This window comes from Apodemus sylvaticus, chromosome 19, assembly GCF_947179515.1.
Source record: "Apodemus sylvaticus chromosome 19, mApoSyl1.1, whole genome shotgun sequence".
NCBI classification, from domain to species: domain Eukaryota; kingdom Metazoa; phylum Chordata; class Mammalia; order Rodentia; family Muridae; genus Apodemus; species Apodemus sylvaticus.
The window spans coordinates 54,855,522-54,916,469 of record NC_067490.1 but is presented as its reverse complement, the minus strand read 5'-3'; the positions used below and the strand labels follow the sequence as shown (position 1 = coordinate 54,916,469).

The 60,948-nt window shown below is 39.3% G+C and overlaps 1 protein-coding gene across 4 annotated transcripts; it reads left to right on the top strand.

Moving 5' to 3' along the window:
• Nucleotides 1–18,990: 18,990 nt before the first annotated feature.
• On the top strand, nucleotides 18,991–34,351 carry LOC127669511 (vomeronasal type-2 receptor 116-like). 4 transcript variants are annotated; one of them, XM_052163531.1, is made up of 6 exons: nucleotides 18,991–19,196; nucleotides 26,655–26,937; nucleotides 27,417–28,220; nucleotides 29,035–29,259; nucleotides 31,658–31,781; nucleotides 33,447–34,351. In XM_052163531.1, exons 1-6 carry the CDS (start codon nucleotides 18,991–18,993, stop codon nucleotides 34,349–34,351), a joined length of 2,547 nt encoding a protein of 848 aa, XP_052019491.1. The 4 variants fall into 4 exon arrangements, with proteins under 4 accessions (XP_052019491.1, XP_052019490.1, XP_052019493.1 ...); XM_052163530.1 differs by having other exon boundaries at nucleotides 33,444–34,351; XM_052163533.1 differs by lacking the exon at nucleotides 29,035–29,259.
• Nucleotides 34,352–60,948: the final 26,597 nt, after the last annotated feature.

Here is a 60,948-nt window from a genome sequence, read left to right as displayed (position 1 = left end):
GAAATGACAAATGAGGTCTTAGGAGTCTCCATCATGGGACAGAAATAAATATTGTCATTGCCAATCCATTCTTCTCTCTTCAGTCTTCATTCTAATTCTATGAACATGACAGTTAATTGGTCAGAGAGCAAAGGTTAAAACTATCAGGGGAAGAGATGTAAGTTTCACATAAATAAGGCTTTTCATATTAATATTGCAAAGGAATACTATCTTAGGGTTTCCTTGCTGTGAAGAAAAAGTCCCCACGGCCATGGAAATTCTGCGTGTAAAATTAATTTCATTGTATTCTTTTTTACTTATTCACTTTATATTCCACACATTGAAGACCCCATACCACAATTCTTCTTCTCTCCTCTTCTCCTGAGGGCAGTATGAGGACCCTGATTATCTCCATCCCCACCCATTGGTATTTCAAGTCTCTGAGAGGCTGGGTGCTTCCTCTCCCTCTAATGCCAGACAAGGCAGCCCAGCTAGTAGAACATTATCCCACTTACAGGCAACACAGCTTTTTGGAGAGCACACACTCTCCACCCCCAACAATCAGATGTCCAGGAAATGCCTGAAGGTTAAGCAGCATGCCTGCTACCTATGAGCAGGGAGGCCTACCTACAGCCAGTGTATGTTCTTTATTGTTGGTTCAGACTCTGAAAGCCCTAAATTTCCAGGTTAGTTGACTCTGTTGTTCTTTCTATGGATTTCCTATCCCCTTCAGGACCTACAATCCTTCTTCCTATTCTTCCATAAAAATCCCCAAGCTCCATCCTCTCTGGCTCTGACTGTCTGAGTCAGATGCTCGGTGGAGCCTTCCAGAGGACAACACTCTCCTGTCTGCAAGCATCATGGATTTCCCATAATAGTGTTAGGGCTTGGTGCTTGCCCTTGAGTTGAGTCTCTAGTTTGGTTGGTTATTGGTTGCCCATTCCCTCAGTCTCTGCTCCCTCCTCTGTGCCTGCATTACTTGTATACAGGATAAAATATGGGTTGAAGGTTTTGTGGATAAGTTGCTCCACTAGAGTTCCTGTCTGGATACAGGATGTGACCACTTCAGGTTCCATATCCCCAACATAGTGAGTCACAGCTGAGGTCACCCCATTGATTTTTGGCCATATCCCTTGTCCCAGTTGATGTAAAAACTTCCTCACCTCTGTCAGGTGCAGATTACACTCATTTTAATGGCCACCTAGCCATTTATCCTGTCCTCCCTGCACCTGAACCTGAACCACCCATTCTCCTGTACTGCCCCTTCCCTTCCAGTTGTCTTCCTCCATTTGCCTATTATGACGATGTTATTCCCCCTTCTATGTGAGATTCAAACTTTCTTGCTTGGTGATTCTTTCCTGTTTAGCTTCTTTCACTTAGGAATATAATATGACACCTGTATTTTATGGCTAATATCTACTTATAAGTGAGTAACATGAATGACCTTTTAGGACTGAGTTGCTATAATCTGAATAATATTCTCAAATTTCATCCCTTTGCCTGAAAAATTCATGATGTCTTGGTTTATGACCGCTGAACAGTACTCCATTGTGTATATATGCTCCATTTTATTTATCTGTTCTTCAGATGAGGGAGGGACGACTAAGTTGTTGTTTCCAGTTTCTGGCTATTACAAATAAAGCTGCTATGAATATGATGGAGCAAATGTCTCTGTGAGGTGTTGGAGCCTCTTTTGGGTATTTTCCCAGGAGTGATACAGCTGGGTCTTAAGGCAGTGCTATTCCCAGTTATCAGAGAAAATGGTAAATTGATTTCCAATTGGTTGTGAAAGTTTGTACCCCCACCAGCAGTGGAGGAGTGTTCCCATTGCTCCACATCCACTCTAGCATGTACTGTACCTTCAGCTTTTGTTCTTAGCTATTCTGTGGGTGTAAAATTGAATCTCAGAATGTTTTCATTTTCATTTTATCTGATGATTAAGGAAGTTGAGTATTTATTTAAGCATTTTCTTGAGAAAAATCTCTTAAGTTATGCATCCCCATTTTTTGTTGAATTCTGTAGATTGTTGGTGTCTAACTTCTTGAGTTTTTTTGTAACTTTTTGATATTAGCCCTCTTTCAGATCTAGACTGATCAATCTGTGGGCTGTTGATTTGTCCTATTGACGTGCCTTTGTATTGCAAAAGCTTTTCAGTTTCATGAGGTCCCTTTTATCAGTAGTTTATCTTAGAGCCTGAACCATTGGTGTTCTGTTCAGCGGCGTGTCTCGTGTACCAGTGCATTTAACGGTATTTCCCACCTTCTCTTCCATGATATTTAGTGCATCTGGTTTCATATTGAGGCTCTTGATCCACATGGACTTCAGTTTTTTTTGCATGGTGACAAGTATGGATCTACTTTTATTCTTCTACATGTAGACATCCAGTTAGTCCAGCACCATTTTAGGGAGGTTACATTTTTCCTTTGTATGGTTTAGCTTCTTTATCAAATATCAAGAGTCCATAGACATGTGGGTTTATTACTGGGTTTTCCATTCAATTCCGTTGATCAATGTGTCTGTTTATGCACCAATACCATGCAGTTTTTTTATTAATATTACTCTGTAGTACAGATTGAGGTCAGGGACTGTGATTTCACCCAATATTCTTTTACTGTTCAGGACAGTTTTGGCTATCCTGGGTTTTTTGTTTTTCATATGATGTTGAGAATTGATCTTTCAAGGTCTGTTAAAAAAATTGAGGTGGAATTTCAATGGGTATTACATTGAATCTGTAGTTTGCTTTTTATGAAATCGTCAGTTTCACTAGGTTAGCCCTATCTATCCATGAGCATGATACATCATTCCATCTCCTGATATCTTCTTCAACTTCTTTCTTCAGAGACTTGAAGTTCTTGTCATAGAGATCTTTTACCTGTTTGGTTAAAGTCACAACAAGATATTTCTTTCTATCAGGAGGGCTGCTGCCTTGTTTGAGTAAATTTGTATTCAGACACTTTGTTGAAAGTGTTATCAGGTGTAGGAGTTCTTTGGTCGAATTTTCGGGGTTGCTTTTGTATTCTATCATATCCTCCACAAATAGCACTACTTTGATTTCTTCCTTTCCAGATTGTATCCACTTGATCTCTTTTTGTTCTCTTATTGCTCTGTCTAGAATTTCAAGTGCTATGTTGAATAGATAGAGACAAGGTGGGCAGCCTTGTCTTGTCCCTGATTTTAGTATAAAAGCTTATATTTATCTGCATTTACGTTGAGTTTGGCAACTGGATTGCTGTATATTACTTTGATTGCGTTAGGTATGTGCCTTGTATACCTGATTTTTTAAATATCTTTAAAATGTAGGGGTATCAGCTATTATCAAAGGGTTTTTTTTTTGAGTATCTAATGAGATAATCCTGTGGGTTTTTCTCAGTTTGTTTATACAGTGGATTACTTTGATGGATTTTCTTATATTGAATCATCCATACATCCCTGAAATGAAGCCAACTTGATCGTGATGGATAATTTCTTCAGTGTGTTCCTGGATTCAGTTTGTGAGAATTTTTATTGAGAATTTTTGTATTAATGTTCATAAAAGAAATCAGTCTGACATTTTATTTCTGTGTTAGGAGTTTGTATAGTTTAGGTATCTGGGTCACTGTGGATTCATACAATGAGTTTGGAAATGTACCTTCTATTTTTATTCTGTGGAATAGTTTGAGGAGTATTGGAATTAGCTCTTCTTGGAAAGTCTGGTAGAATTCTGCACCAAAACCATCTGGCCCTGGGCCTTTTTTGGTTCAGTGACTTTTAATGACTGCTTCTCTTTCCTTAGGGGTTTTGGGCTATTTAAAGTGTTTGCCTGATCATGATTTAAATTTAGTTAGTAGTATCTGTTTAGAACATCGTCCATTTTGTTAAGATTTTCCAATTTTGTACAGTTTTTTTTTTTCAGTAAGACCTAATGATTCTTTGACCTTCCTCACTGTCAGTTCTCAGGCCTCCCTTTTAATTTTGGATTTTCTTTTGGAATCTGTCTCTCTATCTCTTTGGTAATTTGACTAAGGTTTGTCTATTTTGTTGATTTTCTCAAAGAACCAGCACTTGGTTTGGTTGATTCTTTGCATTGTTTTCTTTGTTTCTAACTGATTCCTTTCAGCTCCAATTTTGACTGTTTCCTGCCTTCTGCTCCTCTTTGGGGTGCTTGATTTTTCCCTTTTTTCCTAGAGCTTTCAGGTGTTTTATTGTGATGGCTATTCCTGGCTGGCAACTTGACTATGTGTGGAATGAAGGATAATCAAGAAGTGGAGGCCACACCTGGGATCCTGATCTTGAGGCTGAAAGGCACGAGGCTTCTGATCTCGATTTTAGCAGGAAGATCTTGAAGCAGAGTGACTATGCAAAGCTTAGCCCCAGGCAAAATAGTCCATGTCTTTAATCCTGGGAGACTTAGACAATCAGATCTCTGAGTTCAAAGTCAACCTGGGACAAAGCAAGTTCCAGATCCAAACCTGGTTGCACACACCTTTATTCTGAGCCACACCTCCTGATGGAGGCCTATATAAGGACAGTGGGGGAATGAGGAATCACTTTCTGCCGGCTTGCACTGACTTGTGATCACATGTGTTGGAACCTACCTCTTCAGGATTCCAGATTGTACAGAATATCAATTGGAACTTCTATCAACTTCTGTGATCCTTTCTGCAAGTTAACTGTGGCTATGCAGGCCAAAATAGTTCACTGTTCCCTGTTCTGAGCTCTGCTGTTCTGTGTTGTGCAGTGAGGGGACCTCAGGGAAGCTCTGAAATCGAGACATGGTAAGCGCAGGATATCTGTGAACAATGGGGAGGGACAGGTGGCTGAACAATGGGTGCTGGTGTGGAGGGTCCTATCAGGGGTTGGATGGGAAACATCAGCTAGATGTGACCATGTGTGAGGTTTCTAGTGGTGCTTCCTATTTGCTAAATCAGGCAGTGACCTCTCAATCACTATCATGCCTGAATTTTCCCAAATCATTGGTACCATAGGTTTGCTTGTCAAAACATCATGGCTGCTATTTTTGATTCTGCAGCACTTGTCCAAAACATTGTGTGTTTTACACTACATATTGAAGGGCAGGTATGAATCTAATAGGCTTATTTTAACATGTGACTTGTTTTTGTTTTCTTTTTCTTTATTGCAGATTTATATTTCTTTATATGCATGGTGTTTTAAATATTGTGTGGCAAGGGGACTTTTTTTTATTCCAATATATTTAGTATTTTGGTTGCTTCTTGTACTTGAATACGAATTTTTGTCTTTAGTTTAGACATTATTCATTTAGGATTTCATTAAAACTATTTTCTTGATCGATGAGCTGATATTCTTCTTCTGTTACAGACAAGTGTAGTGTTTGTTTTTGATATGTTACAGTGTTACTTGTTATTTAGCACCAGGAAACTTTTAGACTCCAAATATTATTTTGACAAATAAGTCCATGTATTCTCTTGATCTTCCTTTCCTGTTCGGTGTGTGAACCTTGCCTCTGTAGTTGTCCATGTGCAGGCAATTTCAATGGCCTGTGCTCAGGGACTTTGTACCTGCTTAAATCATTACCTCCTTCCTTCAACTACTGCTATTGTCAGGCGTGCTTTATATACCTGGAGCACTAGCTTTAGCTGCTCTCTGTATTTGTTCCCTGTTTCTGTTTTCTCCACAAGCCCCCTCTAAAGTCTTTCACTACTCTGATCATGTTCTCTCTGCTCCCTATATGTGTTCCGGTCTGCAGGTCCTCTTGTATACCTCTGTCCCTTCCCCAGTTTTTCACTCCTGTCCTTTCCACAAAACAACTTCTTTTGTATCAGATCTTTTGCATGTTTTAATTTTTGAGGACCTGCTGTGGCAAAACAAACTGGAATTCTTGGTGACATATTTCCATGGCTTATCTTCATTATGTTCCAATGCTGAAGTCTATGTGCATGGGTTTGTGGTGAAAATAGGTCTAGATACTGGTTTCTGGATTTGTCTTGTTTGGGTGGTAATTTAATTCCTGAGTTACTTTTTGTTGTCTGTATTTTCACTGGATGTTGAGTGAGTGTCACCCCATTTACTGACCTATTTGGTGGGTATTTTCAAGAGGGAATGCTTGCTAATGTTGAAAGCTGGAAGAAGTGGCAGCAGGAAGATATGATCTTAGTAATCAACACGGAGACCTAATCAGGAAAGAAGTTAAGCTGCCTCTGGTGTTTGTACAGTGTTAGGGACAGCTGTATAAATTACATGTGGGATAACAAATAATGTGGTAAATCTTATGTAAAGCAAACATTGTCTTCTGGCAGGCATGTCATATGTTTGAACAAGCATTCCTCTCTACTGGAAGAGGAAGGCATATTCGGTATCATTATATGTCGGAAAGATATGAATTGATTTCTGATTTTAAAAGATTTTACTTTCAAGATAATTGCCTTGAGTGTCAGAAGACACTTTACACATTAGAACCATGCAGGAGATCATGAAGACTATTAGCATCACTGTAAACTGAATAAATTTTCATCACAGGATAAACATGAGCCTATAGTATCCAGGGTCAGAAAGGAGTCCAGTTAATGGAACAGATACCAGAGATAGGCAGCAGCTTTAGGGACAGCCCCTGTTCCAGTTGTTGGAGGACCCGCATGGAGACTAACCTAAATTTCTGCTACTTATGTGCTGGGGGTCTTAGTTCAGCCGGTTTCTGCTATTTGGTCGATGGTTCAATCTCTCAATGTCCTCAAGATTGAAGGTTCATTGAGTCTGTTAGACTACCTATGGAGTTTCTAGCACCTTCAGGATATTCAATACTTCCCCAAGTGTTTATTAGGTGTCTCCAAGGTCCATCCCATGTTTCACTGTGGTTCTCTGCATCCATTTCAGTCAGCTGTGGGGTAAAAAGTCTCATTGGACACTTACTCAAGGCTTTTGTCTGGAAGCATAACATTGTATGCATAATAATGTCATGGATTGGAGCTTGCCCATAAACTGTGTCTACAGTTGGGCCAGTTTCATTGGGCATTCCATCAGTCTCTACTCCAGATGTGTCCCTGCTTTTTGAGGACAGGACAGATATTGTTCTGTGTGTCTACTGTGTTTTGTTTGAAACTGAACATTGCGGTTTCTTCTCATGCTCTCATACAGTCACCATTTGGACTCTGTCCCTAAATCACATAAGATGATGTAGACACATTTGTTATTCAATGCTAAGCTACATTGTAAGCCTGGTGGTTTAATATTTTTAATTGTATTCCTTTTGTTTTAATTTTCAAGACAAATTTTCACTGTTAAGCTCTTTGTGTCTTGATAGTCAATGTAGAAACCACATAAACCAGGTGACATGTTTTTGTACAATAAGCATATGCATTTGTGCAGCTCTTCATCCACACTTTTAATTTTTTTTAATTTTTTTATTCGATATAATTTATTTACATTTCAAGTGATTTCCCCTTCTCTAGCCCCCCCCCTCTCCGAAAGTCCCATAAGCCCCCTTCTCTTCCCCTGTCCTCCCTCCCACCCCTTCCCAGTTCCCCGTTCTGGTTTTGCCGAATACTGTTTCACTGAGTCTTTCCAGAACCAGGGACCACTTCTCCTTTCTTCTTGTATCTCATTTGATGTGTGGATTATGTTTTGGGTATTCCAGTTTTCTAGGTTAATAACCACTTATTAGTGAGTGCATACCATGATTCACCTTTTGAGTCTGGGTTACCTCACTTAGTATGATGTTCTCTAGCTCCATCCATTTGCCTAAGAATTTCATGAATTCATTGTTTCTAATGGCTGAATAGTACTCCATTGTGTAGATATACCACATTTTTTGCATCCACTCTTCTGTTGAGGGATACCTGGGTTCTTTCCAGCATCTGGCAATTATAAATAGGGCTGCTGTGAACATAGTAGAGCATGTATCCTTATTACATGGTGGGGAATCCTCTGGGTATATGCCCAGGAGTGGTATAGCAGGATCTTCTGGAAGTGAGGTGCCCAGTTTTCGGAGGAACCGCCAGACTGATTTCCAGAGTGGTTGTACCAATTTGCAACCCCACCAGCAGTGGAGGAGTGTTCCTCTTTCACCACACCCTCTCCAATACCTGCTGTCTCCTGAATTTTTAATCTTAGCCATTCTGACTGGTGTAAGATGAAATCTTAGGGTTGTTTTGATTTGCATTTCCCTAATGACTAATGAAGTTGAGCATTTTTTAAGATGCTTCTCCGCCATCCGAAGTTCTTCAGGTGAGAATTCTTTGTTTAACTCTGTACCCCATTTTTTAATAGGGTTGTTCGGTTTTCTGGAGTCTAACTTCTTGAGTTCTTTATATATATTGGATATTAGCCCTCTATCTGATATAGGATTGGTGAAGATCTTTTCCTAATTTGTTGGTTGCCGATCTGTCCTCTTGATGGTGTCCTTTGCCTTACAGAAACTCTGTAACCTTGTAACCTTATGAGGTCCCAATTGTCAATTCTTGCTCTTAGAGCATACGCTATTGGTGTTCTGTTCAGAAACTTTCTCCCTGTACCGATGTCCTCAAGGGTCTTCCCCAGTTTCTTTTCTATTAGCTTCAGAGTGTCTGGCTTTATGTGGAGGTCCTTGATCCATTTGGATTTGAGCTTAGTACAAGGAGACAATGATGGATCAATTCACATTCTTCTGCATGCTGCCCTCCAGTTGAACCAGCACCATTTGTTGAAAAGGCTATCTTTTTTCCATCGGATGTTTTCAGGCTCTTTGTCGAGGATCAAGTGGCCATAGGTGTGTGGGTTCATTTCTGGATCTTCAATCCTGTTCCATTGATCCTCCTGCCTGTCACCGTACCAATACCATGCAGTTTTTAACACTATTGCTCTGTAGTATTGCTTGAGGTCAGGGATACTGATTCCCCCAGATTTTCTTTTGTTGCTGAGAATAGTTTTAGCTATCCTGGGTTTTTTGTTGTTCCAGATGAATTTGATAATTGCTCTTTCTAACTCTGTGAAGAATTGAGTTGGGATTTTGATGGGTATTGCATTGAATCTGTATATTGCTTTTGGCAAAATGGCCATTTTAACTATATTGATTCTACCGATCCATGAGCATGGGAGGTTTTCCCATTTTTTGAGGTCTTCTTCCATTTCCTTCTTCAGAGTCTTGAAGTTCTTGTCATACAGATCTTTCACATGTTTGGTAAGAGTCACCCCAAGATACTTTATACTGTTTGTGGCTATTGTGAAGGGGGTCATTTCCCTAATTTCTTTCTCAGCCTGCTTATCCTTTGAGTATAGGAAGGCCACTGATTTGCTTGAGTTGATTTTATAACCTGCCACTTTGCTGAAGTTGTTTATCAGCTGTAGGAGCTCTCTAGTGGAGTTTTTTGGGTCACTTAGGTAGACTATCATGTCGTCTGCAAATAATGATAGTTTGACTTCCTCCTTTCCAATTTGTATCCCTTTGACCTCCTTATGTTGTCGAATTGCCCGAGCTAGTACCTCAAGTACAATATTGAAAAGATAAGGAGAAAGGGGGCAGCCTTGTCTGGTCCCTGATTTCAGTGGGATTGCTTCAAGTTTCTCTCCATTTAGTTTGATGCTGGCTACCGGTTTGCTGTATATTGCTTTTACTATGTTTAGGTATGGGCCTTGAATTCCTGTTCTCTCCAAGACTTTAAACATGAAAGGATGCTGAATTTTGTCAAATGTTTTTTCAGCATCCAATGAAATGACCATGTGGTTTTTTTCTTTGAGTTTGTTTATGTAGTGGATTGTATTGATGGATTTCCGTATATTGAACCAACCCTGCATTCCCGGGATAAAGCCTACTTGATCATGGTGGATGATCGTTTTGATGTGTTCTTGGATTCGGTTGGCAAGAATTTTATTGAGTATTTTTGCATCGATGTTCATAAGGGAAATTGGTCTGAAGTTCTCTTTCTTTGTTGGATCTTTGTGTGGCTTTGGTATCAGCGTAATTGTGGCTTCGTAGAAGGAATTGGGTAGTGTTCCTTCTGTTTCTATTTTGTGGAATAGTTTGAAGAGTATTGGTGTTAACTCTTCTTTGAAGGTCTGGTAGAATTCTGCACTGAAACCATCTGGTCCTGTGCTTTTTTTGGTTGAAAGACTTTCTATGACTCCTTCTATTTCTTTAGGCATTATGGGACTGTTTAGATGGTCTAGTTGGTCCTGATTTAATTTTGGTATTTGGTATCTGTCAAGGAAATTGTCCATTTCCTCCAGATTCTCCAGTTGTGTTGAGTACAGGCTCTTGTAGTAGGATCTGATGATTTTTTGGATTTCCTCAGTTTCCGTTGTTATATCTCCTTTTTCATTTCTAAGTTTGTTAATTTGGATACTTTCTCTGTGCCCTTTGGTCAGTCTGGCTAAGGGTTTATCTATCTTGTTGATTTTCTCAAAGAACCAGCTCCTGGTTTTGTTGATTTTTTGTATGGTTCTCTTTGTTTCTACTTGATTGATTTCGGCCCTGAGTTTGATGATTTCCTGCCTTCTCCTTAATTTTTAAATATTGACAACTATATTGGTTGTATTCTATTTCTCAAGATGGCATATATTCATGACATTTATACTACCTGAGTCTTCAGGGTCATTGAATTCCAAAGATAGGCAGCAGTTTTAGGGACAGTACCTACTCCAGTTGTTGGAGAACCCCGATGAAAACCCACCTTAAATTCTGCTACTTATGTGCCAGGGGGCTTTAATATAACCTATGTATGCTGTTTGCATTTGTATGTATGTATAATGTACTTCCTCACTCTTGTGGTTGTTAGGGAAATTTAGAATGAATAGGAGTGTGCATGAAATTGAATATCATGAATTCCTCATCTTTACTGTTGTCAGAAGATGTCCACAGAACTCCTGATCTTGAAGTAATGGGTAGTTGTTAATATCCATGCATATGGTAGAAATTGACCACCATTATGTGGAAGACCAACAAGAACTTTCCACTGCTGAGCTCTCTCACTCTCTCATACCCTACATTGCTTATTTATGATCAACATTTACATTGCTAGTACTTTCATCTGTCCATTTGTAACTGTTTAAACATGCATGTACTTCTTGTAAAATTTTATTAATATTGCAGGTTAAACTTGTACTTCAGGATACTGCAAGATGAATAGAGAACTTCAGTGAATGTACAATTCTTTGTAGGAACTTAAGCAAAGAATAGCGTGTTTTCTATCATTTTTGTTTACTTGGTTGATTGTTGCAGGGGAAGAAAGGACTGAATATATATCTTTCTCTGTCCTGTAACACATTACATAGACCATAGGCATCCAACTTAATGACATACTCCTTTTTGTACCTCTTTAATTAAAGACATGAGCAAATATACCCATCTTTCCCATCATGTTTGTTGTTAGTAATTGTTCGTACAATTTTTGCAAATGTGTGCTCGCTATTGTGGATCTGCTTCCCCTGTACCTCCCTCTCAATTGGAATTTCTCTGGCAAGGCTGTGTCCTATTCAAATTGTTCAAAAGTGATACAGGTAAATCTTCGAATTCAAGGTCCTTCTAAAATGACACTGTGATTATAACTTCTGAGTCATCACATAAGTGGTTGAAGAGCGAAAATTATATGAATGTTTTTGAGGAAGCATATATTTCCTTTACAGTGATGTTAGTATCATGCTTTGTTTTGTACATATATATGGGAAATATAGGATGCAGTGACTTTTGATAATGTGCATATGACCTTCACTGAGGAAGAGTGGAATTTGCTGGACCTTTCCCAGGAGAATCTCTACAACGATGTGATGTTGGAAACCTACCTGAATCTCAGAACTATAGGTAAGACTGTTATTTTTTAATAAAGGAAACAAGTGGTTCTAGGTTATTGATAATCTTCAATTATTTTAATTGGAAATAATGTAGATTGACCTGAATAATTCAGTTTCACTGAATTTTCATTGTAACTTTCACAGTGCAGTGAAAATTCACAGAAACTTAATTTTGCCTAATTTCCAATAGTATATCATTTATTTTCTGGTACTGTGTCTTAGGCTATAATTGAGAAGACCACCATCTTGAAGAACATTGTCAAAGTAGTAGAATACATGAAAGGTAATTTTCATATGCAAGCTAATACAAATTTGTTTCTGAGGAAATTTTAATATCTTCTGGAATCTCCACAAAAAGCAAGATTATAAAATAACAGTCCTTTAAGTGTAGGTATGATTATAATATTTTTACAAAACCATGTAGGTATGATTATATTTTATAAATCTTCATGATCTGTTATGTGATATGTGTATCCATTTGATATGTAGCTCCATTAGAGATATTCTGTAGAACTACAAACCTGTATATTCTCTTAGTACTTAAATATTGCACATTGGATACTGATAAATTTATATCCAAAACATTCAAAGGACTCTAGGCCAGATACACCATAGTAAAATTGGAGATAAACATATTCTTGCAGTAACATGGTTATGTTTGTTGAGAGGGTATCTTATGAGAATCAAGAATGTTGTTGTGGAAAATCATTAATCTATATTGCACATGTTATAAGAAACAAAATTTAAACAGTGTGAATGCAATGTGTAAGCCTTTCATTTGTCATTCTTTTTTATTAGATATATCTTGTGTCATGTTTCACAATAGATAAAATCTTGTGAGTATAGGGATATTGAAAGAAGAAACAGAAAATATTTAGTCTAAAACAATGAGAAGGAATGTATTATTCTGCTTTTGATAGAAATTAGGAATATGATAGACATTTGCAATTAATTGTTTTTCTAGTTTTACAGGGAACATCCCCAAACTCACATGGTAGAAAATCTTTATGGGTTCTAGGAATTTTGAAATTTTTCTATGTGTCCTGGTTCACAGTCAAATGTGTTGTAATTCACACTACCGGAAAAATTATGAATACAATCACTGTTGTAAACATCAGAGTTGTTCAACTTTCTTCAGATAGTTAAAATACATCATATAAGAATCCCATATAAAGTGAGGTTGTTATAAATATGAGCCATGTAATAACCATCACAGTTGTCTTGAACAACTCATAATGAGGGAGAACACCATGAGCATGCAAAGTGCAAAAACCTTAAGATCTCATGATTTTTTACCATTAGACCAAATTGTAAACATAATTCATATGGATTACAGGAATTATCAGATTAATGAATATGGTAAAGATTTTTCATGTGCTAATTATCATTACAGGCATGTAAGAAGTCACAGTGGAGAGAAACCTTATGAATGTTATCAATGTAGGTTTTGCAAGACCTAGTTATCTCCAATCTCATGAAATAATACACACTGGAGAGAAACCTTATAAGTGTAGTCAATGTGGAAAATCCTTTGCACGGCACAGTACTTAAAATGTCATAAAAGAACACATACTGGAGAGAGTCCTTATGAATGTAATCAGTGTGGTAAAACTTTTGAAAGACACAGTCATTTCCAAAGACATAAAATCACACATAGTGGAGAGAAACTTTTTGAATGTAATCAATGTGGTAAAACCTTTACAAGACTGAGTTATCTCCAATCTCATAAAGTAATACATACTGGGCAGAAACCTTTTAAATGTAGTCAATGTGGAAAATCCTTTGCACAGCACAGTACTTTACAATATCATGAAAGGACACATACTGGAGTGAATCCTTATGAATGCAATGAATGTGGTAAAGCTTTTGGAAGACCCAGTCTTCTCCAAAGACATAAAATGACACATAGTGTAGAGAGACCATTTGAATGTAACCAATGTGAGAGAACCTTTGCAAGACTGAGTAATCTCCAATATCATAAAAGAATACATTCTGGAGAGAAACCTTATGAATGTAATCAATGTGGTAAAGCCTTTGCCCAGTAAAGTACTTTCCAATATCATAAAAGAACATATACTAGAGAGAAACCTTATGGATGTAACCAATGTGGTAAAGTCATTGCAAGACCCAGTCATCTCCAATATCATAAAAGAACACATACCAGACAGAAACTTTATTAATGTAGTCAATGTGGAAAAGTATATTCACAAATGAGATTCTCCCAATTCTCTGTTCTAGAGAGAAACCTAATGAATAGAATCATAAATTAAGTGGGATTTTCAAAATGCAAGGCATCATCAGGAAGTTGAATGAAGTTAAATCCTATGATCAAGGATATTCATTGGTATTAAAAGAATGGTTACATTATGGCAAGATTCCACCCAAGTAAACAAATGGATTTGCAGTTGTATGAAAGTGAACTTTATCATGTTAGGAATTATCATTACCTGGTTATTGTTTTCATGTGGATGTATGAATATACAAGAATGTGTCATTCTGACAAGGGATGGATATTGATTGCTATTCTAGGTTTTAAATTTAAGTTTTAAAAGGAAAAGCTTCTGTCTAGGTTGGGTGTTGCATGATTTTTATCCCGGCATTCATGAGACACTGAGATCACTGAGATCAAGGTAGATCTCTGAGCATATTCCAGGACAGTCAAGCTTATGGTAGTGGATCAAACCTAGTTGCAACAAAAGAACCCAGCACACTGAAAATACAAGTATCATGGGATGATCAACAAGAACAGAAGGATACATAGAGTGTATCAGAGGACAGAACTTGAGAAGAGACCAAATCTTTTTGGAGAAGCAGAGATGATCATATGTGGATCCCGGACATTGGAAGAAGAAGTTATTATATTGACGTTATCTATGGAATGTCAAGTTTTTGAGATGTTAGAACTGTGTGATACCTGCTCAGGAATGGAATAAACCCAGTCTAAGAGAAAGAATTGTCCTTTAGTGAACAAAGCAGAAAGGAGTTGTAGATCTGAAGAACATGTTGACATCGGACATGGAGATGCAGAATTTTGAGATTGCTCAGCTGGCTTTGGTCTTCTTTTGGTCCAGAATTTCCTCATTATTACCTTTAGGAATGATAAAGTATATTCTTTGAATTTTAATGTATATAATGGTCTTTTTGTTTTTGAACTTAGAGGGGATTACTCTTGCATGATAGGATTTATCACAGAAGAGATTTTGACCATTGGACTTTTAACATTTTTGAGACGTTGATCAATGATGGTGCTTTTTGAGCACTATGGACACCTAAATTATTAATGAATTCATTATTCCTTTATTACTAACATTATTCCTTTATTCCTGGCAGAGATCCCAGCACAGAGGCATTCAGATTTCTTAGAATGGGTTTGAACTTGCTGGCTTTGGCTTTGTTGGAATAGGCGTGGAATTTTTTAATTAGATGTGTCCCCGTTGGAGTGGGTGTGGCCTTGTTGTATTGGGTGTGGCCTTGTTGGGGTGCATGTGGCCAGGTGTGGTTGGTGTGGCCTTGTTTGAGTGGTCATGTCCTTGTTGGATTAGGTGTGGCCCTTTTGGTGTGGGTGTGTCCTTGTTGAACCGAGTGTGGCCTTGTTGGAGTATCTGTGTAAGTGCGGGTGTGGGCTTAAGACCTTCCCTAGATGCCTGGAAGTCAATCCTCTATCACCAGCCTTCAGAGGAAGATATAGAACTCTCAGCTCGTCCTGCTCCACAACTGCCTGGATGCTTCCATGCTCCCACCTTGATAACAGACTGACCTCTGACCTGTGAGATGCCCGAATTAAATGTTGTCCTTTTAAGAGTCACCTCAGTCACAGTGTCTCTGCACAGCAGTGAAAGCCCGACTGAGACACATGTCATTTTTTCCTTTAGAGAAAATGCTTTTATTAATAAGAAAAATGCTTTTAATAATAAAATATGCAAGCTGGATACTCAGAATGTCAATAAACCCTTTTTTAAATTTATTTTTATTGTATGCCTGAATGTACATGTGAGGGTGCCAGAAGTGACTAGTAATTTCATATATATATATATATATATATATATATATATATATACGCACACACAATGGAAAAGGAATCTATCTTCAATAAATAGTGCTGGTCTAACCAGAAATATGTATTTATAAAAATGAAAATAAAGCCATATTTGTAATTTTGGACAAAGCTTAAACCCAAGTGGATCAAGTACCTCAACATAAAACTAGATACATGTATTCTAACAAAAGTGAAATTGGCAAAGAATCTTGAATTCATTGGCACAGGGTTATATTTCCTAAACAGAACTCCAACTGCTCAGACACAAAGATAAATAAATGATAAGTGAGGCCCCGTGAAACTGGAAAGCTTCTGTAATGCAAAGGACATAGTCAAGAAGACAAATTGGCAAACTACCTATTGGAAAAAAAGTCTTCACTATTCCTACACCCTGTAGAGGGCTAATATATAAAATATATAAAGAATTCAAGAAGCTAACCACCAATAAAAATATCAGCCTTATCAAAAATAGGTATGGAACCAAACAGATAATTCACAACATAGGAATGCTGAATGGCTGAGAAGCAGCTAAAGAAATGTTTACCATACTTAGTCATCAGGGAATTGTAAATCAAAATGACCCTGAGGATTCCACCTCATACCAATCAGAATGGCTCGGATCAAAAACTCATGTGACAACATATGTTGGTGAAGATGTGGAGAAAGAGGGGCATTCCTCTATTGCTGATGGGATTGCAAAAGGGTAAAAACACTCGGGAAGTCAATTTGGAGATTCCTCTGAAAAATGTAAATAGATCTACCTCAATATCCAGCTATACCTCTCTTGACTACATAACAATAAGTTGCCCTATCACAGGGGCATGTGTGCCACTATGTTCATATTATCCTTATTTGTGATATCTAGAAGCTGTCAACAACCCAGATGTCCCACAACAGAAAGATGAATACAGAAAATGTGGTCTATTTATACAATGGAATACTACTCAGCTATTTACAAGGAGGACATAATGAATTTTGCATGCAAATGAATGGAACTAGAAAACATCATCCTTGGCCAGGTAACTCAGACTCAAAACCATATGCATGCTATGTGCTCACAAAAATGTAGATATTAGGCAAAAAGTACAAAATTCCCAGGATACATAACTCAAGGAGGCTAACAAGCCAAAGGGCCCAGTCACACTAGGGAAGGAGAAGAAATCAATCACAGGAGTCAGGAGGGCTTTGTGTGAGAATGAAATAGGGAGGGGAAGAGGGATAATCTGATCAGGTAATGAGGGGAACAGGACTGAAGTTCTGAGGGTCAGCAGAATGAGTCAAAAGAAGCAACCTCAGGAAGTAGGAGGTGGGGCAGCCCTCTGGAATATACCAGGGACCTGGGAGTTGAAAGACACTTAGATAAAATGTCCTACTGAAAGGAGAGAGAACTTGTAGAATCCACCTACAGTAAAATGGCAGGGCATCAAGTGGAGGGATGGGGTTGACATCCAATAGTCAGTAACTCTGACCCACAAAGGTACCTGTTTGAAAGAACAGAAGGAGCAAAAGTGGAGAGGTGCCTGAGGATGGGAAGGTCCAGTTATAGGCACAAACTGAGATCCAGCTCAGAGGGAGGCCCCAAAGCCTGACACTATTACTGAGTCTATGGTGGTACAAAGAGGGGCCTATCATGACTGCACTCTGGAAGGCCTAGCAAGCATCAGAAAGTGTCAGAAGCAGATATTTCACCCATCCAATGGACAGAAGCACATGACCCTTGTGGTTGAATTAGGGGAAAGCAGGAAGAAGCTGAGGAGAAGGGCGACCCATAGGAAGACCAGCAGACTCAATTAACCTGAATCCCTGTGATTACTCATAAACTGAGCCACCAACCAGCCAGCCTACACCAACTGATATGTGGCCCCCAATACTATACAGCAGAGGACTTCTGGGTCTGAAGACAGTCACAGAAGATGTGCCTAATCATCAAGCGGCTTGGGGACCCCACTGTGTGGGTCTGTTTGGATGGTAGTTGGTTGGGGACATCTTAGCAATGGGTTGTCACGAGAGAGGTGTGGAATATGGAAAAGTCAGAGGGTGTAACTTGAGGGGGATAAAAACTGGACTGTAAAAAATGTATTCATGAATCCATTTTAAAAAGAAGAAAAAAAGAGTCCCCTGCACCCAGTGTGGATATTATGGGGAAAACATAAGGTAATTCAAAAAATTACAAATCAAATTCAATGCTCTATCTGTGTCACTCGTTGTATTCTAACCAAGTTAAAAAAAATAACATAACAAACATACATCTGTGTTGTTGCAATTTAATTGAAGCCAGCACTGTTTCAAACCAAATACCAACTTAGCCATGAATGAAAGAAAATAATTTATATATCAGTAGTAGCAATAAAATTCTCTCTCATAGATGACACCTAAATTATTACATTACTTTGAGTAAAAAGTTTGAAATTATTCTCAATCATCAACGAACAGTGTTTCATCAAATGCCACTGACTGCCAAGGTCGGATTATCAGGCAAAAGATCAGCATAATATCTCAGTGAATGTCTGCACAGGTACTAATATTGAACAGGATAGGTGTTGAATCTTTATAATCGAGGCATTTTGAATTTTGCATAATTACATATTCTCCACATGACAAGAATCACAATAAGTTTGAAGATATTTTGTAAACATGACTAGCTTTCAATAGTATGTAAACAACAGAGAGAATGTTCAACTCCTGTCTCAATGTCTCGTGAGACTGTGCTTCCCTACACTAGACAATGGACGACATATTGTCCCATGATTCTTCTAAAAGTATGAATGATATTGAACTTTTATGACCTTCAAAACTCTTGTCTATGGAAGTTCTGTTGAAATCCACTGTTTGTTTCCATATGGCTATTGAAACATATTCTGTTCCAAGTTGCCCAAAAGAAAATTGACCTTGGGAATTATGCCATGCAAACAAATTAAATCATGACACCTGAGGATTGAGAAAATGATCTCCAAAACATGTTTTTAGAAATATAAATGAAATCATGGAACCTGAGGATGGAAAACATGATCTCCAAAACATGTTTTCATAAATGTTTTGATCAAAAGTTTCAGACCTCAGATGTAGAGCTTGAGGCCAGAATTTTCTCAATGTATCCAGGGAGAATGATGTAGGATGACTGGAAAGGAACAGTGATTATAGTTAAGTGGCTATCCAGACTCCAGTAGCTTTAAAATAGGCACTTTGTTGTAAGTGTCTGTGTGATGTTTGTCTGCATAAGAAACGTATTACAAACTGTTCCTTTGGAGAGCCTAGCAGACATGAAGAAGCTATGTGCTTTCTCTATTTCATTTTTGCTCCTGACATTTTCTCTCATCTTGTGCTGTTTGACTGAACCCATTTGCTTCTGGAGGATAAAGAATAGTGAAGATAACAGTGGAGATTTACGAAATGATTGTGGTTTTTTCCTTTGGACAATGGAAGAACCTATTGAAGAGAATTTTTACAATGAAATTATTGATTATAGGTGAGTCACTAACATTATTTTCTGTGTTAATATCATTAATTAGAAATATTTAGTTGCATACACAAACTGTGGGGTTCTGTCGTGTTCCTCCTTGTGTAACTTTAGGAATCAGAGAAAATCAATTATTACATCAATCACTATTTTAATACTGACAAATCTATCACAGTTTAGATTAGCTTTTATACATTGGGTTCCAGTTCACAATGCTGGAAAGTGAGTCTGGATTCTCTCTGTTGAGTCTTTTTTGATATCATATGTTGAAAGTTGTCTCTTCATCTGCCTTACATTCACAATTCGCACCTTTGGTAAGAGCTCAATATCAAGAGACAACATCACTGCCTATATTCAATTGTCTGCAAATGATTTCTTTATAAGCATGCATCTAAATGACTTCATAAAAAGGTTATATAATTCTGCTCACCAACAGTTATACTTACATTCATTCATAGAAATATCTCTGTGCGTTTTGGTCTACTAGACATGATTACATATATACTTGTTAATATACATATACTTTGCTATATAAAGTAGTCTTTAACTGAGCCCCTTCTTCAATGCTGGTTTTGATAATGAATGTGGAAAAAGTCTGCCAGGGTTCATAATCTGTTACCTGAATAAAATTCCTCTCCAATTATACAAATGCCCAGGCATAGATTAGGCTTATTAACAGTATCAATATTTCTATTAAGTATTGAATACATACAGCATTAGAGAAAAATCTATGAGAATAAATGTACATTTTGTGGATTAGAAGCTGTTTTCAATGGGACTACATAGGTCTGAGATACTGAGCATGAGATGTTACCTTTTATACATCCAGATCATGAGGGAAGGAGTGTTGAAATAAGTTACCTTTTAGCTAATCAATGTGTTTGCGACTTCTTTCTTTCATGAGTCAGGTTTTCCTGTGCTTTTCTGTCTCTGACTCTCATCCCATCTCTTATTCAATTTTCATGTCTTTGGGATTTAGGAAATATGTTTTGCAACTGGAAGTCACAGTACACTGTACACATTGATACTGATGGTTGCTTAACATTATTATTCTTCTGTGTTAGGTTAGTATGAACCTCATTTCTGATGTATTCTGCATTTTCCCACAATTCATTAGAAAAATAGTGGAAATTTTCATTGGTGTCAAATTGTAAGCCATAATAAGGTGTAAAATTATAACTACATAAACTGTTTCAATACACTTTTCAGTTTTAGAAAGAAAAACTTAGCTTCAAACACTATATTGAAAAATGCAAATTTCAGCAAGAGCATGTTTTGTTTGTTTACTGCTGATAAGAGATAGTAGCTAATAGTAGCAAATTAACTGCCAACTGTGTTGTGGCAGATGAACAAATATCTTATTGAGAGAAGATCTCTATGCTCATATTTTACTTAAAGGATCTTAAAAAATTAGGAAGACTGAGGTGTTAAGAGAAATCTAATATATTTTTACAAAGTTGAGACAGTAACAACAAATGAAAAGTTAACATTAATTTGGTGTACAAAGAGCCCAAAGGATAATAATGGGAGTATGTGGTATATTATATAATTTTTGTATATTTTGAAATGGATAAATAATTGAAATATACCTGAAATTAATAATTCTGCTTTAGAAATATTAATTTTTAAAAAAATATTAAAATAATGTTCTACAAAAATGAAAATATCTACCTTTTTTCACTGTCCATTAAATAAGCAATTTCTTAATGTTTAAAATTTAAAACATTTATTTTTAGTTTAAAATTTGTAAAATATTCTTACTCATAAAATAATTTCTCTCCTTGTAACACAGATAGTCATTTTTAAATAAACTGATTGTTAGGCAATATACACAGGAATATAATTCATTTTGAATACTCTCACACCATGCAAGGTGTTATCACATAAGGGCGTTTTAACATATTTTTTCTTTTCTTTCATTGGACATTTTCTTCATTTACATTGCAAATGTTAATTTTCCTGTCACCTCTCTGAAACTTCCGATCTCATCTGTCCTCCCCCTGTTTTATGAGGGTGTTTTCCATCCATCTGCACTGATCTCTGCATTTTAACATTACACTGGGGTATCAAGCCTTCACAGGATCAACAGCCTCTTCTCCTATTGATGCTCTACATGGCCATCCTCTGCTCCATATGAAGCTGGAGCCATGTGTCCTTCTTTGATTACTCTATGGTTCTTTAGTCCCTGGAACTCTGGGGGATCTGGCTGGTTCATATTGTTGTTCTTCCTATGAGACTGCAAACCCCTGCAGCTCCTTCATTCCTATCTCTAACTCCTCCATTAGGGAACTTGTTCTCAGTCAAATGGATGACTGAGAGCATCCCCTCTTTATTTTCAGGCACTAGAAGAGCCTCTCAGGAGACAGCTATGTCAGGTTCCTGTCAGCACGTACTTCTTTGCATCCACATTAAGTGCCTGGGTTTGGTGACTGTATATGGGATGGATCCACAAGTGTTAAAGTCTCTGAATTTTTTTTCCTTCAGTCTCTGCTCCACATTTTGTGTCTGTATTTCCTTCTGAGGATATTTTGTACCCATTTCTAAGGAGAACCATAGTATCCACACTTTGGTCTTGTTTTATCTTGATGTTCATGTGGTCTATGAATTGTATCTTGGGTATTCCTAATATTTGATCTAATATCCACTTATCGATGAATACATATATTGTGTGTTCTTTTGAGATTGTTTTACCTCACTCAGGATGATGTTTTCTAGTCCCTTCCATTTGGCTGTGGATTTCATGAATTCCTTGTTTTTAATAGTTGAGTAGTATTCCATTGTGTAAATGATTCACATTTTCTGTATCCATTCCTCTGTTGAGGGACACCTGGGTTCTTTCCATTCAGAAGTTGGAAAGAGCCCATATGTCCTTCAACAGAGGAATGGATACAGAAATTGTGGTATATATACACAATGGAGTACTATTCAACCATTTTCTAGTTCCATCCATTGGCCTAAGAATTTCATGAAGGCATTGTTTTTATTAGCTGAGTAGTATTCCATAGTGTACGTATACCACATTTTCTGTATCCATTCATTTGTTGAAGGACATCTGTATTATTTCCTGCTTCTGGCTACTATAAATAAGGGCACTGTGAACATAGTGAAGCATGTGTCGTTACTACATGTTGGGGTATCTTCTATGTATATACCCAGGAGTAGTATCGCTGGGTCCTCAGGTAATGCTATGTCCAGTTTTCTGAGGAAACACCAAACTGATATTCAGAGTGGGTGTTCCATCTTTCAATCCTACCAGCAATGGAGAAGTGTTTCTCTTTCTCCACATACTCCCCAGCACCTGCTCTCTCCTGAGGTTTTCATCTAAGTCATTCTGATTGGTGTGCGGTGGAATCACAGGGTTTTTTGGATTTGCATTCCCTACTAAGAATGTTAAGCATTTCGTTATGCACTTTTCAGCCATTTGTTCTTCGTCAGTTGAGAATTCATTGCTTAGAACTGAACCCCATTTTTCATAGGGTCATTTGATTCTCTGCAGTAGAACTTATTGAGTTCTTTGTATATATTGGATATTAGAGCCATATCAGATGGAGGATTGTTATAGATCTCCAAATCTGATGGGTGCTGTTTTGTCCTATTGACAGTATTCTTTCCATTATAGTAGCTTTGTAATTTTCTGAGGTCCCATCTGTTGATTGTTGATCTTAGAGCATAAGCTATTGGTGTTCTAGTCAGGAAAAATTCCCCTGTGCTTATGCATTCAAGGCTCTTCCCAACTTTCTTAGTCTTCTGTTAATTTCAGTGTATCAGCTTTTATGTGGAAGTCCTTGATCCACTTGATCTTGAACTTTGTACAGGGAGATACGTATACATTCATCTACATGCTGACCGCAAGTTGAACCAGCCCCATTTGTTGAAAATGCTATCTTTTTTCCACTGGATGATTTTTTAGCTCCTTTGTCAAAAATCAAGTCACCATCGGCCGGTGGGTTCATTTTAGGATCTTCAATTCTTTTCTAATTATCTACCTTCCCATCACTGTACCAATACCATGCAGTTTTTATCATTATTACCCTCTAATGCAGCCTGAGGTCAGGGATGTTGATTCACCCAGAAGTTATTTTGCTATTGAGAACAGTTTGCATTATCCTGGGTTTTTTTGGTACTCCAAATTAATTTGCAAATTTTTCTTTATAACTCTATGAAGAATTGAGTTGGGAATTTGATGGTGATTACATTGAATATGGAGATTGCGTTTGGCAAGATGGCCATTTTTACTATATTAATCCTGCCAATCCATAAACATAGGAGATCTTTCCATCTTCTGAAGTTTCTTCGAATTCTTTCTTCAGAGACTTGAAGTTCCTGTCATATAGATAGTTCACTTGTTTGTATAGTCACACCAAGACACTTTATATTGTTTGTGACTATTGTGAAAGGTGTCGTTCTCCTAATTTCTTTCTCAATCTGTTTATCTTTTGAGTATAGGAAGGCTGCTGATTTATTTGAATTAATTTTATATTCATACACTTCACTGAAGTTGTTATCAGCTTTAGGAGTTCTCTGGTGAAATTTTTGAGGTCACTAAAGTGTACTATCATATCCTCTTCAAATAGTTATATTTTATTTCTTTCTTTCCAATTTGTATCCCATTGACTTTCTTTTGTTTTCTAATTGCTGTTGCAAGGACTTCAGTACTATACTGAAAAGGTTAAGGAGAGAGTTGACAGCCCTATCTAGTCCTTAATTTCAGTGGGATTCCTTCAAGTTTCTCTCCATTTAGTTTGATGTTGGCAACTGGTTTGCTGAATATTGCTTTTACTATGTTTCAATATGGGCTTTGAATTCCTGAACTTTCCAAGACGTTTAACATGAAGGAGTGCTGAATTTTGTCAAATGCTTTTTCAGCATGCTCACGTGGGTTTTTTTCCTTTGAGTTTCTTTAAGTAGTTGTTTACATTGATGGATTTCCATATATTGAACCATCCCTGCATCCGTGGGATGAAGCCTCCTTGTTCATGTTGGATAACCTTACCTTTTAAATGTCTTAGAATTGGTTTGTGAAAATTTTATTGTGTTATTTTATGTAGATATTCATAAAGGAAATTGATTAATTGGTTCTTTTTGCAGTTTAGGTATGAGTGTAACTGTGGCTGCATAGAAAGAATTTGTTAGTTTTCCTTCTATTTCTATTTCATAGAAGAGTTTGAGGACTATTGGTATTAGATATTCTTTGAAGGTCTGATAGAATTCTGCACTAAAACCATCTGGCTTCCCTGGTTTTGTTTATTTATTTGTTTGTTTTTTGTTCGTTTTGGTTTGGTTTGTTTTGGTTTGTTTTGGTTTAATTGGAAGGTTTCTAATGACTGCTTTTATTCCCTTGGAGGCTATGTGACTCTTTAGACAATTTATTTGTTCCTGATTTAATTTTGGTACCTGGTGTCTGTCTGGATAATTATCTATTTCTCCAAAGATTTACATTTTTCTTGAATATAGCTGATTGTAGTAGGATCTAATTTTTTTTCCAGTTTTTTTTTAATTTTTTTTATTCGATATAATTTATTTACATTTCAAATGATTTCCCCTTTTCTAGCCCCCCCCACTCCCCGAAAGTCCCGTAAGCCCCCTTCTCTTCCCCTGTCCTCCCATCCACCCCTTCCCACTTCCCCGTTCTGGTTTTGCTGAATACTGTTTCACTGAGTCTTTCCAGAACCAGGGGCCACTCCTCCTTTCTTCTTGTACCTCATTTGATGTGTGGATTATGTTTTGGGTATTCCAGTTTTCTAGGTTAATATCCACTTATTAGTGAGTGCATACCATGACCAATCCTACATCAGATAGAGGGCTAATATCCAATATATATAAAGAACTCAAGAAGTTAGACTCCAGAAAACCAAACAACCCTATTAAAAAATGGGGTACAGAGTTAAACAAAGAATTCTCACCTGAAGAACTTCGGATGGCGGAGAAGCATCTTAAAAAATGCTCAACTTCATTAGTCATTAGGGAAATGCAAATCAAAACAACACTAAGATTTCATCTTACACCAGTCAGAATGGCTAAGATTAAAAATTCAGGAGACAGCAGGTGTTGGAGAGGGTGTGGAGAAAGAGGAACACTCCTCCACTGCTGGTGGGGTTGCAAATTGGTACAACCACTCTGGAAATCAGTCTGGCGGTTCCTCCGAAAACTGGGCACCTCACTTCCAGAAGATCCTGCTATACCACTCCTGGGCATATACCCAGAAGACTCCCCACCATGTAATAAGGATACATGTTCTACTATGTTCATAGCAGCCCTATTTATAATTGCCAGATGTTGGAAAGAACCCAGGTATCCCTCAACAGAAGAGTGGATGCAAAAAATGTGGTATATCTACACAATGGAGTACTATTCAGCCATTAGAAACAACGAATTCATGAAATTCTTAGGCAAATGGATGGAGCTAGAGAATATCATACTCAGTGAGGTAACCCAGACTCAAAAGGTGAATCATGGATCTAATTTTTTTTAATTTCCAGAGTTTCTGTTTTTATGTCTCCCTTTTCATTCATTATTTTGTTAATTTGGATACTTTCTCTGTGCCCTCTGGTTAGCCTGACTAAGGGTTTATCTCTCTGGTTGATTTTTTCAAAGAACCAGATCCTGGTATTGTTGATTCTTTGTATAGTTCTTTTTGTTTCTATTTGGTTGATTTTAGCAATAAATTTGATGATTTCCTGTCTTCTACTTCTCTTGGGTGTATTTGCTTGTTTTTGTTCTAGAGTTTTCAAATTAACTGTTAAGCTGATACTGTATGACCTCTTCACTTTCTTCATGGAGGTACTCAGAGTTGTGAGTTTTCCTATTTGCACTGCTTTCACTATGTTCCACAATTTGGATATATTCTGCCTTTATTCACATTGAATTCTAAAAAGTCTTTAATTTATTTATTTCTTCTCTGTCCAACTTATTATTGAGGAAAAAGCTGTTTAGTTTCCATGTGTAAGTGGGCTTTCTGTTGTTTTTGTTGTTATTGAATACCAGCTGTAGTCCATTGTAGTTCCATAGAAAACATGAGATGAATTCCATGTCCTTGTATCTATTCTGGTTTGCTTTGTATTTGATTACACAGTCAATTTTTCAGAAGGTACCAATATATTTCTTAATGGATGGGTTTTTAATATTTTTTGTTCTTTTACTATTCCTAATTCCTAATATATCTGTCAAATTACAACTCCCAGATCATTACACTAGTCTTATTCTATAGGACTGTACTCTAGTTCAAGGATGGCACTGAGTGATACAACAAATTCCTTATTCATATTCAGAAATACAAAATTTAGCGTATTGTAGTTTACTATGTCTATGAATTTTTAAATTTTATTCAACTCTAAAGATCTCTAACTTATAAGGCTTATTTTAAGACATTTAGTTAGAAATTTGGCAATTCCCTTAGAGCAAACTTTAATGCAGTTGAAATTTTAGGTTTCAAACATTTCCTTTAATAATCACTATGCCTTGTTTTAGAATACCATCAAGAAGATATGAGTTTTTTCTGGTAATGTTTTTTGCTACTGATGAGATCAATAGGAATCCTTATCTTTTACCAAACATGTCTTTGAAATTCTCCACTGCTCCTGATCTGTGTCAAGATACATTGGGGGTTCTGGATAGAACATATGCACAACAAAACAATAGTGGGTATTTTATTAATTATATCTGTGGAAAAAATCTAATTTGTCACATCGAGCTTACAGGACCATCATGGAAAACATCCTCTAAACTGACAGTTCACACTAGGACACCAGAGGTAAGAGAGTGTGACCCTAAATAATTTAAATTTAAATTCCATTTACAGATGCCTACAAGAACACTTTAACAGCATGTATTTTTGAGTACACTGCTAAATACTCTCTCTCTCTCTCTCTCTCTCTCTCTCTCTCTCTCTCTCTCTCTCTCACAAACACACATAGTATGTATATGTATATAGTGATATACATATTAAGTGTGATGAATTATTTAATTCATATATATTTAATTCATTTGTATGAATTAAATAATCAGATCATAGATGTATTAGGCAAACAGGAAAAACTGTGCACTAGAAATTCAAACTTATCATGAATAGTCTAGAATCTAATAGGAATAATACATGATATTTAAAGTATATTTGTAGTAACATTAGTAGGAGTTTGAAAAGGTGATTCACATTACTTGTTTATAAGTTCAAACATCTTAACAATCATTTTTTGCATGTGCATCTTTCTTCCTCTCTTCTACATTCTTTAGGTTTTCTTTGGACCATTTAATCCTAACCTATGTGACCATGAGCAGTTTCCCTATATCCACCAGATAGCCACCAAGGACACACATTTGTCCAATGGTATGGTCTCCTTGATGCTTCATTTCAGATGGACTTGGATAGGACTGGTCATCTCAGATGATGACCAGGGCATTCAATTTCTCTCAGATTTAAGAAAAGAAATGCAAAGGTATGGGATCTGTTTAGCTTTTGTGAATGTGATCCCAGAAACCATGCAGACATACATGACAAAGGCCATGATATATGATAAACAAATTATGACATCTTCAGCAAAGATTGTTATCATTTATGGTGAAATGAACTCTACTTTAGAAGTAAGCTTTAGAAGATGGGGATATTTAGGTGCTCAGAGAATCTGGGTCACAACTTCACAATGGGATGTCATCACAATTAAAAAGGAATTCAGCCTTGATTTCTTCCATGGAACTGTCATTTTTGCACACCAAGGAGGTGAGATGACTAAATTTAGGAATTTTATGCAAACTGTGGACACATACAAATACCCAATAAACATTTCTGAGTCTATATTGGGGTGGAATTATTTTAATTGTTCAATTTCTAAGAACAGAAATAAAACGGAACATTTTACATTCGACAACACATTGGAATGGACAGCACTGCACAAATATGACATGGCCCTGAGTGAGGAAGGTTACAATTTGTATAATGCTGTGTATGCTGTGGCCCACACCTACCATGAACTCATTCTTCAACAACTAGAGTATCACATACCAGCAGGATACATAGGAATATTTACTGACTGTGAGCAGGTCAAGTTTCTTACATTTCATTATGCTTAGATATAACAATATGTCTTTCAAATGGACCCAGAGAAACACATGCACATTTGATAGAGATTATTATCTCAGTGAAAATATGTCTATACTGACAACTCCCCAATTAATCTTGTACATGGATGAGTATCATGCACAAGGAAAACATTTAATATTAAACAGTATTTTTTATATCAGTGAGTTCTGTGAAAACATGTCCCTACATTTCACCAGATGAGTTCAAAGGTTAAAATAGGACCCAACTGTTTGATAATAAAAGCCTCAAGTGATGACTAGACTAGAAAATTTTTCTAAAGAGTAATTTCTCAAGAATCAGTACATGCTCTGCAACTAATGTTACTCAGTTAAATTAACAATGAATTACAAAAGCACAAATGATAAAGACTGTACATTTTACTAAGTTTCTGTTTATCTCATATATGCTGTTTATGCATGAAAGATCAATGGCATTCTTTATTTTCACATTCAGAATATCCCTTCATTTGCACACACATTGCTAAACTTTTAAAAATGTATTTTGATAAACATGAGCACATGCCGACAAACATTCACAAACACCATGATACTTGTTATATGCTAATCATTTTTCCTAGCACAATTTACCATTGAACATTAATATGAAGTATATGAGTTTTCAGTTATCCATGAGGTACTTTGTATTTTACTACATGGAATTACTTCAATGCAACTGTCTTTTATGATAGTCATGAAGATTTTAGGGGAAATTCTCAATTTTGCTTTCTCTTTAATGGTATGCATATGTAAGCATCTAATGTTGCATTTCATTTAGATGTCTTCCTTGCTGAAGACCAGGGTATTTACTAACCCTGTCGGAGAACTGGTGAACATGAGTCATAGGGAAAATCCGTGTGCAGAGTATGACATTTTCATCATTTGGAATTTTCCACAAGGCTTTGGATTAAAAGTGAAAATAGGAAGCTATTTTCCTTGCTTCCCACAGATACAACAACTTTACATACCTGAAGATATAGAGTGGGCAACAGGAGGAACTTTAGTGAGTATATCACAAATTTTAGTTGTTCTCAAGATATCTATATTTTAAAATATGAGGCACTGTAATAATTTCGCTGGAGTTAAGACCAACTGCTACTCTTACAAAAGATGATGCTCAGTTACAACCATCAAAATCTGGTATCTCTGAACTCCATGTAATTCTCGTCATAGAGATCAAAGTCCTCTGAATTCCATGTTAAGTTGCAACCATATGCCTATTTACCACGCTACAGGAATATATTTATTAATGAAAATTTTATAACTATATGTATAGCATGGATTTTTCTTATTCTGTGAGAATATATTTATAGCCTAATTAAGTATAGCATGTATTCATTAACAGAAATCTTTCACCAGAGTCAAGGTTTCCTTTTTTATTTATATATTTATTGGTTATTTTATTCACTTACATTTCACATGTTATTCTACTTCCTGGTGTCCCCTCTTCTGTGAGGGATTGCCTTATCTGGTATCAGTGGGAAGGGAGCCCCTTGGTCCTATGGGGGCTCAATGATTCAGTATAGAGGAATGTTAGTGTGATGAGGCAGCCATCTCATAAAAGCAGGGGAAAGGGGGGAAGGGATAGAATATTCAAGGTTTTGTTTTAAACTTCATTAATTTTAGGAGAGTCTTATATAACATATTTGTATTTAGATATATTTTTATTTACATAGAAACAGAAGTAACACTACCCAACTTGTTCTATGAAGCCACAATTTCGCTAATACAAAAACCACACAAAGATACAACAAAGAAGGGGAACTTTACACAAATTTCCCTTATGAACATCGATGCAAAAATACTTAATGAAATTCTTGCCAACTGCTTACAAGAACACATCAAAATAATCATTCACCATGATAAAGTGGGCTTCAACCCAGGGATGTAGGGATAGTTAAATCTATGGAAACCCATAATTGTAATCCACTACATAAACAAATTCAAAGAAAAAAACCACATGATCATTTCATTACATGTTGAAAAATCATGTGACAAAATTCAGCATCCTTTCATGTTAAAAGTCTTGGAAAGGACAGGAATTCAAGGCCCATACCCAAATATAATAAAAGCAATATACAGCAAACTAGTAGCCTACATCAAACTAAATGGAGAAAATCTTGAAGCAATCCCACTAAAATCAGCGACTAGACAAGGTTGCCCTCTCTCTCCATATTTACTCAATATAGTACTTGAAGGCCTAGTTAGATCAATTAGAAAACAAAAGGAGGTCAAAGAGATACAAATTGGAAAGACATCAAATTATCACTATTGGCAGATGATATGATAGTATACTTAAGCCACTCAAAATGCCACAAGAGAACTCAAAAAGCTGATAAACAACTTCAGAAACGTGGCCGTAAATAAAATTAAAGTAAATCACTAGCCTTCCTGTACTCAAAGGATAAATTGGCTGAGAAAGAAATTAGGGAAATGACACCCTTCACAATAGCCACAAACAATATAAAGTATATTGGTGTGTTTCTAACCAAACAAGTGAAAGATCTGAATGACAGGAACTTCAAGTCTCTGAAGAAAGAAATCGAAGAAGACCTCAGAAGTTGGAAAACTCTTCCACGCTCTTGGATTGGCAAAATTAATATAGTAAAAATGGCCATCTTTCCAAAAACAATATACTGAATCAATCCAATCCCCATCAAAATCCCAATTCAATTCTTCATAGAGTTATAAAGATCAATCCTCAAATTCATCTGGAATAACAACAAAAAAACCAGAAAAGTTAAAACTATTCTCAACCATAAGAGAACTTCTGTGGGAATCAGTATCCCTGAACTCAATCAGAGCATTAGTGTTAAAAACTGCATGGTATTGGTACAGTGACAGGCAGGTAGATCAATGGAATAGAATTGAAGACCCAAAAATGAACCCACACACCTATGGTCACTTGACATTTGACAAAGGAGTTATATAACATATTTTGTTCACATTCATCAAACAAATCTTTCTTGATATACTCTACCATTTTTCTCCATACACTTTGGTATTCTGATTTTTTTCCTTTACAACTCATGAGAAAAAAAAATACTGATGTCACATAAGGATTCACTTTGGATTTATGAGTTTAGGACAAAAAAAGTTTTAACTTGATAAAACCTGAAAGTTACATACATAATATTACATGATGTACAAAATATTGTGTGACATTCAACATACTGCAGGGATATACAAAATGATAATGTGCCTGAAATTGTTAAGAAATACTGGTTAACAGAGGAATATTTATAGCCATATCTGTTAATGTGTCATATATCAATCTATGGGTCATTATACACATGATGTATAGATGAACTACACACACACACACACACACACACATACACAGACAGAGAGAGACACACACACTCAAACACATATAAGATAATATTTATATATTCTCTCAGGTTCCCTCCTCCATGTGTAGTGTGCCATGCACTGCTGGATTTAGGAAAATTCATCAGCAAGAAACAGCAGACTGCTGCTTTGATTGTGTTCAGTGCCCAGAAAATGAGGTTTCCAATGAAACAGGTACATGCTTGCATGCAGAACCAAAAATTGGGGAACTTGAATACCTTCTCTTTACAAACTAGAAATATGATATGGCCCAAAGGGAAACTAAAGTCTTAATATGTTTCAGAATGTAATCAGTTACATAATGTCAACTTCTGTTGGACCTAGAAATAACCTGCTGTATCTTCTACAAACAATACTTTTTTCTCACAATATGTTAGTTACTGGTTTTATACTATACAGAAAACATTTAGGAGGACATACATGTGTACAGTTTTTAAAGACAGACGTTAGGCATGATCTCAGAATACATTTCTTTTCTTAAATCATTTCAAATATAAGTAAAGAATATATAAAAAAAATACCTGAGCTCCAACACCAATTCTGCCTTTACCAGTTTGGAAAACTATGGACATTTATTTTCGTCTCTTTTTATTGTACTTTGTTAAGCACATTTTCATCTCTTAATCATTTTTCAATACCAAAATGAAGGTATTGCTGCTATTATTGTTGTTTTCTATCAAAGAAAAAGAGACCGTGGCACACGAGGATGAGAATGAATAACCATAGTTTTTTCAAAATGATAAGGGCTGATTGGTATTAGAGACCAAGGAAAAATGAAGAAACTTGACTACTTACATGTGTACCAATTTTTAAAGAAAAACTTTAAGCATAATCTAGGAATACATTTTTTTTTATTTTTTTAATACAAAGATACTTGACATCATGATCAATCCATAATATTTCCCTCCATTACCCAGCTTTGTCCCTCACAAAGACTAGATGCTTAAGAACTTAGATGATTGCGGGGCAGTCGTGGCATGTGCCTTTAATCTCAGGACTTAGAAGGCAGAGGCAGGTGGATTTCTGAGTTGGAGGGTAGTTTGGTCTTCAGAGTGAGTTTCAGGATAGCCAGAGCTGTACAGAGAAACCTTGTCATGAAAAAGCAAAACAAATCAAACAAAAAATTGAAAGATGGCTTCAAGGATTAAGATTTTTCTGTAAAACAATTAGAACAAAAGTGAAGATTTCACAAAAGAAGAGATGGCATTGTGCGGATCACAAATCACCCCCAACCTAAGGAAAGAGGGATGAAAGTGAATATTCATTACCTTCATGCCATATAGCTTGGAATGAATACTTGTCAATAAAGGGATTATACCAAAATGAGAGGGACTTGAATATTTATATGAGGCGCAGAGCATCAAGAATGAAAACATTCCTTTAGGCAAACAGTACTTGCATCACGAATTGTATGTTCTGGTTCCTATGTGGAGATACAGACAAATGGCACAACCCAAAATGCAAACAAAGTCCATAAAGCATTTCATCAACTGACATCAGTAACTGTATCTGCACACTTATCTTGTCAGTGAATAGTGAATTTATAGTTTGAGAAATTTAAAAAACTGAGATTATCCATATTATCATTTATCAAATTATCTTTCTTTTTTGTTTAATGCATAATTTTTCCAATCCATTCTTATCATGGTGCTTTATTTCACCACAAAACATAGGTAAAGAGAGAACAATGTTAAGTAAATTGTACCTACAGACGTAAGAAATGGATTAGATGCTCAAAACCAAAATATTTATTGATATATTCTCTGAATAATACAAATATATAATTATTAGCTACATAATTATGATATGTAGTAAGGAATAATTGGTTTTCTCTAGCAGATATGGAACAGTGTGTGAGGTGCCCAGATGATATGTATGCCAACTTGCAGCAAACTCACTGCCTCCAAAGAACTGTGTCCTTTTTGGCTTATGAAGATCCACTGGGGATAGCTCTAGTCTTCATGTCTCTCTCCTTCTCGGCCATCACAATTCTAGTACTCGTCACTTTTGTGAAGTACAAGGATACTCCAATTGTGAAGGCCAATAACTGTATTCTCAGCTACATCCTGCTCATCTCTCTAATGTTCTGTTTTCTCTGTTCATTACTCTTCATTGGACATCCCAACCAGGCCACCTGCATCCTGCAGCAGACCACATTTGGACTATTGTTCACAGTGGCTGTTTCTACAGTTTTGGCCAAAACTATAACTGTGGTCATGGCTTTCAAGCTTACTACTCCAGGGAGAAGAATGAGAGGGATGCTGACATCAGGGGCACCTAACTTGGTCATTCCCATTTGTACCCTAATCCAAGTTGTTCTCTGTGGAATCTGGTTGGTAACATCTCCTCCCTTTATTGACAGTGATATGCAATCTGAATATGGAAAGATTGTCATTATTTGCAACAAAGGCTCAGTCATTGCCTTCCATGTTGTTCTAGGATACTTGGGTTCCTTGGCTGTGGGAAGCTTCACTGTGGCTTTCCTGGCTAGGAACCTTCCTGACAGATTTAATGAAGCCAAGTTCCTAACTTTCAGCATGCTGGTGTTCTGCAGTGTCTGGATCACCTTCCTCCCTGTCTACCATAGCGCCAGGGGGAAGATGATAGTGGTTGTGGAGGTCTTCTCCATCTTGGCTTCTACTGCAGGGTTGCTAGGCTGTATCTTTGTCCCAAAGTGTTATGTTATTTTAGTTAGACCAGATTCAAATTTTGTACAGAAGTGCAAAGACAAATTGCTTCATTGAAACTTTCATAGTAGGAAAATATTAGATGATACTCAACATATTTTTTTCTTTGTCTTAACAAATGTAGTACTCAATCACAGAAAATTTTTAAGGAATAAACAAATAAGAACTTAAATATAGGTCAGTACTATTCTGCTTGATACCAATGAACAAAGTTTGGTGGAAAATGGGTTCATAAATAAGTACACAAACCTGACAAAATTGAGAATGAGGAATCTCAATTGAGGAATGGCTACCATAATGTTGACCTGTGGTTTTGTGTGTAAGCCATGTACTTAATAAAAGATTAATATAAGGTGACGGTAGTGACGGTGTATGGTACTCACTCTAGGCGAGTTATTTTTGAAGTTATAAGCAAGAGGACTGCAGACAACATGGACATTAAGCCAATATACCTCATTATTCCACATGATTTTGTGGAGTGCTTGCATGCAATTTCATGCCTTGGCCACATTCAATATTCTGTGACCAAGGCACATAAGAAATAAAGACTTTTCTCAAATATTTTTCTTGATCATGGTGTTTTTATTTTTATTTTTGAGCAACAGAATCAAAGATATCACCTAAATGTTAAAATGCCTCTGTTGGGATTTGGGAAATCATAGATTTCTAATGCAATAAAAGTCACTTATTTGAAAAGAGAAATGAGGGAGTTTTAGCAGAGTGTGAAGCACAGGGGCAGTGTTGCATATGACAGCATAGAAACATCGGACTTCAGAGTAGCTTTAAAATGTACTAAGAAGATGTTAAGAATATCAATTAACCTGAAAAGAAGAGAATATTTTAAGTGAAGTCCAATGGGGTTCAGATTGTACTCTGTAAATTCCTGTAAAAAGACACAATTTCATTATGAAATTAAAGTATTTCATTAACTGAGTAAAATCACTAATGGAAATGTCCCCCACAAGACCATTACCATATTAAGGGTGGCTCTGGCATTATATGTAGCAGAGGAAGGCCTTGGGCATCAATGGGAGAAGCAGCCCTTGGTCCCATTGAAAGCTCAATGCCCCAGTGTTGGAGAATGACAGGGCAAGGAGGCAGGAGTGGGTGTGTGGGGGCACACACCCTCATAAAAAGAGGAGCTGGGGTGGGATACAAAATTTCTAGGGGGGGAATTAGGAAAGGGGATAACATTTGAAATTTAAATACATAACGTAAAATATCCAATTAAAAAAAAAAAAAAGATACCACAAGGATTCTGGCATGTCGCTAGTAGAGCAAATCAACTATCACAGATAATGAACCAAAATAGACACTGCATCCTTTTGGAAACCTCTGGGTTGTTTACATTATTCGGTGGTGTGCATTAATTGGCCTATAGGGCATGTTCTTCCTCTACACGACTTTCCCTCCCCCCCTTTTCCTTTATTTTAGCCTCCCAACCTCTCAAACCCCTCCTGCAGATGCAGTCACCTGGAAGTTAGAACATAATCCTATTCATCTCAAACCTCCTAACGGTCTTCCATTATTTAAGATCCAATTGTTCTTGAGAGATGGATGTGACTTACTCATACAAGGAAAAATGTGGCTTTGACCTTTTTGCACAGGCCTGCTCAGCAAACCACATCCTTGTTGCACAACAAATAGGGAGGGCAGGGCTCTTGTCGATGTTTTCGATGCTAAAATCAGTCAGAGTTATTAGAAGTCATCCAGCTTCTGTGTATAAAAGACAGTCCCACACTGTTAATTAATGACATATTTTTAAAATCTGGGCCTTTCTATTTCACGGAAATGTTAGGAAAAAAAATTAAAGTCATCTATGTGTAACATAGAATACAAACTCTGAGCAGTCTGTGGATCAATAAAGCTGATGAAAAAATAAAGTAAGATTGGAATGAGGCCGTGTGATTGCATTCTTCCCACAGACACAGACTTTTAAACAGGTTTCACCTTAACAGCAAATAAATTGACCTAGCATATGTGGCTACTTAAGAAGAGTTGCACTGTTGAGATTATATTACATTAACCTTGCAGACCGAGAGCAGCTGAATGGAGGTTTCCTGAGTCCAGTAGTACCTTGGTGAAATTTTCATCTATTCAAACAATGTCTGCTGAGCTTCTAGCACAAGCCAACACCGTGCTAGAAAAGACTGCTGGGTAAATACCGTGGGCCTTGCCCTCACTTTTTTCTTTTTCTTTTTCTTTTTAAATATTTGCTTTATTTACATGTCAAATAGTATCCACTTTGAGAGTAAGTTACTCCTCTGAAAACCCCCTATCTCATCCCCCATCCCCCTGTTCAAGCCCCTACCCCCAATTTCCTGACATGCATTCCTATATTCTGAGAAACCGAGCCTTCACAGGACCAATGGCCTCTCCTCTCACTGATGTCTAAAATGGTCATCTTCTGCTATATATGTAGCTGTAGCCACGGGTCTCTCCATGTGTACTCTTTGACTGGTGACACTTCCGGAGGACCCTGCTATACTGCTCCTGGGCATATACCCAACGGATTCCCTGGCAAGCAATAAAGACACATGCTCCACTATGTTCATAGCAGCCTCATTTATAATAGCCAGAAGCTGGAAAGAACCCAGATATCCCTCAATGGAGGAAAGGATACAGAAAATGTATTTACTCAATGGAATACTACTCAGCAATTAAAAACAATGAATTCATGAAATTATTAGGCAAATGGTTGAATCTGGAAAATAGCATCCTAAGTGAGGTAACCCAATCACAATAGAATACACATGCAATGCAATCTCTGATAAGTGGATATTAATTAGGCCAGAAGCTCTGAATACCCAAGGTACAATTAATATAACAAATGACTCCCATGAAGAAGTAAGGAGAGGGTCCTGATCCTAGAAAGGCTCGATCTAGCATTGGAGGGTAATATCAGGACAGAGAAAAAGGAGAGAGGTGATTGGAGAATGAGTGGAGAGAAGAAGGTTTATGGGACATATGGGGAGGGGGGAACTGGGAAAGGGGAAATCATTTGGAATGTAAACAAAGAATATAGAAAATAAAAATATATAATTAAAAATAAATAAATAAAAGAGTCCTTTCTTTAGCTGGAGTCTTGAGCAGATGCTAATCCTGTGTTCCCAGTAGGGAGATGGTTAGGGGGGAACAGCTAAGTGTAGAGATGAACCTTCAGGACACAGAATCTCCTCTCACATGCCCACACCCCAGCCCCTGTTTCTGTCTCACATTTTATGTCTTGCCTTTGAGATGAATACACTTAACATTTTCATCCCCTAGTCTCTATGTCTGCACAGAAGGCAGGCATGGATTTGCTGGGATAGATGGGCTCCAGGCTGGCCAGGACAGGAGTCACATTACAGGGTAGCAGACAGCAAGATTGGAAAGAAGATTCTTGAGGGACTGTCAAACCACAGGTCTTCTAATTCATACATATGAAGGGCAAAAAGCCATGGCTCTAGGTCTCCTCAGGGCAGGACTGGAGGAGTCCAGGAGCCACTGGTGCAGAATCCCAAGACAGCTTCTTTACAAACAAGAAGCAAAAAGCCAACTCTGCTACTCTAGGTCCATGCACACAAGGACATCAGCAGTGTGTTCCCTGGGATGGATAATACTGAGCCTTCCACACTCAATCTGTGGGTGGTATTCATAATCCTGAAAGAGGTGGGGGAGGCAAGCAAAGGACCCTGACACCTGGTGCTTACAAATCCACAAAATAAAAAAAAAAGTGACAAAGGCAAAAGTTTATTTCGGACTCTATAAAACAGAAACAACACACCAAGGAGGTGAGGGGTGAGAATAGAACTGTAATTTGAGGGAAGGTTAGTGATCTCCAAAATAAACAGAGAGGAGCTGATATGAAGTAACTCATAGTAGGGTCTTTATTTTATTTGAGTTATCTTGTTCCCCTCCAACAAACCACTCTCATGCAGGATGGTTGTGGTGGTTAAAGGCAATGCAGGAGCCAGAGCCAAGGAAAGGATCCTGTCAAGACAGCAAAAGTCTCCTTTTGCAGATCCACAGTTCTCCTAAGGAGCTAAAGACCAGTGGCTTCTTCACCACAGGGGGTGCTGAGGCACTGGCGCTCCAGGTGATGGGGACCTCAGTGTTCATACTGTGCCCCCCCTCTAGTCGCTATGACTTTTCCCCCAAGCAAGTTCTTCTAGACTGTCAGCAGGCCCGAGTTGTTTTCAGAAGTTGATTTGAAACCTCATACATGTTTTTTTTGTTTTGTTTTTTTTTGTTTGTTTTTTTTTGTTTGTTTTTTTGTTTTTTTGTTTTTTGTTTTTGTTTTTTTTTTTGTTTGTTTTTTTTTTTTTTTACTCTGTACATACACTGACAGGATTGGACTCTGCAAGGTTGCCAGGTGGGCAGAAGTGGAATTCTGTGGGAACTCGGGGTCTAGGAGGTGTGCTCCTAAATGCTGACCAAATGCCTTGCACCCAGGTTCAAGGAAAGAGATGTGTTTCAGGTGCCATGAGTTCGGTTGGTTTTCTGGCTCCCTCAGCCTCCTGACGTTTCGAAAAGCAGACTTCATGCCTTCTACCTTAGGTAAATGACCCATTCAGCCCTACATGTGTGCAAAGACTTGCAACAGCATCCTCTTCCCCCAAATGCAACAAACTCAGTGCAAACACAAATCTCCTTGCAGCTGCTTTCCGTACTGTTCTCCTATGGTCTTATCAAGGCAAGGACCTGAGCTTAATTACTATTCCGTCTCAGCTGGTTTTTCATCTCAGGGTAGTTTCTGCTGTTGCCATTTGGGCCATGGCCCAAGAATACACTTGACAGACAGGGAAAACAATCACACAATCTGAGATTTAGGTGAGTCTTGCAGTCCTGGAAACGCAGGTCCATAGTTAGTTCCCTTGTCTGCTTGTCCATACTTGTATGGTCCACAGCTGTAGCAGGGACCAAGTAAGGAGCCAGAAGACCCAACACTTGCTAGATCCTCAGTTCTGACTCTGAGCTCCAGGCAGTGTCACTTCTTCACAGCAGGGTTCACTGTGGGGCTGCTCTTTCCCAAGAGAGGAATGCCAATGGTCAGTGCCCATCTTTGTGTTCTTAGGGTGCTATTAACTGTGAATTTCCCACAGAGCAAAGTTTTCGTGTCTGTTGGCATGCCTGAGCTGAAATCCAAATGTCAATTCGAACTGCCTGTGTGACTTTATTTCTTGGTGCTTTCATTTTGTCAACCAAGTCAGATTCTGCCTGGCAGCCTGTGTTGGTAAAAGACTCTGAATCCTGAAAAATCCTCACTCAAGTCTCAGGATAGGATGATGCTCCCAAAAAATCATGAAAGACCATTCTTGGTGTGAACACAAGAGGTTTATTTTTCCAGTGCACTGGGGCAGAATTCGTGTGCTGCGCAGGGGCAGAGAAATTCGACCTCACACAGCTGCAGTTGGGGGTTTTTAGAGAAGACTATAAAGAAAAAGGGGAGGGGAGGCTTAGGCAGTGATCTTTGTCAGAAGGAATGGGGAGATCAAGCGGCAATTCATGGCTCAGTGGAAGGTTACAGGTTATCTTGGCCAAACACTGTTACTTTGAGCAGAGTGGGAGCGCTAGTCCAAGGCTGATTTTTTTTTTTTAGGCTGAGAGCAGAACAAACAAGTTGCTCTGTGTATAGGCTAATTGCTAGGGGTCTAAAAATCTCAAGTTGTGTCCCTCAATGGGATTTGATTCAAACTCGGGGTGCTCTCCTAAATACTTACAGGGTTGAGTATGCAGTAGACGTGATGTAGACCCTGCTGTTTCAGATTGTTGCTTTTCCTCTCTGCTCTTCGTCATTTCTAAATGCTGAAAATCCATCCAATTTCTTTCCATTACTGAATAGATGGCAAAGCTTTCTATGGTAAAGACACTCTTTCAGTCCTACAAGGGTACAGAGGCATCTGGCCATCCCATCGCTGAGCACCTTTGGAGGTCTACAAAACTGTTATCTGACAGAATTTCAATTGAAGCTGCATTCCTTTATTGTGATAAGGTTTTTCCAGGACTGAACAGTTCAGGACTCTAAAGCTCTGATCTCTCAGCTATCTTTCTGATGCAAGCCTTAACTTTTGTATTTGCTATGGTACTGGTGTGGACTTCTCCAGTGTGTAAGACTCCAGAAGACACTAAACCAATGCTTCTCACTCACACACCCAGGGTTTGGGGCCAGCTTTGTGATCCTGTTGAAGCCCATAGTTAGTTGCCTGCTTGCTTGCCCACACTGGTGGATTCCACAAAGCGAGTCTGGCCAGAAGCATAAGCTATTCTCAGCTTAGAGCTGCAAGCCAGTGACTTCTTCACAGATGAGAGTGCTCAGGTCCCAGAGGTGCACTTTGTGCCAATTACAGATGTCCAGTGGCCTTGTTGACCATCCCTTTTTTGCAAGTGCATGCAACTTGCTGGAGGACCAATTCCTCTTGGCTGTCCACTAGCACAATCAGAAATGCAGTGGTGGCAATGTCTAACCGTGACTGATTTTGTTTCTTGGTGCTTTCATTTCGTCGACAGCATCAGAGACTGCCAGGCAGGCTGCAGAGAGATTCTGTGTGAACACAAGTTCCAGACCTCGTGCACCTGGATGCTGACAAAAAGGCTAAGCATCCAGGAGTGAGTATGCATGTGGTGGGATGCAGTCTGTGCAGTTTTGGATTGTTTTCTGCTTCTCTGGACCTCCCCACATTTCTGAACGGTGAAAACTCATCCAGTATTTTTCGATAGCAATTTTACTCTCACCTGCTGTCAGTAAATGCACGTTTTCAACCTGGCAAGTGTGCCAAGACATGGGACACTGATGCCCTGAAAGACAACAAATTCTGTGAAAATACGAATCTTCATCACAGCCACTTTCTTTCTGTGTGCCTACAACATTGGGTTTTGGCCCAGGGCTCCAAGGTCATTCTGTCCAGGTTGTTCTTTTCCTTTTTCCGCTCATTTCCCTTGTCCCCTTGCGTGCATGGCTCAGGCCTCAGCAAGCAAAATACAGGATGACACCTTGACAAGGCTTCTCACTAACACAAACCAGATTTTAGGCCAGACTTGGGATCCAGGGCAAGTCTGTGATTAGTCCACAGGCTCTTGTCCACAATGTGGGAGTCACAGCTGGAAGCAGGGACAGTGAAAGAATTCCAGAAATAATCCAGGTTCACAGGCACCCAAAGCTGCTGAAGACCTGCTGGCCAGCGATGTCTTCATCACTGTTGGGACAGATATTCTCCCAGCACCAATACTTGATAATTAGCTACTTGTGTCCTGCTGTGATTCTTTGAGTTTGGGATCTGCTGTAACTTATCTGCTGAGCCAGGTTCCATTTGGTGCTCAGCGGACTATGGACAAAATCCAACTGTGATTTCCAACCACTTACCGGATTTTGTTCCTTGGTGTTTTTCTTTTGCTGCCAGAGGTTTTATTTGATTACTGACTGCTTTGGGAGATCTGTCTGGCAAATAGACGTTCTCAGCTCAAAATATTTTTTAATTCATCCAACCCACCCTCCTCGAAAACTACAAAAACCACAGGCCTGGAGCCTGCAGAAGACTGCTGCACAGGCTGTGCAGCACAGGCTGCTGTCCTACTGAGGTGTGTGCTGCCTGAAAGGGTGGAGGTGCCTTTCTGGTCCATTCTAGTAATGCAGGCCTGGGATTCCATTCCACAGCCTGTTCTGATCAACAGCTTCTTTTAAAACCGTGGTCACTGCCCTCATCCTTTCTATCCAGTCCTAGGCTTGTACCAATTATTTTGCAGTGACATCCATAAACAACATCTTACAGTTTGGATCTGTGATATCACAGGAATCTACCCCAGGACAGCGAGAACACCTCAGAGCCCAGCATTCCTGATTCCATGAGCGTCTTCCAGGAGGAACAGGCAGAGAAACCTGCAATAGCAGGAACCTGGGAGGACATTGTAGAAGGAAGAATAATTCATGCTGACAGTGCTTCTGTAGTCCAGTTCCAGAGCACACCACTGTGGCAACATGGAGCCAACACTGTGGTGAAAAGACATGGATACCTGTGGTGGAAGTCCCTCCAGAGACTGCCAGCCACCAACAAGGAGAGACTTGCAAAGTAGACTCTGGACTTTGTCAGGACTCCTGGTTCTCATTCGCTGCCGGCTGAGCTGCCTGCTCTGCTGCTGCCACCTGCTGGTCTTTGAGAGCAGAAGGTGCCTTTCTATTTTAGAGAGAGGTCTGTACCAAAGAAGATATGTGTGACTGTCTTAGTCAGGTTTCTATTCCTGCACAAACATCATGAACAAAAAGCAAGTTGGGGAGGAAAGGGTTTATTCAGCTTACAGTTCTGCATTGTTGTTCATCACAAAAGGAAGTCAAGACTAGAACTCAAGCAGGTCAGGAAGCAGGAGCTGATGCAGAAGCCATGGAGGGATGTTCCTTACTGGCTTGCTTCCCCTGGCTTGCTCAGCCTGCACTCTTATAGAACCTAAGAATTCAAGCCCAGAGATGGTACCGCCCTCAAGGGGCCCTCACCTTTTGATCACAATTTGAGAAAATGCCCCACAGATGGATCACATGCAGCCCCTTCCCCAACTGAAACTCCTTTCTCTGAGATAACTCCAACCTGTGTCAAGTTGACACACAAAACCATCCAGTACAGTGACTGTGACTAAGCCTCTCCATTTCCTGTAGCCAGGTATCTTCAGTGCAGTCCTCTTGCTTCCATAACAAAGAACCACAGAGATTTGGCAGTCTTCCTTGTCCCAGGCTATGTAAAAACTTCCTCACCTCTGTTAGGTGTAGATTTCCACTCACTTTAATGGCCACATAGTCATTTCTCCTGTCTTCCCTACACCTGAACCTGAATCCCCCATTCTCCTGTACATCCCCTTTCCTTCCAGTTCTCTTCCTCTATCTGTCTATTATGAGTATGTTATTCCTCCTTCTATGTGAGATTCAACTTTCTTGCTTGGTCATTCTTTCTTGTTTAGCTTCTTTCAGTTTGGAATATAATATGGTAACTGTACTTTATGGCTAATATCTACTTATAAGTGAGTAAAATGAATGATCTTTTGGGACTGGATTGCTATACTCAGGATGATATTCTCAAATTTCATCTCTTTGCTTGTAAAATTCATGAACAGTATTCCATTGTGTAGCTATACTCCATTTTCTTTATCTGTTCTTCAGGTGAGAGACATCTAAGTTGTTTCCAGTTTCTGGCTATTACAAATAAAGCTGCTATGAACATGATGGATCAAGTGTCTGTGTGAGGGGTGGGAGCATATTTTAGTTATTTTCCCAGGAGTGATACAGCTGGGTCTTGAGGTAGAACTATTCCCATTTTTTGGAGAAAATGCCAAATTGGTTTCCAAATTGTTTATACAACTTTGCACTCCCACCAGCAGTGGAGAAGTGTTCCCATTGCTCCACATCCTCTCTAGCATGTGCTGTCCCTTCAGCTTTTGATCTTAGGCATTCTGATGGGTGTTAAATGGATCCTCTCTGTGCTTTGGTTTTGTTTCTCTGAATGACTAAGGAACTTGAACATTTCTTTTAGTGCTTCTTACCATTTTATCACCATTCTTGAGAATAACTGTTCTGCATCCCCCCAATGTTTTTGTTAAATTCTTTGGATTGTTGGTGTCTAACTTCTTGAGGTTTTTTTGTAAATTTTTGATAGTAGCCCTCTGTCAGATGGAGGGTTAGAGAAGATTCTTTCCCAATCTGTGGGTTGTTGATTTGTCCTATTGACAGTGTCCTTTGCCTTACAAAAGCTTTTCCATTTCATGAAGTCCTATTTATCAGTTGTTTATCTTAGAGCCTAAACCATAGTGTTCTTTTCAGGGGTGTGTCTCCTGTACCAATGCATTCAAGGGTATTTCCCACCTTCTTTTCCATGAGATTTTGTGCATCAGGTTTCACATTGAGATTCTTGATGCACTTGGACTTTAGTTTTCTGCATGGTGATAAGTATGGATCTATTTTTATTCCTCTACATGTAGACATCCAATTAGTCCAGCATCATTTGAGGGAGCTTTCATTTTTCCATTGTATGGTTTTGGCTCCTTTATCAAATTTCAAGTGTCCATAGATGTGTGGGTTTATTTCTTGGTTTTCGATTCAATTCCATTAATCAATGTTTCTGTTTCTGCACCAATACCAAGCAGAGTTTTATTTCTATTAATCTGTAGTACTGATTAATATCAGGCACTGTGATTTCTCCCAATGTTCATTATGGTTCAGGACAGTTTTGGCTATCCTGGGTTTTTTGTTTTTTCATATGAAGTTGAGAATTGATCTTTCAAGATCTGCAAAAAAATTGAGGTGGAATTTTGCTGGGGATTACATTGAATCTGTCGTTTGCTTTTTATAAAATGGCCAGTTTCACTATGTTAATCCTATCTATCCATGAGCATGATACATAATTCCATCTCCTGATGTCTTCTTAAATTTCTTTCTTCATGGACTTGAAGTTCTTGCCATACAGATCGTTTACCTGCTTGGATAAAGTTGCAATAAGATATTTCTTTCTAGGACCATTTATCAGGAGGGCTGCTTCCTTCTTTGAGTAAATTTGTATCCAGACACTTTGGTGAAGGTGCTATCAGATGTAGGATTTCTCTGGATGAATTTTTGGTGTTGCTTCTGTATTCTATCATGTCCTCCACAAATAGCATTATTTTGATTTCTTAATTTCCACGTTGTATCCACTTGAATTCTTTTTGTTGAGTAATTTCTCTGGATAGAACTTCAATTACTATATTGAGTAGACAGAGACAGGGTGGGCAGCCTAGTCTTGTCCCTGATTTTAGTAGAAAAGTTTAAATTTCTCTACATTTAGTTTGAGTTTGGCTATTGGCTTACTGTATATTGCTTTGATTGCATTAGGTATGTGCCCTGTATACGTGTTTTTTTGTAAATATCTTTCAAATGTAGTGGTATCAGATATTATCAAAGGTTTTTTTCAGTATCTAATGATATAATCCTGTGGGGTTTTTTTCTCAGTTTGTTTATACAGTGGATTGCTTTGATGGAATTTCTTATATTCAATCATCCATATATCCCTAAAATGAAGCTTACATGATCTGGATTGATAATTACTTTGGTTTCTTCCTGGATTCAGTTGGTGAGAATTTTTTGAGTATTTTTCTATCAATGTTCATAAAATAAATCGGTCTGACATTTTCTTTCTGTGATGAAAATTTGTATAGTTTAGGTATCTGGGTAACTGTGGATTCATAGAATGAGTTTGGAAATGTTCCTTATGTTTTTATTTTGTAGAATAGTTTGAGGAGTATTGGAATTCACTCTTCTTGGAAAGTCTGGTAGAATTATGCACAAAAACCATCTAGCCCTGGGCCTTTTATGGTTGGGAAACTTTTGATGACTGCTTTTCATTCTTTAGGGGGTTTGGGTAAATTAAAGTGTTTGCCTGATCTTGATTTAACTTTCGTTAGTAGTATATGTCTAGAACATCATCCATTTTATTAAGGTTTTCCAATTTTGTGGAGTTTGGGTTTTTGAAGTTAGACCAAATAATTCGTTGACCTTCCTCACTGTCAGCTGTTAGGCCAGTATTTTTATTTCAGATTTTGTTTTGGATTCTGTCTCTCTATCACTTTGGTAATTTGACTAAGGTTTGTCTATTTTGTTAATTTTCTCAAAGAACCAGCATTTGGTTTGGTTGATTCTTTGCATTGTTTTGCTTGTTTCTAACTGATTCCTTTCAGCCCCATTTTTGATTATTTCCTGCTTTCTACTCCTCTTTGTCGTGCTTGATTCTTCCCATTTTTTTGTATAGCTTTCAGGTATTTTATTGTGATGCCTATTCCTGGCTGTCAACTTGACTATGTGTGGAATGAAAGATAATCCAGAAGTGGAGGGCACATGTGTGCTCCAGATCTTAAGGCTGGAAGGCACAGGCTTCTGATCTAGATCTTAGCAGGGAGATCTTGAAGCAGAATGACCATGCAAAGTTTAGCCCCAGGCAAAGAAGTGCATGCCTTTAATCCTGGAGACTGAGCCGATCAGATGTCTGAGTTCAACATCAACCTAGGATAAAGCAAATTCCAGATCCAGGCCTGGTTGCACACACCTTTAATCTGAGCCACACCTCCTGATGGAGGCCAATATAAGAACAGTGGGAGAAGGAGGACTCACTCTCTGCCTGCTTGCACTTACTTGCCAGCACATGTGTTGGAACCTACCTCTTCAGGATTCCAGCTTGTACAGAGTATCAGCTCGAACTACTAGACTATTGGACTTCCAATTCACAATTGCCAATTATTGGGTTCGTTGGATTGCAGACTATAAGTCATTACAATTACTTATCTTAATGTAAAGAGGCCTTCCATAAGCTCTGAGACTCTAGAGAACCCTAACTAATATGACTTGTATGCTGCCGATATGATAACTTTCTAATTTCTTTATGTAGGCATTGTACTATGAACTTAGGACTATTTTCATTGTGTCTCATAAATGTGCCTTCATTTTAGATGCATTCTAGAAAGAACTGAATGTCTTCCTTTATTTCTCCCCTGACCCAGAGATCAGTGAGCAGAGAGTTGTATAGACTTTCTGGTGTTTCTGCTGTTGTTTCAGGGCAGCTTTAACCCATGGTGCTCTGACAAGGTACAAGGTGTCATTTCAATTTTCTTGTATGTGTTGATTTGGGATCCATTATATGGTCAATATTGGAGAAGTATCCCTGAGGTGATGAGAAGAAGGTCTATTCCTATGTGTTTGTCATTGAGCTACATCTCTAGCCACTGTAATGTCATTCTGTCTTTGAATACAGGCAAAATACACAAGGCAGCTATCATAAAGCAGGTATCAGTTGAACATATTTGATAAATTTATTTCTATAAATTTAGCAGCCTCACCTGTTGATACTAGAAATATATAAGCTAAATCTGCCACCACTCCTGAGTTAAATATATTAAATATGTATTACAAGGAGAAACAAACAGGATATAATATAACAGGTAAATATATGTTAATTATCTTTTGAAATTTTCTCAGATTATAATCTGGAGAAAGTCACCTGCTAAACTCTGATACTTGGTTGAGAAGTTGAAGCTATGGTTTCTGCATCACCCTTGGAAGATCTGCCTAGAAGGAAGGATCACAAAGAGTCCAACATGCCTCCAGACATGATCCAAGAACAGGCCTGGGCCTGGGCAATGAATAATTTTGAGGCCTTGAGTTATCCCTCCTGCCAGAAGCCCTGGTGCTCTGGGCTTGGGAACCCCAGCATAGCCACAACACTGGATGAACCTGCATTTGGAGAAGAGAGGGGACAGAAATGCTGTAGAGACCCACATGGAGAGGAACCAATGGCTGAGAGTTCAGAGAGACTTTGGGGTCCTCAAGAAGTAGGAGCCACTTCCAGGAGAAGGGTTCAATAGGATCTGAACCAGGCAGAAGATGACAGCTCCAACAGCGGTTGAGACATCTTGCCCCAGGTGAATTCTGGAGCCAATGGGGCTCCCAGAAACAACTAAATTAGTTGTTTTAGTGCCTTAGTGAGAGAGGAACAAGGAAAGGAAAGACACCCAAACATTGCAAAGAACATATACCTTGACTCCTTCAATATATTCACTGGGAGGATCCAGAGCAAAACTGAGCAAGAGACTCATGCTGCCTCTGTGGATTTATGAGGTGGGACTGTGCCCCACATGCCCAGGAGCCTTGACATCTCTTCATTTTGTCCTTCTGACAGTTCAATTGATATGTTGAGGAATTCTTTCCTTAAATCTAAGTGGAAACATTGCATTCTGATGGAAAATGTACATAATTAAAATATTGTATCTCAATTATCTGTGTAATTGCATTTCAGTGTCAAAATCAGGATTCAAATATGTGGTAGGAACTGTTCACTAATTAAGTCAGAAATTTCTCTATGTGGAGTTTCGTTAGAGTTGGGATGTGGAAAAAACAGGCTTGGTAGGGACAAAAGAGTGGTCCACCCAGAAGGATGTCTTAGATTGTTTTACAGAAGAGAGCAGAGTGGAAGTGTGAGTAAAAGTGGGTGGGTGGGGTTGGGGTTGGGGAGCATGGTAAGTGACTTTCAGTTTATAATGACAAGAAAGGAACAATCAGATTGTAAATCTTCCAAACGGGCAACCAAGAGGTGACAGATGATCAGGTCCAGGCAAGCACAAAACACTTCCCTTTAATCCATGCCTTGCATGTGTAAAGTTGACTGCCACATCCACCAAATTGGGCTCATGGATGGAGTCTGAGGCAAAGGCCTTTAAGGCTTGTAATAGAATAACAAGTATTTGCAGAGGCAGGCAATGTTGTACATACATTCAATCCTAGCACACTAGAGGTAGACAGGTCCCAATTTTTTTTAAGTTCTTTTTTTTTTAAATAGTCCAAGCACTTGCTTGGCAATGTGGGGGAGTCTGTGTACAGAGAAATGTTGAAGATAGGTAGCAACTGTCAGGACAAGGAAATAAATCCTTATGTTAATAGACTTACAGGAAAGGTCTCTGAGCTGGTCAGATCAGTGAAGTAATCAGTCACAATGTAAAGCAGCAACTGAGACAGCTAATCATCCTGTCCCGCTCTAGGATGCCCCTGAGTTCTACATTCATAGGAGTGTCAGAGCTTAGAGTAGTTGTCAGAAAGGATGTAGACATGACTAATCTGTCAACAACAGCAGCCTCTGGGGTTTGACAGTTCAGAGATGCCTGATTTAGTAGGTGTACTGGCTGTTTTTTTGTGTCAACTTGACACAGGCTCAAGTTATCAGAGAGAAAGGGGCTTCAGCTTGGAAAGTGCCTCTATGAGATCCAGGTGGGGAACATTTTCTCAATTAGTGATGGAGGGGTGCCTTGTGGGTGGTACCAACTCTGGGGTAGTATTCTTAGGTTCAATAATAGAGCAAGCTGTGCAAACCAGGGGAAGCAAGTCAGTAAGGAACACCCCTCCATGGCCTCTGCAACAGCTCTTGTCTCCTGACCTGCTTGAATTCCAGTCCTGACTTCCTTTGGTGGTAAACAGCAATTTGGAAGTGTAACCTGAATACACCCTTTCCTCCACAACTTGCTTCTTTGTCATGATGCGTGTGCAGTAATAAAAACCCTGAGTAAGACAGAAAGAGTCTGGAAATCCAAGAACCATGGAGACTCAGCTGAGATCTGCATACCTAAGATCTATAGTAAAGTAAATTTTCTTTTGTTTTTGTCTTTGTTTGTGTTTTTTTCTGTGTCTCCTTGATTGTCCTGGCTGATTTCCTCTATAACAGTTTTTCAGAATAAAATCTACTGGCAGGGACCAGAACTACCTTTTGAATGGGCAACAGCTTGCTTCCCTGAACGTCCATCCAAATGCCCATAAAAGTCCTGCCTACTTTTCTCGGGTTTCTTGATGGATATATTTCTACAAGAAGTCTGAATGCTGAGTTCTTTTTCTGAGCGGTAAAACTCTTCCTGTACTCCTGAGTTGGAAAGGAAGGGGATGCTACTTAAGTGTCCTCCTCACGCCAACAGCTGTGTGATCACTCTCTAGCCTGGGACATGACTCACTTCACAGGTTAGGTCTTTCTGGGGGATGGGGGAAGAAGACGCCTCAAAATTCCTGGGAATACTGAAAAGATGAAACTGAAACTCCCAATCCAAGAAAGTACAAAACCTCTATCTTGGAATCACAGTGGATGTTGACCATGCCTGGGTACTAGCACCCACATCCTCAGGATAATGTAGAGAACTCAGTTGGCACTGGAGGGAGAGGGTGGGCTGCAGAGTGAGAGCTACTAACTTCCCAGGCATTGTCTTGTGCAGATGAAATCCCAGGAGAAAGATCATAGCTGACTCTGCCCGTTCTTGAGCACTGTTTTACAAAGATACTTCCTTTTATACTCCAGAAATAAAGCAAGGACTGTCATTCAGACCCATCCATCATTCATTTGTTCCTCTCACTATATAGCCCTGTCTGTCCTAGAATTCTCTGTGCAAATCACACTGACCTAGAACTCACAGGAATCCACTTGCATGAGTGGAAATGCCTAGCTCAGATCCACTTTCTGCTGAGAAGCTTGAATTTCTGGAAGATCAAGAGGCAAAATAAGGCTTATAAAATGAGAAGCACTTCCAAGACTGGAAGCACATAAAAGACACCCTCTCAAGACTAAGTGGCTCGGTTTTCTGTGTTAGGTCCAGCACAAAAAAATTGATGCAGAAATGTGCTCTGGAAATTGGTAAAAATAGAAAGATTCACCTGTGCAGAAGTGGTTTCACAGGCCTAAAATCCCCTTCATAGAGAGGCAAGGCAACATGAATCTGAGTTCAGGGCTAGCCTATGCTATAAAGAAGGAAGAAGGTTTAAAATGAAAGTTGCAGGTGGCCGCTAGATTAATTTGGAGTGGAAGCACATTGGTAGATCTGTCCTCATACATGCTGATTCAACAGAAGGTGTACTGGCTGGTTTTGTGTGTCAATTTAACACAGGCTGGAGTTTTCACAGAGAAAGGAGTTTCAGTTGGGGAAGTAGCTCCATGAGATCCATCTGTAAAGCATTTTCTCAATTAGTGATAAAGGGGGAGGGCCCCTTGTGGGTGGAACCATCCCTGGGCTGGTAGTCTTGGGTTCTATAAGAGAGCAGGCTGAGCAAGCAAGGGGAAGCAAATCAGTAAGAAACAGCCCTCCATGGCTGCTGCATCAGATTCTGCTTCCTGACCTGCTTGAGTTCCAGTCCTGACTTCCTTTTGTGATGAACAGCAATTCAGAAGTGTAAGCTGAATAAACCCTTTCCTCCTCAACTTGCTTCTTGGTCATGATGTTTGTGCAGGAATAGAAACCCTGACTAAGACAGAAGGTTTTCTGCTGTGTGCTAGTTATCTTATGGCCCAGCACACATGAGAACATGGATGCCTGAGGTCCTCTTAGTTCTTCCTCTAAAATAATCTACCAGTTAATCATGTATCCAACATTAGGAGACTGTAGAGTATCCTCATCTGTGTACAATACACCCTTCATCTTTTCTCTTGGGCCATTTTAAGAAGAATGGAAACTTCCAGGTTTTAAACACTTTTATTAAGAAAGCTGTAAACAAACAAAGAAAGAAACATCAGATGGCTGTAAAGACACAACTGTCATGTGTGTGCCTTTTCTGACACAGACGTCAGAGCAGCTGACAGAAGATCCCTTAATTGCAAGTCTTAGAAGGCATCAGTGTTCCTGGGCTCCAAGCAGGGTTCTGCATAGCTTTTACTCTTCTTCTTCTGGCTGAATGCCCGTGAGAGCCATGCCCAGCAGGATTGTTAGAAGCAGGCATCTGGGCATCTGGGATTGTTAGAAGCAGGATCCTGGTCAGGGAAGTCCCCACCATCACAGGTCTCAAGTTCCAGGCCTATCTCCATGAGCAGCCAAGGTAAGGGTTGGTCTGGTTCCCTCCTATTTTTGTCTTTGTTCACATCTCCTGGAAACACTTGTGTCTCCCTCTGACTCTCACACTGGAAGACCTCTGTGGTTTTTCTCATGTCTTGATTCAATATGTGGTGGTATCTTAGGTTGTCCAAAATCTCAAATACACACAGAGAGGAGTAAAGATCCCATTCAACAGTCCAGCTGTCCTCAGAGCAGAAGTTTTTCTCTCCACAGACAAAAAGTGGCACATATGTGCAAGATCCTGTACTCAGGGCTGGCAAGATATGTGTACTTGGTAGTCCTTGCTCTGCAGAATCTCATGTATCTTTGACAAAACTGAGAAAGATCTGCTTCATCACCTTGGAATTATCCCTGGGCCACTGAGTGCAAGTACCTGACTTCTGATACAGAGAAGATTCTAGTCATTTAATTATACCCTCCCAACCATTACACTGTGGGAATCTGTGTTTTAAACCCACTATCCTAGCAGCTATTGGCATTGCCTAAGGAGGCAAGATTCTTCCCAGGTTGGTGGTATAAAACATTAGTGCCAGCACCTATGGGAAAAGAGCAGCTCTGGTAACAGAAGCAGAGACAGGTGGTTCTCTGATCTCAAGGACACACTGGTTCTCAGACCATGTTTAGGGACAGCTAGGGCTACACAGGAAAACCTAGGCTCAAGAAACAAAACAAGCAAACAAAAAAAGGAGTGAAAATACTTTCACTATGGATGTAATTGTCTAGAGTTATTAAACATTATACACAACTGAATAGACAGGCAATGTGGAAAGTGCTAATGGGCCAGAAAATCAATTTGGGGTGCCTGTTTTCGAGACTAAAGATCACATTAAATAATCTTGCATTTACTCTCTGTTTCCTTATAGGTGGGTATATTAGATTGACTTACAGGATGTAGTCTGCCTTATTCCACAGGACCTGGATAGGATGCAAAGTCCAAGAATCCATAAGTTCCCAGTCCCCGAGGCGGGATGTCTCAGCTGGTCTTCAGTAGAAGATGGAATCACAGACAATCTCTAATGCCATGGAAGTCATAAGCCTTGAAAGCTAGGAGAGAAAACGCAGTAAATGTAAAAATGTGCTTCCTCTGTGTTCTTATATATGCCTCAAGATGTAGATGTAGCCCAAATTAAAGGTGTGTGTTCCAAATTCAATCTCTAGATTAAAGGTGAGTGTCTTCTGCTGGGTGTGGTGAATGAGACCTTTAATCCGAGCACTGTGGGAGTGAATCATTCAGGTGGATATCTGTAAGTACCCTGGTCTATAAAGTGAGCTGCAGCAAGGTGAGAAGAGAAGTGTAGTGCTAAGGAAATGAAAGTGATCTACAAAATAATAGACAGGAGCCAACCTGATGTAACTCATAGTAGGGTTGTTATTTTATTATTTTATATTATTTGAATTAGCTTGGACCCTCCAATAAACCACTACCATGCAGGATGGTTGTGGTCATTGAGGGCAATGCAAGAGCCAGAGCCAAGGAATGAGGCTTGGCAAGAAGGCTAAAATCTCCATTTTCTGATCCTCAATTCTCCTACAGAGCTGCAGCCCATATATTTCTTCACTACCGAGGGCGCTGCTGCGCTGGTGCTCTAGGTGGTGGTGATCTCATTGCTCACACTTTGGATCCCTTGCTCTAGTAGCTCTGACTTATCCCCCAAGACAAGTTCTGTTATGCTGTCAGCAGGCCTGAGTGTTTTTCAACCTCATATGTGTTTTTGTTCCTCTGAATATTTGCTTGGCTGAGAGGATTGAATTGTGATAGGCAGGCAGAGGTGGAATACTGCAGGAGCTCTTGTTTTGGAACTTGTGCTCCTACAAGATGACCAGAACGCATGGTGCCCAGGTTCGAGGATGGAGATTCATTGCAGGTTCTGAGATTTTTTTTTTTCCTGACAGCCCAGCCTCCTGACATTTCAAAAAGCGGACTTTATTCTGTCTACCACAGGTTAAAAAGCCCATTCAGCCCTACAAGTGTGCCAAGACTTCCAATACTGTCCCACTCTCAAGCAATGTAATAAACTCTGCAAACACAAATCTCCTTGCAGCTGCTTTCCTTTCTGTTTGCCTAAGATTTTCCAGATGGCACAGACAAGTGTTCAACTGGTATTCTGTCCCAGCTGGTCATTTAGTCCAGCTGCATTTTCCCAGTTGCCTTGGGGCCATGGTCCAAGAGTACACTTGACAGACAGGGAAAACACCGGACACCCAAGGTTGACCTACTCATACACCCTGGGTTTTAGGAGAATCTTGGAATCCTTGCAGGGCAGGTCCATAGTTAGACCCCTGTCGGCTTGTCTACACTTGTAGAGGTCACAGCTCCAGTAGGGACCAAGAAAGGAGCCAGTAGCTACAATGATCCATAGATCCACAGCTCTGACTCTGAGCTCCAGGTGCTGCCACTTGTTCACAGCAGGGGTCGCTGTGGGGCTGTTCTTCCTCCATAGAGGAATGGCAATGGTCTGAGCACATCTTTGGAAGCTCAGGGCTCTATTAACTGTGAATATCCCACACAACCAAGTTCTTCTTGGCTGTTGGATTGTGCGAGCTGAAATAATTTCCAACAGCGTCCGTGATTTTGTTTCTTGGTGCTTTCATTTTGTCAACCAAATCAGATTATTCCCAGAAGGCTGCAATGGGACTTGATTCAAAACCAGGGTGTGCTCCTAAATACTGACAGAACAGCCTGGTACCCAAGGATGAGTCATTCTCTCAGTGAATGCAAGATGTATTACCTGAGTCTTCCCACCTCTGTTGAATGTTCTAGGTGATGTGAATTGCACAAAATATTGAATATTCAAAGGAAAACATGCTGGTCAGTATTTTTGTGTAGTGTCTATTCTTTTTACTCCATACACTTTCTGAGAAATTAAGTTCAGAGAGTCAAATGTAAGAAATCATTCTTTAGCATGGTGCATGGCTTAGCCTACTGAGGGATTCAACTGCAAGGAAGATCAACAATAGAGGTAAGGCTTGTAAGAAGTGAAGCTCTTCCAAGACTGGAAGTACTTGAAAGACACACTCTTGAGGCCAGGGAGCTGGGTTTTCTGTGTCAGGGCCAGCACTGCCTTGAGCTTCCAACTTAGCCTGTCTGGTTTCTGTAGGCGAGTTCCCTTGTGAAGCAGAAATTTCCAAAGGAAATTGCTGAAAATAGAAAGAATCTCCTGTGCAGAAGGCATGGCACAGGCCTCTAATCCTGATACTAGAAAGATAAAACAAAGTAAACGTGAGTTCAGGGCTAGTCTAGTCTACACAGAAGGAAAAAGGGGTAAAATGGAAGTTGTAGGTGCCCCTAGATTAATTTGTAAAGGAAGCACTGGGTAGATCACTCCTCAACCATATTGATTAAGCAGAGATGTTTCACAAAGTGTTCAAGATTACTTCCTGTGAGCTGGCTGTTTTATGTCCCAGAACACACGAGAACCAGGAGGTGAAAGTCTCCTAAGGACTTCTTTAAAATAAACCACCAATTACTCCAGTAACCAAAGGTAGGAAAGAATAGAATATCTTCATCTGGGTCCACTCTAGCCTCATTATTTTCTCTTGGACCATTTCAAAAAGAACACAAATTTCAAGCTTTTTATCTCCTTTATTAAGAAAGCTGTAAAGAAACAAGCAAACAAACACCAGATGGATGCAAAGACACAACTGCTTTGTGTGTGCCTTTGCTTTAATAGAGGAGCTAAAAGAAGATCACCTAACTGGAAGTCTTAGCAGGCATCAGGGCTCCTGGACTCCAAACAGAATTCTGGGTGGCATTTTCACTTCTTCTTCTTTTGGCCAAAAACTTTTGAAGCCATGCCCAGCATCCTAGGTTCCTGGGACTGTCAGAAGCAGGATACTGGTCAGGGCAGTCTCCACCATCACAGGTTTCAAGTTCTATCCCTTTGTCCCTCAGCAAGCGTGGTGAGGGTTGGTCTACTTCCTCTATACCTTTGTCTTGGTTGTTGTTGTTTACATCTCCTGAAGCCACAATTGGCTTCCTCTGACTCTCAATAGGGGAGAACTCTGTGTTCTTCTTCATGCCATATTTCACTCTTTGTTAGTATCTCAGGTAGCCCAAGCTCTCAAATACACAAAAGGAGTATAGATCCCAATCTGCAAACCAGCCATCCTCAGAGCAGTGGCTTGACTCTCCACAGAAACAACATGGCTCAGACGTCGAAGATCTTGTAGTCAGGGCTTGTAAATCACATCCACTCAGCAGTCCATGCTCTTTGGAATCTGCTATGTTTTTGACAAAACTTAGACGGTCCTCCCTCAGAACCTTCAGGTTATCAATGGTATGCTGAGGGCAAGTCCTTGACTGTCAAATACAGGGAAATCTCCAGTTACTTAATTATACCCTCCTGAGCATTACACTGTGGAATATTGGGTGTTAAACCCACAATACTGGCATCTATTTGCATTGCCTAAGGAGGCAAAATTATGCCTAGTCTGGTGGTGAAACACTTTAATCTCAGCACCTATAGGATATCAGCACATTGGGGATAGAAGCAGAAGCAGTTGGATCTTTGATCTCTAGGCCAACCTGGTAATCAGACTTAGTTTCAAGGCAGCTAGGGCTACACAGGAAAACAAAGACTCAAAAGTCAAAAGAAGCAAAGAAGTAAGAAGTGAAGCTTCTCAAATTAAGATCCTTTCACTCTGGATGCAATTGTCTAGAGTTAAAATTATAGTGGACTGATGAAACAGGCAATGGAAGAAGTGCTCATTGGTCAGTAAATCTAGTTGGAGTGACTGTTTTAAAGAGAAAAAGATCACATAGAATGATCTCTCACTCACTCTCTCTTTCCTGATAGGGGGTTATATTAGAATGACTTACATGATGCAGTCTGCCTTATTCCACAACAGCTGGATGGGAAGCAAAGTCCAAGAATCCAGAAGTTCTCAGTCCCTGATGTTAGATGTCTCAGCAGGTCTTCAGTAGAAGATGGAATCACAGACAAGTAAGCAATAATGCCAGGGAAGTCCTAAGTCTTGCTCTCTAGGAGAGAACAAGCTGGCAATGTGAAAACTTACTTCCTCTGTGTTCTTATATAGGACTCAAGATGAAGGTGTGGCCCAAATTAAAGGTGTGTGTTCCAGATTCAATCCCTGGATTAAAGGTGAGTGTCTTTTGCTAGGTGGGGCGACTCAGACCTTTAATCCAAAAACTATGATAGTGAATCAAGCAGGTGGATCTCTGTTAGTAGCCTGGTCTACAAAGTGAGTTCCAACAAGGTGAGAAGAGAAGTATAGTACTAGGGAAATGTTAGTGATCTACAAAATAACAGATAGAAGCCAATCTGGTGTAACTCATAGTAGGGTTGGTATTTTATTATTTTATATTATTTGAATTAGCTTGGACCTTCCAAGTAACCACTATCATGTAGGATGGTTGTTGTCCTTGAGGGCGATGCAAGAGCCAGAGCCAAGGAATAAGGACTGGCAAGAAGGCTAAAGTCTCTTTTTTCAGATCCTCAGTTCTCCTACAGAGCTGCAGACCTTATACTTCTTCACCACAGGGGGTGCTGCGGCACTGGCACTCCAGGTGGTGTGGACCTCAGTGGTCACACAGTGGGCTCCCTTCTCTAGTTAGCTACGACTTGTCCCCCAAGCCAAGTTCTTCTAGGCTGTCAGCAGGTCTGAGTTGTTTGCCGAAGGTGATTTGAAACCTCCTATGTTTTTGTTCCTCTGAACATTCACTATGCTGACAGGATTGGACTCTGCCAGGTGAACATAGGTAGAATTCTGCAGGATCTCAGGGACTGGAAGGTGTGCTGCTAAAGGCTGACCAAAATGCCTGGCACCCGGATTCAAGGAAGGAGATGCATTGCAGGTGCCATGAGTTCGGTTTGTTTTGTGACCCACTAAGCCTCCTGACTTTTCAGAAAGCAGACTTCATTCTGTCTACCTTAGGTAAATTAGCCATTCAGCCCTACAAGTGTACCAAGACTTGTGACACATTCCCCCCGCCCCCTCATGGAATACAACAAACTCAGTGCAAACACAAATCTCCTTGCAGCTGCTTTCCTTTCTGATTTTTCAGATGGCACAGATAAGTGCTCAACTGCTATTCTGTCTCAGCTGGTCTTTTCATGTAGCTGTAGTTTCCCTGTTGCCTTGGGGCCATGGCCCAAGAGTACACTTGACAGGGAAAGCACAGGACAACCATGGTTGACTGATTCACTCACCCCGAGTTTTATGTGAGTCTTGCAATCCTGGCAAGGCAGGTCCATATTTAGTTCCCATGTCTGCATGTCCATACTTGTAGAGACCACAGCTAGACCAGGGACTAAGGAAGGATCCAGAGGCTCCAAAGCTTCCCAGGTACACAGCTCTGCCTCTGAGCTCCAGGCACTGACACTTCTTCCTAGCAGGTGTCACTTGGGCTGTTCTTCCCCCAGAGAGGAATGCCAATATTCAGTGCCCATGTTGGCATTCTCAGGGCTCTACTAACTGAATTTCCCAAACAGCCAAGTTTTCCATGGGTGTTGGCTTGCGTGAGATGAAATCATTTCCAACTGTGTCCTTGATTTCTTGGTGCTATCATTTTGACAACCAAATCAGATTATGCCCAGCAAGCTGCAATGGGACTTGATTCAAACCCAGGGTGTGCTCATAAATACTGACAGAACAGCCTTGTGCACAGTGATGAGTCATTATCTCATTGAATGCAAGATGTCTTACCTGAGTCTTCCCACCTCTGTTGAAAGTTCTAGGTGATGTGAAGTACATAAAATATTGAATATTCAAAGGAAAACATGCTGGTCAGTATTTCAGTGCAGTGTCTATTTTTTTTTCCTACATAAACTTCCTGCGAAATGAAGTTTAGAGAGTCAAAGGTACAAAATCATTCTTTAACCTGGTACATGGCTTAGCCTACTGAGGGATTCAACTGCTAGGAAGACCAACAATAGATATAAGACTTCTAAGAGGTGAAGCTCTTCCAAGGCTGGAAGCACTTAAAAAACACACTCTCGAGGCTAGGGATCTGGGTTTTCTGTGTCAGGGCCAGCAATGTCTTGAGCTCCCAACTTAGCCTGTCCCATTTTGCAGGTGAGTCCCCGTGTGAAGCAGAAAGTTCCAAAGAATATTGTCGAAAATCGAAAGAATCTCCTGTGCAGAATTCGTGGCACAGTCCTCTAATCCACATACTAGAGAAATAAAGCAAAGTAAATCTGAGTTCAAGGCTATTCTAATCTACACAGAAGGAAGAAGTGGTAAAATGGAAGTTGTAGGTGGCCCCTAGATTAATTTGTAATGAAAGCACTGGGTAGATCACTCCTCAATGATGTTGATTAAGCAGAGTGGTTTCCCAAAGTGCTCAAGGTTACTCCATGTGTGCTGGTTCTCTTGTGTCCCAGCACACATGTAAACCAGGATGTCAAATTCTCCTAAGGACTTTTTTAAAACAAACTGCCAGTTACTCTTATAAGCGAAGGTAGGAAAGAATAGAATATCCTCATTTGGGTCCACTCTAGCCCCCATATTTTCCCTAGGGCCATTTCAATAAGAACACAAATTTCCAGCTTTTTAACACTTTTATTAAGAAAGATGTAAAGAAACAAGCAAACGAACACCATGATGGTTGCAAAGACACAACTGCCTTGTGTGTGCCTTTGCTTTAATAGAGGAGCTGACAGAAGATCCCCTAATTGCAAGTCTTAGCAGGCATCAGGGCTCCTAGACTCCAAACAGAGTTCTGGGTGTCTTGTTCACTTCTTTTTCTTCTTTTGGTCAAAAGCCTTTTGAAGCCATGCCCAGCATCCTAGGTTCCTGGGACTGTCAAAAACAGGATACTGGTTAGGGCAGTCTCCAACATCACAGGACTCAAGTTCCATACCTTTCTCCCTCAGCAAGCTTGTTGAGGGTGGGTCTACCTCCTCTATATCTTTGTCTTGGTTTTTGTTGTTTACAACTCCTGAAGCCACACGTGGCTCCCTCTGACTCTCAATATGGGAGACCTCTATGCTCTTCTTCATGGCACAACTCAATCTTCGGTAGTATCTCAGGTAGTCCAAGCTCTCAAATACACAAAAGGAGTCTAGATCCCAATCTGCAAACCAGCCGTCCTCAGAGCAGGGGCTTGACTCTCCACAGAAATTATGTGGATCAGACATGGAAAACCTTGTACATATGGCTAGCAAGACAGGTGCACTTGTCAGTGCATGTTCTTCAAAATCTTTGTCAAACCTGGGAGAGGAGTGCATCATCTACTTGGCTTTATATATGGAACTCAGTATCCAAGTCCTTGACCTTCTGATTCAGAGAAGACTCTAGTTAGTGGATTTTACTCTATACTCCATGCGTCTCCCAACCATTACACTGTCTGAAACTGGGGTTTAAACCCACAATCCCTGCATCTGTTTGCATTCCCTAAGTAGGGAAGATTCTGCTCAATCTGAGGGCAAAATTCTGTCATCCCAGAACCTAAGGCAAAGAAGCAGATCTGGAACAACAGAATTAGAGGCATGTAGATCTCTGATCTCAAGGCCAGCCTGGTAGTCAGATCTACTTTCATGACAGCCAGGGCTATACAGGAAAGCCTATGCTCAAAGAACAAAACAAAAGAAAAAACAAAAAACAAAGGAGTGAAGCTGATCAATATAAGATGATATCTCCCTGGATGTTGTAATGATATTTAATAAAAAAAGAGCCAATACATTCCTCACCCACCATAACTACAGGAGAGACAACCAGCTCACTCAGTGAAGTCCTTGGAAGGGGCAGCAATCTAACCCTTTGTTACGGTCAAGCCAGGCTATCAAGAATCTGTTCACTGTCTCAGACATTCTAGAGCAGTCCAGGCCACTTCTCGCCTCACCTGATGCTTAGCAGGTCTCCACAGGTGCTCCACCTTCACAGGTGATTTCACTTTCGCCTCTGAGGCAATCTCTTGCAACTAGCTTTCTCAGCATCTCAGCTGAGTTCTCTCTCTGCCATATGCAGGGGACCCACATTTCACACATGTCACACTACCCGTGGGACACCAGCTCTGCTGTTTCCTAATCACGGTGCCTCAAATTACCCAGAAGAACAGACTCTCAACACTTAATTAATTAATTTGCCAATTAGATTTAATATCATTTTAAAAATTTAAGATGTCAATAAGGTAATAACAAAGCCATCTGTTATAGTAAAAGTTGTATCCCAATAGTCTAACTTTTAGATATATTTACCTCTGATTCCATCTTGGCACCCTGTGTCTGTACCCGCTCCCACTAGTGGGTCCTGCATGCATCTCCATGTACTTCTCTCCTCAATCCATCTCCTCACTCCCTTCTAATCACTAGCCTCTAACCACATCAATGTAAAAGGATAGGAAATATCTTTTAACATCACACAAT

What these genes read in the sequence shown, in the direction of transcription:
- LOC127669511 (XM_052163530.1), top strand. Translation starts at nt 18,991, where the DNA reads ATGAAGAAGCTATGTGCTTTCTCTATTTCATTTTTGCTCCTGACATTT. An exon ending in AATGAAATTATTGATTATAG is followed by an intron (nt 19,197 to 26,654) that starts GTGAGTCACTAA and finishes GCCTTGTTTTAG; the next exon opens with AATACCATCAAGAAGATATG. An exon ending in TATTTACTGACTGTGAGCAG is followed by an intron (nt 28,221 to 29,034) that starts GTCAAGTTTCTT and finishes CATTTCATTTAG; the next exon opens with ATGTCTTCCTTGCTGAAGAC.